The sequence below is a fragment of the Oncorhynchus gorbuscha genome, linkage group LG15 (genome assembly GCF_021184085.1).
Source record: "Oncorhynchus gorbuscha isolate QuinsamMale2020 ecotype Even-year linkage group LG15, OgorEven_v1.0, whole genome shotgun sequence".
NCBI classification, from domain to species: Eukaryota; Metazoa; Chordata; class Actinopteri; order Salmoniformes; family Salmonidae; genus Oncorhynchus; species Oncorhynchus gorbuscha.
The window spans coordinates 26,888,898-26,940,438 of NC_060187.1; the positions used below are offsets into that span (position 1 = coordinate 26,888,898).

Genomic DNA, 51,541 nt, shown 5'->3' on the forward strand with positions numbered 1-51,541 from the left:
CCACTTGAAGCTTGATGATGAGTTGATCATTTGAAACAGTTGTGAGGTGCTAAGGTAAAAACAAAAATGTGCACCACTTTGTGTCCACTGGACCAGGACTGAGAACCACTGCACTTCATTGTGACCTCGTCATCTGCAGACAGGCTTTCATAGCTCTATCTGTGGACAGAAAACCTCACAAGAAACATACTTAGTTATACTTAAACTAGACCACAATGAAAATTATGATAATATTACATCCGTCCTCACTTCTAGGGACTGGAACTACACAAAAGTACTTGCCCTATCCAGAATAGCCTACTCTCTCACTTTGACAGTTGGGGCTGCTATCCTTTCACCCTCCTCCATGGCTGTTAGCTAGCTCCGTACAAATACATTTGGCAGTGATAAATACATCAAGATTACTAGCTAATATGAAGTTAAGTAGCTGGTGACATTTAATTCACTTAGCTAGCTATCTATACTGTCACGCCTGCTCCCGCTCTGGCTCCCCAGCATTACGCACTCCTGCCACCATCCTTCCCCCTGTCACACACAACAGCGACTATTGGACTCAGCATTGGTTGTCATATGTCCTTGTATTCCCGTGTGCTGACGCTGTTCCTGTCTTGTTCCATGTCTGTTCCGATTCAATGTTTGACTCCCTGTACCTGCTTCTCTACTCCAGGTCCTTACATATACAGTATGTAAAGTTGGCTAGATAGCTAACTAGCCAAGTGAGCAGCTCTTTTGAGTTAGCCTGCACTGTAGCTAGTTAGCTAATAATAGATAGTAGTTTTTTACATTTTAGAAATGTATTTACTTACTTGAAAAGCTACTCCCAGCCGTGTGGAAGATTGGAAACAAGGTTGTTTGTCACCAGAGTGTTTTAGAGCATATTACTATTTAACTATTTACCCATTTAATAACCAGACCTTTATACAAACTTGCTATGCTGAATTCTTGACGCACAATCGAACATGCTGCCATATGCTGCCAGCACGCCCACAAGCGAGCCACTCTGTAAGGCCTACATGGTACGCAGCAATTTACTGTGTGTGCTCGTGAACACGAGTCGTAACTGCAAGGCACCCGACTGCAAGGCGCGACAGAGGTTGGTGAGTGGGGCCCACCTCCCTGTCATCCAGGACCTTTATACCAGGCAGTGTCAGAGGTTGGTGAGTGGGGCCCACCTCCCTGTCATCCAGGACCTTTATACCAGGCAGTGTCAGAGGTTGGTGAGTGGGGCCCACCTCCCTGTCATCCAGGACCTTTATACCAGGCAGTGTCAGAGGTTGGTGAGTGGGGCCCACCTCCCTGTCATCCAGGACCTTTATACCAGGCAGTGTCAGAGGTTGGTGAGTGGGGCCCACCTCCCTGTCATCCAGGACCTTTATACCAGGCAGTGTCAGAGGTTGGTGAGTGGGGCCCACCTCCCTGTCATCCAGGACCTTTATACCAGGCAGTGTCAGAGGTTGGTGAGTGGGGCCCACCTCCCTGTCATCCAGGACCTTTATACCAGGCAGTGTCAGAGGTTGGTGAGTGGGGCCCACCTCCCTGTCATCCAGGACCTTTATACCAGGCAGTGTCAGAGGTTGGTGAGTGGGGCCCACCTCCCTGTCATCCAGGACCTTTATACCAGGCAGTGTCAGAGGAAAGCCAAAATTCAAAGTCAAATACTCCAGCCACCCAAGTCAGACTGTTCTCTCTGCTACCGCACCGCAAGCGGTACCAGTACACCAAGTTTGGAACCAATAGGACGCTGAACAGCTTCTTCCCCCAAGCTATAACAAGGCTGCTAAATAGCTATGCGAATGGCTACACGGACTACCTGCAGTTACCCTTTTTTCCCGTACTCTCTTGCACTAACTCTATGCACACACAGTTGTCACACACAGATACTTACACTGACATCCCAACATACACGTTCACGCTTACCACATATGCTGCTGCTACTGCGCCACATACGATGCTGCTACAGCTGCCTATTATCTATCCTGTTGCCTAGTCACTTTACCCCTGCCGATATGTACATACAGTTGAAGTCGGAAGTGTAAATGCATTTAGGTTGGAGTCTTTAAAACGTGTTCCTTGTTCAGAGGAGCAAGCCAACAACACAGCTAAAACAATAACTTCAAACTGAAGCTGGAAAGACTGTGAACCTTTTTTCCTTGACCTTTTTTCAATTCACATTTCTTTGTCTATATCCCAAAAAATGATGCCAGCTGATTCATGATTTCGACTGGCTGAGAAACGCTGCCTGCCTCTCTCTCATGTCCCGACCACTACATGGAGATCGAATTTGAATATTGAAACTGTTTCAAATGTCAGACAGACGGTAAGGTTTATACAAAATATCTGCTGTTAAACTAAATGTCAGTCTAAAATAAATGTGAGATAATGTCTAGATGCTTTTTATAGTGGAGATCAAGTTTATGACTTACCTGCCTGGGCTGATGAGACAGTGGCTTGCACAGTCAAATGGAACAGATTAAATAGGCATTTTAATGTCATAGATTTAGCGGAATAGACACCAGCTGGAATGAGCTTTTAACCAATCAGCATTCAGGATTAGACCCACTATCACTTCTTCAGCCGAAGTTGGTTCCTCTCCTTGTTCGGTCTACTAGCCATCGCCGATCCACTTTTCATTTTCCATTTGTTTTGTCTTTGTTTCTACACACCTGTTTTTCATTCCCCTAATTATTGTTCATGTATTAACCCTCTGTTTCCCCCATGGTGTTGTGCGGGATTGTTTTATGTCATGTTTGGTAATGTTGGTGGCTGGTTATTTCGACGGGTGCTGTTTCTTGCCTGTGTGTAAAAGTTGATGTTTGTGTGTTTGGGCAAGTGTATTGTTTTACCTTGCACCATTCATTATTCTGAGTAAAGTTACGTTGCTCCCAATTCTCTGCTCTCCTGCGCCTGACTGCATACACCAGCTACACTCACCACTCTGACACCCACCTGTCGTATTATATATGCAAAGACAATGTACCAGCATTGACTTATTAAGATAAAGCAAAATATGTCAAAATAATGGTTTATTTCTCCCGACAGGATCCGCAGAGAGGATTTGGCCTTCACCTCAGGTTTATGAGAGAACTGCCTTACCCCCCTATGTTCATCATTTAGGACATTTCAAGTCTTAAATGGGTGAAAAATGCATGACTTTTTTGGTTAAAAGAGGTTCAAACGAGATACCTCTCTGGTGACATCAGTCTATTCCAAGCATTAATTTCTCCAATCCAAAAACATCAGGGCATCTGTTTTAGAAAGAGGACAAAATGAAGATGTCTTGGCATAAATTCAATCCACAATGGTTGGTTCCTAGATCTGTTAAAATTGTCAAAGGGCAAAGTGCAGTAGTGCACATCCTTCACAGCCATTTTAGGTGTGTTTGCTGTCCTTCAGACGAGTCTGTTCCTCTCAACAGGTCTAGAGCCAGGGATGCAGCCCCTGACCAAGGTTGAAGAGAGGGTTGCTCTGTCCCCCAGATATGGCCACTTGTGGAACAGGCTAAAAGTAGGTAAAGGGGGATGCTTAGTCAGTTGTCCAACTGAATGTATTCCACTGAAATGTGTCTTCCGCATTTAACCCAACCCCTCTGAATCAGAGAGGTGTGGGGGGCTGCCTTAATCAGAGTGGGACTCAAGTCACTTGTCATGGCCATACTCACCTCACAAGGTCTTTCACATGACCACTTGCACAAGCCATCCCCTGTCCCTTTGCATTTGATATGTGCCTCAGTGAGTAGACAGAAAGCTGTCAGAACACATCTTGAACTTTTAAGCATCACTTATGAAGATGTTCAGCTGCATGGCAAATATCAAATTGTGTTCCTCCTGACAGGATCTGCAGAGAGGATGTGGTCTTCACTACAGGTTTATGAAATAACTGCTCTACCCCGTGTTCACTATTTATGACACATTGGGTCTTAAATGGGCAAAGAAGGTTCTTGTTGTGTTGTCAGCAATACCTACATCGCATGAAATTGTATGACTTGACACCACTTGACTGTAAACCATGGGATTGGTTATGCCATACTGCTGAGCAAAATCAAATACTTGACATAGCAACCAGAACTTAGTCAATATCTCATGTGTACCTGGGCTGGGCCATAATTGACTAGTAACTTTACTGAATGAATGCACACTGACTTTGACAGGTCAAAGTCATTCTACTGTGTGGTCAACCCATAGACATAGACCGTATAAATAAAGGGTCAACCAGCTGAATGCTTGCAACATTATAGCAGTTCACGTGTCGTGCACAGCACAGCTGGGGAAAATCTCTGAGAAAAGGATCCAGCATATCAAGCATATCAAGACACCGCGGTAACCATTGACTGAAACATTTGCAGATATGGCCGTAACAATTAACGAAATCAAATATTAAATAATAATATATACAGTTCTGAAACTTCTTCTTTGACATTGGGTTGGCGGATCGCATCCAACTTTTAAGGTGCACACACCGCCACCTACTGTTCAGGAGCATAAGGCCAGTCTAGGCCTACATACATTAAATTCTCTTCAAGAGTCCTGTTCCTTTAAGAAAGTGAAACAGATCCCTAAACACCACTTCCCTCCATTTTCCTCCCCCCACTACATCACCCAAACCTCGTCACACAATCTCTCCCTATCAACGTCATACAGTTCATAGAATATCAAAACATGCTCCATCGTTTCCTCCACTAAACACTCATCATACAGAGCTGTTTCATGTCTCTCTATCATCCACAACATGGCATTGAAACCTGAGTGCCCAAACCATAGTCTACTCCACACAACTTCTTCTCTCATACATCCCATACTCCCTGCCTCTTCCCTGTCTGACTGGCAATAAAATTGCCTCCTTTCTACTAGCATCCCACTCCCTTTGCCAAAGATAGAGCCCTGACACATGGATCAAGGACTTGACTTCCCTGTGGCCCAACAGGACCTGAATACCCCTTCTCTTCTCACAGCACTCTTAGCCACCACATCAGCCTTCTCATTACCCTCCACACCCACATGGACGGGAACCTAGCAAATGCTTACCACCATTCCCGTCCTCTCCAGTAGTATTAACAGCGCCATCATCTCCAAAAACAAGTCTCCCCTATCCGACCTGCCCGTCTTCACATTACTTAACACTGCAGCCCAATCCGAGCAGATCCCCACCGAGTGGTTTCACCTCCTACGCCCATCTGAAATCTATAATCATGGCCATCAACTCGGCCGCATACACTGACACATTATCATTTAACCGCTTACATACAAAATCTGGGATATACACCCCTGCCCCCACCCTACCGCTGACTGGATCCTTTGAACCATCTGTATATATCCTTAAACTCTCTCCACACACCGTCTCAAGTCCTTACCCCATTCTCTCCTCCCCTCAATCATACCCACATCTACACTTGGTTTCAGAAAAAGCCACACTATACACCTGCAATGCCTCAACAGGTGCCGTCCTGAAGGCACCCACACACAATCTCAGGGCCCTTGACTGTATCCTGTCCAGACGCTGTAGTACGATTCTGGCTGTTGATCCATATACCATATACCGACCCGTAATCCTAAAATGACCTGATCAAGGCCTGATACATAAACAACAGAGTTTGTCTATCCGACCCCCAATCATATCCTGCCATCGCCCTCATGAGGTTCAGCACCTTCATTTCAATATACTCAACATGTCTCTTCCATGTAAGCCTCTCATCTCACCTACCTAAATACTTAAACTCAGACACCCTATCTATTAAAAAAACCAGCTGAGACCCTGTGTCTCTTTTTCAAGGGAGACCTGGCCATGGCAGCAAAAATCAATACATTACAGAATTAAACCATACAATACAACATGATTCAGCCTAAGAAAAAGCATTTACACTCCTCTATCAATATTTTTAATTCCTTCAGTGGCACTACGGGGTGCCTGAGGACATAGTCTCTGATCGGGGTCCCCAGTTCAGGTCCAGGGTCTGGAGAGCGCTCATGGAACGTCTGGGGGTCTCTGTCAGTCTTACTTCAGGTTTTCACCCCGAGAGTAACGGGCAGGTGGAGAGAGTAAATCAGGATGTGGGTGGGTTTCTAGCCACCGCCGATCCACTTTTCATTTTCCATTTGTTCTGTCTTTGTCTTATCACACCTAGCTTCACTCACCAATCACTTGTTCATCATTTAACCCTCTGTTCCCCATGTTGTATTTATGAGTGATTGTTATTTGTTTTGTGGATTATTGTCAGGCGTTGCACTTTTGTTTTAGACCGTGTTTTTGGCACTGTTATGTGTTATGTGCTGTCATTTGCTAACTGGTATTAAAGTGCGCCTGTTTATTATACTCCGCTCTCCTGCACTTGACTTCGCCTCCCATATACACGCATTACACAAGCGGTACCATGAAGACCAAGGAGCTGTCCAAACAGGTCAGGGTCAAAGTTGTGGAGAAGTACAGATCAGTGTTGGGTTATTAAAAAATATTAGAAACTTAGAACATCCCATGGAGCACCATTTAAATAGATTATTAAAAAATGGAAAGAATATGGCACCACAACAAACCTGCCAAGAGAGCACCGCCCACCAAAACTCATGGAGCAGGCAAGGAGGGCATTAACTGGAGAGGCAACAAACAGACCAAAGATAACCCTGAAGGAGCTGCAAAGCCCCACAGCAGAGGTTGGAGTATTTGTCCATAGGACCACTTTAAGCCGTACACTCCACAGAGCTGGGCTTTACCGAAGAGCAACGAGAAAAAAGCCATTGCTTAAAGAAAAAAATGAGCAAACACGTTTGACGTTCGCCAAAAGGCATGTGGGAGACTCCCCAAACATATGGAAGAAGGTAGTCTGGTCAGATGAGACAAAAATTGAGCTTTTTGGTCATCAATGAAAACACTATGTCTGGCCCAAACCCAACACCTCTCATCACCCCAAGAATTCCGTCCCCACAGTGAAGCATGGTGGTGGCAGCATCATGCTGTGGGGATGTTTTTCCATCGGCAGGTGGATGGTGCTAATTACAAGGAAATTCTTGAGGGAAAGCTGTTTCAGTCTTCCAGAGATTTGAGACTGGGACGGAGGTTCACCTTCCAGCAGGACAATGACGCTAAGCATACTGCTAAAGCATCACTCGAGTGGTATAAGGGGAAACATTGAAATGTCTTTGAATGGCCTAGTCAAAGCTCAGACCTCAATCCAATTGAGAATCTGTGGTATGACTTAAATATTACTGTACACCAGCGGAACCCATTCAACTTGAAGGAGCTGGAGCAGTTTTGTCTTGAAGAATGGGGAAAAATCCCAGTGGCTAGATGTACCAAGCTTATAGAGACATATCCCAAGATTTGTAGCTGTAATTGCTGCCAAAGGTGGCTCTACGGAGTATTGACGTTGGGGGGATGAAGAGTTATGCACGCTCAAGTTTAGTTTTTTTGTCTTATTTCTTGTTTGTTTCACAATAAAAAATGTTTTGCATCTTCAAAGTGGTAGGCATGTTGTGTAAATCAAATGATTACAACCCCCCAAAAAATAATATATTTTAATGCCAGGTTGTAAGGCAACTAAATAGGAAAAATGACAAGGGGGGTGAATACTTTCACAAGCCACTGTATGTATTCTTCAATTACATCGAGCTGATTTCTGATGTGCTGTCCCTTCTTTTTACGTAGTGTATTTCTGTATTGTATTAGTAATTCACCATAGTGAAGGTGTAGACTCAGGTTTTCTGGGTCTCTATGTTTTTGTTTGGATAGGTTTCTCAATTTCTTTCTTGGGTTTTTGCATTCTTCATCAAACCATTTGTCATTGTTGTTCATTTTCTTAGGTTGTCTGCTTGAATAATAATAATAATAATAATAATAATATATGCCATTTAGCGGACGCTTTTATCCAAAGCGACTTAAAATGTTTAGATTTGATAGGGAAGCTGAAAGGTCAAATATACTGTTTAGGCTTTCTACTGCTAAGTTTACACCTTCACTATTACAGTGAAATGTTTCGTCCAGGAAGCTGTGTAAAAGGGATTGAATTTGTTGGGGCGCTTTGTACAGTTCCTTGGGCTTTGTTGTCTTGTGATTGGGTATTGCTCTGTTCAGGTAGACTGTGATTTTCCTGTGATCTGAAAGGGTGTTAGTGGGCTGACTGTGAACCCTCTGAGAGACTCTGGGGTGATGTCAGTAACATGCAGTACTACTGCCAAGGGATGAGCTGTGTGTGTACCCACCATAGGAATATACAACAGCCTGCCTCACAGTAAGCACCACGTCACAGTTAAATGTTTATTTTTTAAGAGAAACGCCATGGCGGCTGCGGTGCAACTTAGAAATAGCCAAAATACCCGCTGACCTATATCTTTTTACCCGGGATATCGTTTTCAAAGTGACACAATGTGTCAGAAAACCGCGAACATGACAACACTGCTGGAAAATGATGGGTCTCCTATAGTTTCTCAAAGACACATGCAAAATGTATGGCAAATATGTCTGTAAACTAAGCTTCAAACCAGTATAACGCGAACAACATCAGACTTAAGTTTCATCATATGTCCGTCCAAACGTTGGTGTAAAATTTGACGTGAATATTTGGTGCAAGTAAATGATGAAGCAGTGCCTGTCCACTAGTGCTAACTGTCCACTACAACTCCCCAAATCCATTGCTTCATGCAAAACCCAATCCGATTAGTCTGTCTGTTATGCCAATCAAACAGCAAAGGGCTCCAATCGCCTGCAATGCGGTAGTAGTTTATTTGTGATGGGCGGGTTGTACATTGCGTTGCGTAGCTGCTTGTTGTAATCGTTCATATTATAGCCCAGTGTTTGTAATCCGTTGTTTTCAACCTGACGCAACTTCGTGTGTTTACTACTCACTCACTCAATCTGTTATTTTAGGTCAATTATAGAAGTAGTCTGTTTTTTACGCCTGGGGAGTGGGGTTGAAGTCTGGCCTCAAGCTGCGGCTGCGAATTAACTTCATCTTTTCTCAGTATCGTCCTGCATTGAAACATTTTTATTTGATAAATATGACGGTGAGGGGGAACCTGTAAACTAAATGACTGTCAGAAATATCGCCTCCATTTGTAATATGGTAAGGAGCCAAAGCGCTATATTGCCTGCTGCAGTCACAGTTGGGAACCTTGTGTAATGACGATGAGAGAGGGTCATGGTCGAATTGCTCCTGGGAGCTCGAGCTGATCGGCTGTAGCAATCAATCCACCGGTCCTTGCTTGACGGGGATGCAAAGGGTGCGGAAGGGTCCAACATTTCGGGAAATGTAGCTCTATCTTGAAATGAATCGTCAATCAAGTACAAGGGTGGAGCAAAAACCCCAGACCATCTGCCCTCCCTGGAATGAGTTTGACACGTGATCTAGAAGGTCCCTAAATCACACTTTACATTCGTGTGCCCATATAACTGTGTAATTAGGCCTAAGTACAATGTAACAAGTAATTAGAATACTCCTAGTTGTTACACTGTGCATGAAAACACATTAATAAGGACAATAATGTAAAGTGTTAACTTTTTTACTAACATCACCACCACAAAATGGAATGTGTTTATTGAATCTGCCAGTTGGTAAAGATTACAAACTTGAGGAATGTGTCAAGTTTTAAAGGTCAGGAGTGTTATTGTGATACAGAGCATTTGATTAGTGATGAAGGGACCTATATTGTTATCATCTGGTCTTTGTTGTTTTTCTCCTTTGTACTAATGTTTGTATGCTTTGGTTGAACAGTAAGACAAGCAAGTGTATGTTGTCTAGTTTGATAAAACACTTAATGTATCTTTGGGGATATGAGCACAGGCTCAACTGTGTGTGTGTGTGTGTGTGTGTGTGTGTGTGTGTGTGTGTGTGTGTGTGCTAACAGGTATGATAAAGTGAAGCTTGAGAACTCAGTCAAAATGAATATCAGAGACAACAAAGCAAAGTATTCTGTTCTGCTTTGACTGAGAGAGAATGACCGTGATTTCGAGACTAAAGCAACTTTAGCAGAAGTCTCTCAACAAAGCCACGGCTTCATCTTGACACAAACCTCTCTGAGCTCTGGTTAGTCAATGGGCTCTGTCAGGAGATAAGTGGCCCATCTCTCCACTCTGAGAATGTTAAATGCTCTTGAATCTTTACATTGTAATAGGTCTACTTACCCCCCCCCCTAAGTTAAGAGGTTGGTACTGAGTTTCTCAGACGATGAAACCAAAGGATCCCTGACTTCCAGTAGTATGAATAAGCAGTGTTTGTGATGGGAAACTGCGAGCTTTATGAAAGCCATAAAAGGCTGGAGTCGTCTGCCAGTCAATGTCAGAAATAATCTAGGCATTTATCTGAAGCAAAGGTTAGGCTATTATGTGAAACATAGACATGTGCAGCACGTGACCTCTCTATAAATATGTTTTAGTTTGTCAGTTCCCTGCTATATAGTTGCCAAGATGACTTCCAGGAGATGGAACAGAAACGTGTGAGTGGGACACTCCAGATGATGATGTGTAGCCTATTTCATGCATGATAAGGATGTTTGACAGTGCACATTAGAGCTTGTGTTCTCTCTCTGGTCTCCCTTAGGGCACCAATACCTCTGCTCTAGAGAAAGACATTGGTCCGGAGCAGTTCCCAATCAACGAACACTACTTTGGATTGGTCAACGTGAGTGTCATTCACTTGGTCACCTTCTGGATGATCATTATATACACTGGCATCCTTTTTAGAACAAGCTGTCCACGAGGTCACTACTGAGTTATGTTTCCCATTGGACAGGTGATTGGTGTTGACGCTTTGTATTAGAAGCTGGTTGTTTTATCTGTTTCACTGCTATTTTATTTCAGTTAGCAAAAAAAAATATTTGAGGAGCTTCTGTTACCAACTAGTTTGTTTGCCAACCATTCAGATGGAGATTGTTGATACTCAAAGCAGAGTGTGGCTGCTTTATATTCATTCATCTATCTGGCTCTTATATCATTTTTAGGTCTAAGAACTAGGTTTGCAAAATTCCTGGAACTTTCAATGAACTTCCCTGTTTTTCCTGAAATCCCGGTTGGAGGATTCCCGGAATCAGAAGGGAATAAGCAGGAAATCCGGAATCCTCAAACCAGGATTTCTGGAAAACCATGGAATTTGTTGAAAGTTCCTGGAATTTTGCATCCCTAGTAAGAACACAAAGCATCTCTCCTTGTGTATACACAGTCATTGTTGGAGGTTACGGTCATGCTGCTTGCATCTTTCCTCCATGTTTACAATCTTAAGTTTACCGTTCCTCAAACACACATAAGAATCTCACCCCTCTTTCTTTCTGGGTGGACCCTCAGTTTGGGAACACTTGTTACTGTAACTCGGTGCTTCAGGCCCTGTACTTCTGCCGGCCCTTCCGGGAGAACGTGCTGGCCTACAAGGCCCAGCAGAAGAAGAAGGAGAACCTGCTCACGTGTCTGGCAGACCTCTTCCACAGCATCGCCACCCAGAAGAAAAAGGTGGGAGTCATCCCGCCCAAGAAGTTAATCTCACGCCTGCGCAAGGAGAATGGTGAGACAGACTACAGCAAACCTAAATACAATCACTGTCTGCCTGGACTGACTGGGAGAGGGGACTATGGTGGTATACGATCATAGCTAACATGTTATATAGCTTAAACCTGCCATATGATTGGTGTTGGTAGTAAGTCAAGACTGCTGAGACCAGTTGCCTTGAATCAAGTTTTCAGCTCAGATAGGCATGTTTTGATCTGAGGGTAGGGAAGGGCTGGAGGGGCAGTAGAAGTGTTTTTGTCAGGTGGTTGTCACTGTCGGGTGAAGGGCAGGTGCATGTTGTGGTGGCGGTAAGGTCATTCAGAGCATGGAACTGGAATAGAGGCAGATTGTTCTCAGTAGTCTGACTCCAGGAAGCACTCTCTATGAATGAACAATGAACATCTCTGTGTGGACTAGGGACTGGTCAGCTGCCTTCTCTCTTTCACATTCTCTCTCTCCACTTTCACTTTTCACACACGTATCTGATTTATGTGTGTCCATGTGCATCAATGTGCCCTGATTCACCTTGAACACGACTGTCGACTGACTGACCACCTCTTCACACAGACCCTCCAAGTGTTGCCCTAACAACCCCTGTCCTGTGTCTCCCCCTATAGACCTGTTTGATAACTACATGCAGCAGGACGCCCATGAGTTCCTCAACTACCTGCTGAACACGGTGGCAGACATCCTGCTGGAGGAGAAGAAGCTGAACGCGGTGGCAGACATCCTGCTGAAGGAGAAGAAGCTGAACACGGTGGCAGACATCCTGCTGAAGGAGAAGAAGCTGAACACGGTGGCAGACATCCTGCTGGAGAAGAAGCTGAACACTGTGGCAGACATCCTGCTGGAGGAGAAGAAGCTGAACACGGTGGCAGACATCCTGCTGGAGGAGAAGAAGCTGAACACTGTGGCAGACATCCTGCTGGAGGAGAAGAAGCTGAACACGGTGGCAAACATCCTGCTGAAGGAGAAGAAGCAGGAGAAGCAGAACGGACGCCTCAAGAACAACGGAACGGCCATCACCACGGAGACCGGGCTCGAGAACAAGACCATGGAGCCCACCTGGGTGCATGACATCTTCCAGGGCACGTTGACCAATGAGACACGCTGCCTGTGAGACGGTGAGTCCATCAGGGCCATTGTTTCTGTGGTAGTGGGTTTTATGTTCTCTGATAGTGGTCCTAATTCCACTAAGTCATATGAGACATAAACACTTATGTAAGAATACTTTATTGATTCATTTTCCTTACAGTCCACAAAAATGTGTGTCTTGCTCTTTTACTCAACCCCCAAGATCCTACCTCAGCAGTGTTGGTAATGCTTTGTCAGTACCCTACCAATCCATCTGTTCCTGTGAGTCCCTGTGAGTGTTGTCTCTGTCCTTACTCCCTGCGTCCCACAGAGGGATTAGCTCTGTCTGTAATGAAGAAGGAGATGAGGAGATTGTGAGCTGAGCTCTGACAGAGATCCTCCAAGCTGTGTCACCGGGCTCCCATTATGCCACTCTCAGAGCAGGAGACAGGAGGGAAGAAGGCAGAGATTGGCCCCGTAAACAGTCGTCTTCATCACGCTACAGGCACTCAGCTTCTCACTGATACATCCTTACAACCCTATCACAACACATCAAAGAGACCTGCTCTCTCATCTCGTGTACCAGCGTGTGAGCAGGCATCGGAGCAGGGCAGCATCAATTCATCTCATCTCTGTCTGTCTCTCCCTGTCTCTGTGTATGTGGCAGGTCAGCAGCAAAGATGAGGACTTTCTGGATCTTTCTGTGGACGTAGAGCAGAATACATCAATAACACACTGTCTCAGGTAATATTTACAGTGCCTTAGGAAAGTATTCACACCCCGTTTGTTGTGTTACAAGGTGAGATTAAAATGGATTTAATTGTCATTTTTTGTAAACGATCTCACAAAATACTCAAATGTCAATGGAAGAAAAATTCAAACATTTGTAAAAAAATATATATAAAAAAATTAAACACTAATACACACTGGGAGTATACAAAATATTAGGAACACCTGATTTGTCCATGACAGAATGACCAGGTAAAGCAATGATTGATCTCTTATTAATGTCACCTGTTAAATCCACTGCAATCAGTGTAGATGAAGGGGAGGAGACAGGTTAAAGAATCATTTTTAAGCCTTGAGACAATTAAAACATGGATTGTCCAGGCCCAAGTCCTAAGAATATGTTGTAGGCACTCACAGCCTCCCGGGTGGCAGGAATGCACGTAGAGTTGGGAGAGATGCGACTGCAGCTGACCATGACATATTGGGTCTAAAATCTAAAAGGACACACGGTTACACATCCTACTAAAAAGGTACTCCTAGAGTGCTGGGAACTAAATCTGAATACAAGTTTTGGGTGGATCGGCAATGGCACGGCGATAGAGATGGGGTTGTTTGGGAGGGAGTTTAGCCCCTCTGTGGTTCTTCCTACTATCCCACCTTGGTGTCTCCCTCAGCCAGTGATAGATCTAGGGTTGCTTGAGAGGGTAAACGATGTTGAGGAAGGAGTAGATTCAGTTGTAAGTGAACATTTTAGGAACACTGTACTATGCTTTCCTTAATATATTCACAGATGTGTCTAAGGGACATTTAACAGGGAGGACAGGTGCAGCTTTTATTGTTCCTAACTTTAAGGTGGCAGTGACAAAAAGAGCAACAGATCATTTATCTGTTTACACAATGGAGTTGATGGCCATACTCCTGGCTGCAGAGTGGGTGGAGGAGGTGAGACCAGACAGGGTAGTCATCTGCTCTTGACTCCTGTGCAGCACTGATGAGCTCAAATTATTTTGTATATCATGGTAGACAGGATGTCTTGTATGAGGTTTTGCTGTGCTTGTATAGGGTGAGACAGATGGGGTGTATTTGTGGTGTTCTTCTGGGTACCAGCTCATGTGGGAGTAGAGGGGAATGAGGAGGTGGATGTTATTGCCAAACAGGCTCTTGAACATCCTAATGTTGGAAATGTCAATCAGTAAAGCAGAAGCCAAGGGGTTGAAGAAAATAGTGGTTAAAAACAAATGGCAAGAGTTGTGGAAAAGGAAGGGATTTTTTTTTTGTAAACCTTATTTTACCAGGTAATTTAGCTGAGAACACATTATCATTTACAGCAACAACCTGGGTAATAGTTACAGGGAAGAGGAGGGGGGGGTGGTGAATAAGCCAATTGTAAGCTGGGGATGGTTAGGTGACCGTATGAGGGCCAGATTGGGAATTTAGCCAGGACACCAGGGTTATCACCAAGTGCCATGGAATCTTTAGTGACCACATAAAGTCAGGACACCCGTTTAACATCCCATCTGAAAGATGGCACCCTAAACAGGGCAATGTCCCCAATCACTGCCCTGGGGCATTGGGATATTTATTTTTTAGACCAGAGGAAAGGGTGCCTCCTACTGGCCCCCTAACACCACTTCCAGCAGCAGCTGATCTCCCATCCAGGACCAACCCTGCTTAGCTTCAGAAGCAAGCCAGCAGTGGGATGCAGGGTGGTGTGCTGCTGGCAAAAGGAAGACACCTGTATAAGATTCAGGAAAAGGTGGGGGCAGGGAGGTCATCAGGCTGAGAGAGAAGGGAGAAAGTGTAGTCACAAGGCTGAGACTGGGACACACAAGGCTCAATAGTACATTGAAAGTGTTGGGGAAACATCCGACTGGGAGGTGTGATCATTGTCAGGAGGAGATGGAGACAGTGGAACACGTTCTATTTCAGTGGCAGAAATATGGGAGGTAAAAGAAGCGATTGTTATTAGATTTGAGGAGTAATGGGGTTGAAGAACCAAGATTAAGTGAACTGCTGGGGAAATTTTCAGGGGATGTAGTATTTAATTATCTATTTAGTTTCCTTAGGGACACAAGAATATTGGGTAGGATTTAGACCTTCACTGTCTCTGGTCCACACTCTAGTTCAGTTGTTGGCAGTAATGCATCTTAAAGTTGGTTGCCAACTGCCATAAAAATCCACAGAATAATAATAATAATAAGAAGAAGACATGGATTGTGTATGTGTCAGAGGGTGAATGGCAAAATATTTGAGTGCCTTTGAACGGGGTATGGTAGTAGGTCCCAGATGCACAGGTTTGAGTGTGTCAAGAACGGCATTGCTGCTTAGTATTTTACGCTCAACAGTTTCCTGTGTGTATCAAGAATGGTCCACCATGCAAGGGACATCCAGCCAACTTGACACAACTGTGAGAAGCATTGGAGTCGACATGGGCCAGCATCCCTGTGGAACGCTTTCACCACCTGGTAGTCCATGCCCCGACGAATTGAGGCTGTTCTGAGGACAAAAGGGGGTGCAACTCAATATTAGGAAGGTGTACCTAATGTTTTGTCCACTCCATTTATCTTGATTACATAAGTATTCAACCCCCTGTGTGTGTCAATACATGTTAGAATCAACGTTGGCTGTGATTACAGCTGTGAGTCTTTCTGGGTAAGTCTCTAAGAGCTTTGCACACCTGGATTGTACAATATTTGCCCATTATTATTTTCAAAATTCTTCAAGCTTTGTGAAATTGGTTGTGTTGATCTTTGCTATACAATCATTTTTCATGAAGTTGGTGAGGGAGATAAGTCTCCAACTTCAGCGATTTTTGCAATTCGTTCCAGTTACAGGCAGCAGAGTACTGGAACGAAAGGCGGCCGAATGAGGTGTTGGCTTTAGGGATGATCAGTGAGATACACCTGCTGGAGCGCGTGCTACGGATGGGTGTTGCCATCGTGACCAGTGAACTGAGATAAGGCGGAGCTTTACCTAGCATGGCCTTGTAGATGACCTGGAGCCAGTGGGTCTGGCGACTAATATGTAGCGAGGGCCAGCCGACTAGAGCATACAGGTCGCAGTGGTGGGTAGTATAAAGTGCTTTAGTGACAAAACGGATGGCACTGTGATAAACTGCATCCAGTTTGCTGAGAAGAGTGTTGGAAGCAATTTTGTAGATGACATCGCCGAAGTCGAGGATCGGTAGGATAGTCAGTTTTACTAGGGTAAGCTTGGCAGCGTGAGTGAAGGAGGCTTTGTTGCGGAATAATATAATAATAATAATAATAATATATGCCATTTAGCAGACGCTTTTATCCAAAGCGACTTACAGTCATGTGTGCATACATTCTACGTATGGGTGGTCCCGTGGATCAAACCCACTACCCTGGCGTTACAAAGAAAGCCGACTCTTACATTTACATTTAACATTTAAGTCATTTAGCAGACGCTCTTATCCAGAGCGACTTGATTTGATTTTCGATTGGAGATGTTTGATATGGGTCTGGAAGGAGAGTTTGCAGTCTAGCCAGACACCTAGGTACTTATAGGTGTCCACATATTCAAGGTCGGAACCATCCAGTGTGGTGATGCTAGTCGGGCATGCGGGTGCAGGCAGCGATCGATTGAAAAGCATGCATTTGGTTTTGGAGCATGCATTTGGAGGCCACAGAAGGAGTGTTGTATGGCATTGAAGCTCGTTTGGAGGTTAGATAGCACAGTGTCCAATGACGGGCCGAAAGTATATAGAATGTTGTCGTCTGCGTAGAGGTGGATCAGGGAATCGCCCGCAGCAAGAGCAACATCATTGATATATACAGAGAAAAGAGTCGGCCCGAGAATTGAACCCTGTGGCACCCCCATAGAGACTGCCAGAGGACCGGACAGCATGCCCTCCGATTTGACACACTGAACTCTGTCTGCAAAGTAATTGGTGAACCAGGCAAGGCAGTCATCTGAAAAACCGGGGCTACTGAGTCTGCCGATAAGAATATGGTGATTGACAGAGTCGAAAGCCTTGGCAAGGTCGATAAAGACGGCTGCACAGTACTGTCTTTTATCGATGGCGGTTATGATGTCGTTTAGTACCTTGAGTGTGGCTGAGGTGCACCCGTGACCGGCTCGGAAACCAGATTGCACAGCGGAGAAGTTACGGTGGGATTCGAGATGGTCAGTGACCTGTTTGTTGACTTGGCTTTCGAAGACCTTAGATAGGCAGGGCAGGATGGATATAGGTCTTTAACAGTTTGGGTCCAGGGTGTCTCCCCCTTTGAAGATGGGGATGACTGTGGCAGCTTTCCAATCCTTGGGGATCTCAGACGATATGAAAGAGAGGTTGAACAGGCTGGTAATAGGGGTTGCGACAATGGCGGCGGATAGTTTCAGAAATAGAGGGTCCAGATTGTCAAGCCCAGCTGATTTATACGGGTCCAGGTTTTGTAGCTCTTTCAGAACATCTGCTATCTGGATTTGGGTAAAGGAGAACCTGGAGAGGCTTGGGCGGGGAGCTGCGGGGGGGCCGGGGTAGGGGGGCTGTTGGCCGAGGTAGGGGTAGCCAGGCGGAAGGCATGGCCAGCCGTTGAGAAATGCTTGTTGAAGTTTTCGATAATCATGGATTTGTCGGTGGTGACCGTGTTCCCTAGCCTCAGTGCAGTGGGCAGCTGGGAGGAGGTGCTCTTGTTCTCCATGGACTTCAGTGTCTCAGAACTTTTTGGAGTTGGAGCTACAGGATGCAAACTTCTGCCTGAAGAAGCTGGCCTTAGCTTTCCTGACTGACTGTGTGTATTGGTTCCTGACTTCCCTGAACAGTTGCATATCGCGGGGACTGTTCGATGCTATTGCAGTCCGCCACAGGATGTTTTTGTGCTGGTCGAGGGCAGTCTATAGTGTCTCTCTTTACTCATCCTCACCCACTCCTCTCTGTTCTCCCCTTCTCTACCCTCTCTCGCTCCTGTTACTGAATCATCCATCTCTCTCTCTATCCTCTCCTCGCTCCCTCCCTGCAGATCAAGTGAATGCACTCTGACAGCCGACTGTGTATTCTAGTTGCTAGCACACTGTGCCAAACAATGCAGTACAGAGGGCTAGTAGGCAAGCCAGGCTCCTTTAGCTCGACACATAATAATAATAATAATAAGAAGAAGAAGAATTTGTCCTATTTCATGTGTTAATTGGAAATATGTTTTTTGCTTATCCCAACTCTCCCTGAGACGCCCTCGGAGAGTGGAGTCACTGCCAGGGTCTGCTATTATCAACGGCGACCCTGGAGCAATTCGAGTTATGTGTCCCTCAAAGGCCACAGACAACAATGTGGGTGGGTACAGTATGTGTGTGTAGTTATGTGGAATGACTGTGTAAATGTGTATGTCCGTCCGTCTGCCCATATCCTTCCATCCGTTTGTCTCTGTGGGCATTAGAGCATTACTAGGGCAAAGTAGTGCAAGTTATCTGGAATCAGTGAAAACAGCCAGAACAGGGTGCCTAACCAGGCCAGATCTGATCTGTGATCATAGTTAGTGATGTCAGAGGTTCTGCCTCATCATGATTACAGCCCAGAGTGTCTCTGCATCTGCCGCATTATTATAATTACACATAATTATAATAATTATCTGCATAATTAGCTTTGTAGCCGCAAAATGATGCTAATGATGAATGTCAAAAGGGCAAGAAACACGTCACTAATGAAATAGTTCCATTAAATAACTGATTAAATAATTACATAAATCCCTATAATAATTACATAAATCCCTGCTATCTGGTAAGTGATACATTTTTCCCTCATCAATCTACACACAGTACCCCATAATGACAAAGTGAAAACTATTTCTTTTAAACATTTTTGCAAATGTATAAAATAAAAAACAGATACCTTATTTACATAACTATTCAGACTCTTTGCTATGAGACTTGTGCATCCTGTTTCCATTGATCATCCTTGAGATGTTTCTACAACTTGATTGGAGTCCACCTGTGGTAAATTGATTTGATTGGACATGATTTGGAAAGGCACACACCTGTCTATATACAGTGGGGCAAAAAAGTATTTAGTCAGCCACCAATTGTGCAAGTTCTCCCACTTAAAAAGATGAGAGAGGCCTGTAATTTGCATCATAGGTTCACATCAACTATGACACACTGCACTTTTACACCTGGACAAAAGGAACACCTATATGAGAATGCTATTCATTGACTACAGCTCAGCATTCAACACCATAGTGCCCTCAAAGCTCATCAATAAGCTAAGGACCCTGGGACTAAACACCTCCCTCTGCAACTGGATCCTGGACTTCCTGACGGGCCGACCCCAGCTGTTAAGGATAGTTAACAACATATCCGCCACGCTGATCCTCAACACAGGGGCCCAGGTGCGTGCTCAGTCCCCCTCCTGTACTCCCTGTTCACTCATCACTGCACGGCCAGGCATGAATCCAACACCAGCATTAAATTTGCCGCTGACACAACAGTGGTAGGCCTGATCAACGACGAGACGGCCAATAGGGAGGAGGTTAGAGACCTGGCCGTGTGTTACCAGGACAACAACCTCTCGTTCAACATGATCAAGACAAAGGAGATGATTGTGGACTACAGGAAAAAGAGGACTGAGCACGCCCCCATTCTCATCGATAGAGCTGCAGTGGAGCAGTTTGAGAGCTTCACGTTGAGAGCTTCACGTTCACAAACTAACATGGTCCAAGCACACCATGACATTCGTGAAGAGGGCACGACAAAACCTATTCCTCCTCAGGAGACTGAAGAGATTTGGCATGGGTCCTCAGATCCTCAAAAGGTTCGACAGCTGCACCATCAAGAGCATCCTAACTGGTTGCATCACTGCCTGGTATGGCAACTGCTCGGCCTCCGACCGCAAGGAACAACAGAGGGTAATGCGAATGGTCCAGTACATCACTGGGGGCCAAGCTTCCTGCCATCCGGGACCTCTACACCAGGCGGTGTCAGAGGAAGGCCCTAAAAACGGCAAGAAGTACCGCAGCGCCAAGTCTAGGTCCAAGAGGCTTCTAAACAGCTTCTGCCATCAAATCAAATCAAACTTTATTTGTCACATACACATGGTTAGCAGATGTTAATGCGAGTGTAGCGAAATGCTTGTGCTTCTAGTTCCGACAATGCAGTAATAACCAACAAGTAATCTAACTAACAATTCCAAAACTACTGTCTTATACACAGTGTAAGGGGATAAAGAATATGTACATAAAGATATATGAATGAGTGATGGTACAGCGCAGCATAGGCAAGATACAGTAGATGGTATCGAGTACAGTATATACATATGAGATGAGTATGTAAACAAAGTGGCATAGTTAAAGTGGCGAGTGATACATGTATTACGTAAGGATGCAGTAGATGATATAGAGTACAGTATATACGTATGCATATGAGATTAATAATGTAGGGTATGTAACATTATATAGGTAGCATTGTTTAAAGTGGCTAGTGATATATTTTACATAATTTCCCATCAATTCCCATTATTAAAGTGGCTGGAGTTGAGTCAGTGTGTTGGCAGCAGCCACTCAATGTTAGTGGTGGCTGTTTATCAGTCTGATGGCCTTGAGATAGAAGCTGTTTTTCAGTCTCTCGTTCCCAGCTTTGAGGCACCTGTACTGACCTCGCCTTCTGGATGATAGCGGGGTGAACAGGCAGTGGCTCGGGTGGTTGTTGTCCTTGATGATCTTTATGGCCTTCCTGTAACATCGGGTGGTGTAGGTGTCCTGGAGGGCAGGTAGTTTGCCCCCGGTGATGCGTTGTGAAGACCTCACTACCCTCTGGAGAGCCTTACGGTTGTGGGTGGAGCAGTTGCCGTACCAGGCGGTGATACAGCCCGCCAGGATGCTCTCGATTGTGCATCTGTAGAAGTTTGTGAGTGCTTTTGGTGACAAGCCAAATTTCTTCAGCCTCCTGAGGTTGAAGAGGCGCTGCTGCGCCTTCTTCACAATGCTGTCTGTGTGAGTGGACCAATTCAGTTTGTCTGTGATGTGTATGCCGAGGAACTTAAAACTTACTACCCTCTCCATTACTGTCCCGTCGATGTGGATAGGGGGGTGTTCCCGCTGCTGTTTCCTGATGTCCACAATCATCTCAAGCCATAAGACTCCTGAACATCTAGTCAAATGGCTACCCAGACTATTTGCATTTCCCCCCCTCCTTACACCACTGCTACTCTCTTTTGTCATCTATACATAGTCACTTTAATAACTCTACCTACATGTACATGCTACCTCAAGTAACCGGTGCCCCGGCACATTGACTCTGTATCAGTAACATCCTGTATATAGTCTCGCTATTGTTATTTTCCTGCTGCTCTTTAATGACTTGTTTCTTTGATCTCTTATCATCTCTGAACCACCCATCCCAGATCCGGTATAATTGTCATCAGGAACACTGAATAGCATAGCGCCACAGTTAAATAATATTACTAGAAAATATTCATATTCATGAAATCACAAGTGCAATATTGCAAAACACAGTTTAGTCGTTTGTTAATCCCCCTGTCATCTCAGATTTTGAAATTATGCTTTACAGCGAAAGCAATACAAGCGTTTGTGTAAGTTTATCGATCGTACGACAAAACAATAAGTACACTTAGCAGAAAAGCAATCAAATTAATCGTTTACCTTTGATGATCTTCGGATGTTTTCACTCACGAGACTCCCAGTTAGACAACAAATGTTCCTTTTGTTCCATTAAGATATTTTTTATATCCAAATACCTCCGTTAGTTTGGTGCGTTATGCCCAGGAATCCACCGGAAAGAGCAGTCACGACAACGCAGAAAAAAATTCCAAATTATATCCATAATGTCCACAGACAAATGTCAAACGTTTTTTTTATAATCAATCCTCAGGGTGTTTTTCAAATATCTATTCAATAATATATCAACCGGGACAGTTTGCTTTTCACTAGGACCGGGAGTAACAATGGCCGCTTTTCTCTTTTGCACACAACTCACTCTGAGAGCCCCCACCTATCCACTTACGCAATGTGGTCGTCCACGCCCATTCTTTAAAATAAAAGCCTTAAACTATGTCTAAAGGCTGTTGACACCTTAGGGAAGCCATAGAAAAAGGAATCTGGTTGATATCCCTTTAAATGGGCAATTAGGGATGCATAACAACAGAGAGGTATCAAAAACAGGGGCACTTCCTGATTGGATTTTCCTCAGGTTTTATCCTGCAATATCAGTTCTGATTAACTCACAAACAAAATGTTGACAGTTTTGGAAACTTTAGAGTGTTTTCTATCCTAATCTGTCAATTATATGCATATTCTATCATCTGGTCCTGAGAAATATGCTGTTTACTTTGGGAACGTTATTTTTCCAAACATAAAAATAGTGCCCCCTAGCTTCAAGAGGTTATTCTCATCTGTATTTTTTGAAACTGCATTGTTGGTTAGGAGCTCGTAAGTAAGCATTTCACTGTAAGGTGAAATACCTGTTGTATTGATTTGGTCAACTAAGTGAAAAATCAGTCGATGTTCCCTTGAGCAAGGCACTTAACCCTAATTGTTCCTCTAAGTTGCTCTGCTAAAATAATATAATGTAAGTGTTCTTCCTCACAAATACACATAAGGATAAATATACAACCTTCAAAGCAGAATAATACATTTAATTTCTTGGAACAAACTAATCCCAGAAGCAACCTCTTCCCAGAACATGTTATGGCAACAAACAACAAAACCTTGCAGTTCCTAAGAGTTGGAACCGAGCATATATTTTTTTAAAGGTACCCTGTGATAAGTAGGCTATTATGCATCATTATCTAAAATTGTCAGGTCTATTTTAAAGAAAACAGCAGAGAACTGTAGATTAGGTTTAACAGGTCCTTATAGTGTATCTGCATTTATACTGCAATACCAAGGAGTACTGAACAACATTAAAGGTGACATGCTATTTGTCCCAGTGCTGACCACCCAAACACCAGAGTAGTTTGCTTGAGTTGTGAGGTAGACTTATGAAACTGAATGTTTACAATAATTTGATCTGGCAAAAACAAAGAAAAGTTTTTGTTGATGAACTCTTGTTTGTAAAATGTCCATTAGTGAAGTTGCTTGGAAATGGATGCACTGGATGACATCATACTCTTCCCTAATCAGAGGCACTAGAGTCTTGGCGCTTAGTCAATTCTATTTTAGGGACATTCATATCAGAACCAAAACAAGCCCATGGATTCATTGTCTCTCTTAGGACAGAGGTTTAAAAATAGCAGGCAGTTTAATTGGATTTAAATTCCTGGGCATGGCCAGACATTGGAGTTGAAATAATGCACTGCATGAAAAGCAGAGTTTCTGGTTGAAATCGGATCTGCTATATTCCCATGAAATTTGATGTGCACGGTTGTGGGTGGGAATTTTCTATGCCTTCCTGCACACTCCCACACATCCCCAAACACTTGTGTGATATGGGATATGTGCATTTCTGGGATAGTAAATTCCCAATTGTGCATTATAATGTACATTATAATTATAATGTAAGTGTTTTGACCGTGGGAAAACGAGTGGGCTAGCTAAGCTATCTAACTTTGTATGTAAAACAAGATGGTTTTTCAGGTGATTTTTATTTCTGTTATCTTTTTAAAATTGTCTTTACAAAGCATGGATCAAATTAAGTGTATTTAGATGTGCTCATATGAACCAATCAAATTCTAAGTTTACTTTTCATGAAAAGTATATCTTACTGCTAAAGTTAGCTAGCTCAACGCTAGGTGCTACTAACTAGTGTATGTTGTTGTTAGCTAGTTGTTCATGTTTGTTTTCTCCCATTTAATATACAGGCCTCTTTCATAATTTGCTTGTACAGGTAGCTTTTGTGTAACACTTGGTTTATTACTCTTGTATTACTCCTGGTCTTTGGAATACAAAGCACATACATGGCCCTATTACTGTATATGTTTCAAGTTATACTGTATATATGAGTCTAGAAGAGTAGAATGAAAACAGACACTGAATTCCACCCACCTGGTGTAGAGTGGCTGCTATTGCCCCCAAAGTTCCATTATTAATCACTGGCTGCTGTACTTTGTCATAACACTATATGCCTCTGTATCAGAACTGCATTGACTGTTTTACAGAAAATAACAGTATTCATGAGCTAGGTACACTTTTTGGCAAAAAATCTGTCCAGTATCACATGCACAATGTGCATATCTTGTTTGATTATAATGACTTTTGGGTAGGTGTTTGTGGGTGATACATCCAGTGCACAGAGCCAAAGGCAAGGGAAGCCCCTTTCAACCAGGTGGATGGAATTCAACTATTGTTTTCACAATAGTCCAATAATACCAATAATCTCAGTAATTTCACAAGATATCAAACATTTTTGGGGGAACTACCATCAAGGTCAGAGTGATATATGTCAAAGGTTAGAATTCCAATTTCATATCTCTCAATCTGGGGTTGGTGGGGCTTTAAAGTAAAGTTCAGACTTTAATTATATGAATATGCATGACTTGAGACTGATGCATTTGTTACTGTGTTCTATTGTTTTCTTCATTTGTTGCTTCTAGAGGCACGGCCCAGAGTGCTTGCAGAAGATGAGACATTTGGGATGGAGTTAATGTTGACCTGATGAGTGATGAGGAGTATGGCCTGCAAATGGCAAACCAGTGTGGTTTGTCAAGCCCCTCCCTACTTCCAGAGTGAGGTGCTCTCTGCCCTTTGTGAAGAACTGCAGTGCCGCTTGGAGAGGGACCAGTGCCGCTTGGAGAGGGACCGGCGCTACTTGGAGAGAGACCAGAGCCGCTTGGAGAGGGACCAGTGAACTACTTGGAGAGGGACCAGTGCCGCTTGGAGAGGGACCGGAGCTACTTGGAGAGGGACCGGAGCTACTTGGAGAGGGACCGGAGCTACTTGGAGAGGGGCCGGAGCTACTTGGAGAGGGACCAGAGCTACTTGGAGAGGGACCAGAGCTACTTGGAGAGCCACACGGATCATGGCAGGGGAGTATTCATCAAAACAACCTAGATCCCATGGACCCCTCAACACTATAGCACCCCAGTAACCCCAATGGAGGCTCGCCTTGGGCCAAGCTGGATGACGTCTGTCATTACTGTGCTTGATTATTTTTTAAACACTTTTGTTTGTCTTAGAATTTTGAATAGACTTCATATTTACTTTAGTACTGGCAGGAGTCATCCAGCTTGGCCCAGATTGAGCCTCCATGGGGGTTACTTCAGTTTCAGGCTCTGCTTAGTCTATTACCCGCCTTCCCCTGCTCTACTGAAATTAATTATCATCCTCCAAGAAGTGATTAAGTGGATTTGTGTGTTTTATTCAAGGAACTAAGAGATACTTAGTGATAGTATAGTTTACAGTATGGGAGAGACGTGGGCGAACATGAACAGAGATGTCAAACGTGCACTGGAATTTCAAGATGTCCTGGTACGTGGGTGAATGTGTGTGGTCGTTTCAGGGGATTTACTGAACCGTTTCCGGAGATATACATGCCAGTGCATGTCCACGCACAAAAGTGGTCTGTTATCAGATGGGGAGAAGTCTGTCCATAATAAAGCGCTGCTCTGCATTCTTAACCACACTATCAACAAGGCAGGTCTTACAGGCCCTGGTTTTGTCACACCTGGACTACTGGTCAGGTGCCACAAAGAGGGACTTGGAAAATTTGCAGTTGGCTCAAAACAGGGCAGCACGGCTATCCCTTAAAAGTACACAGAGAGCTAACATTAATGACATGCATGTCAGTTTCTAATGGCTCAAAGTGGAAGAGAGATTGATGTGTTTTTGTAAGAGGTGTTGACAAAATGAAGGTACTGAGCTGTCTGTTTAAAAATACTAGCACACAGCTCGGACACCCATGCATACCCCACAAGGCATGCCACCAGAGGTCTCTTCACAGTCCCCAAGTCCAGAACAGACTACGGGTGGTGCACTGCATAGAGCCATGACTACATGGAACTTTATTCCACATCAAGTAACTGATGCAAGCATTAGGATCAGATTTTAAAAGCAGATAAAAATACACCACATGGAACAGCGGGGACTGTGAAGTAACACAAACATAGGCACAGACGGGCCTCCCGGGTGGCGCAGTGGTTTAAGGCACTGCATCATAATGCTAGCAGTGCCACCAGATAATCTGGGTTCGAGCCCAGGCTCTATCACAGCCGGCCGCGACCGGGAGGCCCATGGGGCGGCGCACAATTGGCCTAGCGTCATCCGGGTTAGGGAGGGTTTGGCCGGCAGGGATATCCTTGTCTCATCGCGCACTAGAGACTCCTGTGGCGGGCCGGGCACAGTGCACGCTGACCAGGTCGCTAGGGTGTACGGTGTTTCCGCCGACACATTGGTGCGGCTGGTTTCTGGGTTGGATGTGCGCTGTGATAAGAAGCAGTGCGGCTTGGTTGGGTTGTGTTTCGGAGGACGCATGGCTCTCGACCTTCGACCTTCACCTTCGCAACTCCGTGCGGGAGTTGTAGCAATAAGACAAGACATTAACTACTAACAATTGGATACCATGAAATTGGGGAGAAAAAGGGGGTAATTTTTTAAATGTTTTATTATTTAATAAAAACATAGGCACAGACACATGCATATACACACATGATAACATACACATGTACACATGGGTTTTGTGTTGTGAAGAAACATTCTCTCACTGTCAACTGTGTTTATTTTCAGCAAACTTAACATGTGTAAATATTCGTATGAGCATAACAAGATTCAACAACTAAGACATAAACTGAACAAGTGCCACAGACATGTGACTAACAGAAATGGAATAATGTGCCCCTGAACAAATGGGTGGTCAAAATTTAAAAAACAGTCCGTATCTGGTGAGGTCACCAGCTGCATTAATTACAGCAGTGCATCTCCTCCTCATGGACTGCACCAGATTTGCCAGTTATTGCTGTGAGATGTTACCTCACTCTTCCACCAAGGCACCTGCAAGTTCCCGTACATTTCTGGGGGGAATGGTCCTAGCCCTCCGATCCAACAGGTCCTAGACGTGCTCAATGGGATTGAGATTCAGGCTCTTCGCTGGCCATGGCAGAACACTGACATTCCTGTCTTGCAGGAAATAATGCACAGAACAATCAGTATGGCTGGTGGCATTGTCATGCTGGAGGGTTGTTGTTGCTGCCATCCTATACATTTCCCGCAGGTGTGATGTTCGGATGTACCAATCCTGTGCAGGTGTTGTTACACGTGGTCTGCCACTGTGAAGACAATCAGCTGTTTGTCCTGTCCCCCTGTAGTGCTGTCTTAGGCATCTCAGTACAGACATTGCAATTTATTGCCCTGGCCACATCTGCAGTCCTCATGTCCTCATGCCTCCTTGCAGCATGCCTAAGGCACGTTCACACAGATGAGCAGGGTCCCTGGGCATCTTTCTTTTGGTGTTTTTCAGAGTCAATAGAAAGGCCCCTTTAGTGTCCTAAGTTTTCATAACTGTGACCTTAATTGCCTACTGTCTATAAGCTGTTAGTGTCTTAATGACCGACCGTTCCACAGGTGCATGTTCATTAATTGTTTATGGTTCATTGAACAATCATGGGAAACAGTGTTTAAACCCTTTACAATGAAGATCTGTGAAGTTATTTGGATGTTTATGAATTATCTTTGAAAGACAGGGTCCTGAAAAGGGGACATTTTTTTTTGTTGCTGAGTTTAGATATGTGGTAGTGGAGTATGGGCCTGAGGGCACACACTTAGTGTGTTGTGAATTCTGTATTAAATGTATTGTAATGTTTGTAAAATTGTATAATTACCTTAATTCTGCCAGACCCTAGGAAGACTAGCTGAGCTAATGGGGATCCATGATAAATACAAAAATACAGGACATGTGCAGGGCTGTATATGGTGGACACTTGCCTGCCAATTTCCAACACTGGAGTGTTCAACCCTTAAATGTGCATTTTCATGCTTATCATCTGGAAGAAATTCCACCACCTTAAAAGTTATCCTCAGCTCTCCCTGTACTCTCCAACCTGACAAATGTTGAAGGGGGTGGCTGAATCACTGCAAACAGAGTTTGTCACTCTATTTGACGTTAGACAATTACATGCACATCTTTTTGGTGCAGCTTTATTCATCATGATAATTCAAGGCAAATATGGTCCATTCACTCAAGGGATGTTTCTTTTTGTTGGTTTGATTGCCCCCCAATGGCCATTTGCTGTCATCACTACTGCAACCTGAGAAAGCTGTTCAGCGCTTTCCATTCTTTTAACTTTCACTCTGAGTCCTGTTAACACGGTTGTATTCTAAGAACAGGATCTGTGTGCCTTTCAGAGGCCTTCTAGACCAGCAATCCCAGTTTGTAATTGTGACCCTCCATGAGCAGGTTATAGGTCTGGAGCTAAACCATGCTGTATAGTCAGATATAGTCTGCTGTGGCTGGATGAGTGTGTCTCTTCTACTGCTGAGGGGTTAGTGCTTTTATGTTCGGTTTGATTATTAAATAATAATCACAGTTCAGATTTTTACATGAAATGCACTTTGCATTATGTGAGTTGAATGCTGTAACAACACATAATACAGCAATTAATAAAAGTCCCATGATGGTCGTGACTGGCTATTACTACTTATCACTTATTAACTATAATTTATTAACTTTACTTTAATGTAAAAAATAATCTATGCTGTCTGACAAAACCACAATTTTAGTAGTTCTTCAAAGAAAATAAGGCATAATTTTATGACTGATGATCCCTCTCGATCATGTCAACTGACATCTACTCCTGAAGTGCTGGCCTGTTACACCCTCTACGACCACTGTGATTATTATTATTATTATTAGACCCTGCTGGTCATCTATGAACGTTAGAACATCTTGGCCATGTACTGTTATAATCTCAACCCGGCCCAGCCAGAAGAGGACTGGCCACCCCTCATAGCCTGGTTCCTCTCTAGGTTTCTTCCCAGGTTCTGGCCTTTCTATGGAGTTTTTCCTAGCCACCGTGCTTCTACATCTGCATTGCTTGCTGTTTGGGGTTTTAGGCTGGGTTTCTGTACAGCACTTTGACATCGGCTGATGTAAAAAGGGCTTTATAAATACATTTGACTGATTGGTTGATGTGTCTTCTGTCTCTTCTCTCTTCTGCCCCACACGGACTGGACAAGTAGGCGCGCAGTGGATTATGTTCATTGTAGTTAATTACGAGGTTTTCTACACTAAACTATGTAAAATATTGGCCTATTGGAAACTACAACTCTCTACTACATCGCACAGTTCGGTCTTGATCGGATTTATCTCCAGAGAAACTGCACTGAGCTCACAAAAAAAATGAAATTCAAATTATTGAACTGATGTCGGTCAATTAGTTGTTTAAAAAACTGAAAAATACCAGAAATGTCTTTAGTCACTCAGCACTGTGGTCTGTGAAATCCTAAACATACACTGTGAAAACGGCTCAACAGGCTTTGGCTGAGACATTTCCATCTTTCATTGGCAGAAAATAAATGTAGTCTTAGAGGCAGATCAACAGAATATAGGGAGCAATTAAAAGGGAGACACTATTATTAATACGATCATCTATAATTGTGACGGTGTGTGCCAGGTATGTGCAGGGAGAAGAACAAGGACTCCACTGTACTATTCAGAAAGTGAATGATTTAAATGGGGAGAAACCTTCGATGGATTCATTTATTTCTGAGGATTGTAATGGTTCAGCAATTGCTATGAAAGGAGGGCATGTGGGTTGCTATGGCAACATCAGACGCAGAGAGCAAAGATGTCGATGAAGGAAAAATTAGGTTTAGCATTATATGATCACAAAGTGGACCCTTTATAGATCATACCAATTATGTTTATGTACAGTTGAAGTGGGAAATTTACTTTGAAGTCATTAAAACTTGTTTTTCAACCACTCCACAAATTTCTTGTTAGCAAACTAGAGTCTTGGCAAGTCAGTTAGGACATCAACTTTGTGCATGACACAAGTAATTGTTTCATCAATTGTTTACAGACAGATTATTTAACTTATAATTCACTGTATCACAATTCCAGTGAGTCAGAAGTTTATATACACTAAGTTGACTGTATCTTTAAACAGCAGAAAATTCCAGAAAATGATGTCATGGCTTTAGAAGCTTCTGATAGGCTAATTGACATTATTGAGTCAATTAGAGGTGTATCTGTGTCTGTATTTCAAGGCCTACCTTCAAACTGACATAATTTGAAAATCAAAAGAAATCAGCCAAGACCTCAGCAAAACAATTGTAGACCTCCACAAGTCTGGTTCATCCTTGGGAGCAATTTCCAAACTTCTGAAGGTACCACGTTCATCTGTACAAACAATAGTACGCAAGTATAAACACCATGGGACCACATAGCCATCATACCGCTCAGGAAGGAGATGTATTCTGTCTCCTATAAATGAACGTACTGTGGTGCAAAAAGTGCAAATAAATCCCACAACAACAGCAAAGGACCTTGTGAAGATGCTGGAGGAAAAGGGTGCAAAAGTATCTATATCCAGAGTAAAACAAGTCCTATATTACATTTACATTTAAGTCATTTAGCAGACGCTCTTATCCAGAACGACTTACAAATTGGTGCATTCACCTTATGACATCCAGTGGAACAGTCACTTTACAATAGTGCATCTAAAACTTAAGGGGGGGTGAGAGGGATTACTTATCCTATCCTAGGTATTAAAGAGGTGGGGTTTCCTTAAAGAGGTGGGGTTTCAGGTGTCTCCGGAAGGTGGTGATTGACTCCGCTGTCCTGGCGTCGTGAGGGAGTTTGTTCCACCATTGGGGGGCCAGGGCAGCGAACAGTTTTGACTGGGCTGAGCGGGAGCTGTACTTCCTCAGTGGTAGGGAGGCGAGCAGGCCAGAGGTGGATGAACGCAGTGCCCTTGTTTGGGTGTAGGGCCTGATCAGAGCCTGGAGGTACTGAGGTGCCGTTCCCCTCACAGCTCCGTAGGCAAGCACCATGGTCTTGTAGCGGATGCGAGCTTCAACTGGAAGCCAGTGGAGAGAACGGAGGAGCGGGGTGACGTGAGAGAACTTGGGAAGGTTGAACACCAGACGGGCTGCGGCGTTCTGGATGAGTTGAAGGGGTTTAATGGCACAGGCAGGGAGCCCAGCCAACAGCGAGTTGCAGTAATCCAGACGGGAGATGACAAGTGCCTGGATTAGGACCTGCGCCGCTTCCTGTGTGAGGCAGGGTCGTACTCTGCGGATGTTGTAGAGCATGAACCTACAGGAACGGGCCACCGCCTTGATGTTGGTTGAGAACGACAGGGTGTTGTCCAGGATCACGCCAAGGTTCTTGGCGCTCTGGGAGGAGGACACAATGGAGTTGTCAACCGTGATGGCGAGATCATGGAACGGGCAGTCCTTCCCCGGGAGGAAGAGCAGCTCCGTCTTGCCGAGGTTCAGCTTGAGGTGGTGATCCGTCATCCACACTGATATGTCTGCCAGACATGCAGAGATGCGATTCGCCACCTGGTCATCAGAAGGGGGAAAGGAGAAGATTAATTGTGTGTCGTCTGCATAGCAATGATAAGAGAGACCATGTGAGGTTATGACAGAGCCAAGTGACTTGGTGTATAGCGAGAATAGGAGAGGGCCAAGAACAGAGCCCTGGGGGACACCAGTGGTGAGAGCGCGTGGTGAGGAGACAGATTCTCGCCACGCCACCTGGTAGGAGCGACCTGTCAGGTAGGACGCAATCCAAGCGTGGGCCGCGCCGGAGATGCCCAACTCGGAGAGGGTGGAGAGGAGGATCTGATGGTTCACAGTATCGAAGGCAGCCGATAGATCTAGAAGGATGAGAGCAGAGGAGAGAGAGTTAGCTTTAGCAGTGCGGAGCGCCTCCGTGATACAGAGGAGAGCAGTCTCAGTTGAATGACTAGTCTTGAAACCTGACTGATTTGGATCAAGAAGGTCATTCAGAGAGATAGCGGGAGAGCTGGCCAAGGACGGCACGTTCAAGAGTTTTGGAGAGAAAAGAAAGAAGGGATACTGGTCTGTAATTGTTGACATCGGAGGGATCGAGTGTAGGTTTTTTCAGAAGGGGTGCAACTCTCGCTCTCTTGAAGACGGAAGGGACGTAGCCAGCGGTCAGGGATGAGTTGATGAGCGAGGTGAGGTAAGGGAGAAGGTCTCCGGAAATGGTCTGGAGAAGAGAGGAGGGGATAGGGTCGAGCGGGCAGGTTGTTGGGCGGCCGGCCGTCACAAGACGCGAGATTTCATCTGGAGAGAGAGGGGAGAAAGAGGTCAGAGCACAGGGTAGGGCAGTGTGAGCAGAACCAGCGGTGTCGTTTGACTTAGCAAACGAGGATCGGATGTCGTCGACCTTCTTTTCAAAATGGTTGACGAAGTCATCTGCAGAGACTGGAGGAGGGGGGGGGGAGGATTCAGGAGGGAGGAGAAGGTGGCAAAGAGCTTCCTAGGGTTAGAGGCAGATGCTTGGAATTTAGCGTGGTAGAAAGTGGCTTTAGCAGCAGAGACAGAGGAGGAAAATGTAGAGAGGAGGGAGTGAAAGGATGCCAGGTCCGCAGGGAGGCGAGTTTTCCTCCATTTCCGCTCGGCTGCCCGGAGCCCTGTTCTGTGAGCTCGCAATGAGTCATCGAGCCACGGAGCGGGAGGGGAGGACCGAGCCGGCCTGGAGGATAGGGGACATAGAGTCAAGGGATGCAGAGAGGGAGGAGAGGAGGGTTGAGGAGGCAGAATCAGGAGATAGGTGGGAGAAGGTTTGAGCGGAGGGAAGAGATGATAGGATGGAAGAGGAGAGAGTAGCGGGGGAGAGAGAGCGAAGGTTGGGACGGCGCGATACCATCCGAGTAGGGGCAGTGTGGGAGGTGTTGGATGAGAGCGAGAGGGAAAAGGATACAAGGTAGTGGTCGGAGACTTGGAGGGGATCTGTAATGAGGTTAGTGGAAGAACAGCATCTAGTAAAGATGAGGTCGAGCGTATTGCCTGCCTTGTGAGTAGGGGGGGAAGGTGAGAGGGTGAGGTCAAAAGAGGAGAGGAGTGGAAAGAAGGAGGCAGAGAGGAATGAGTCAAAGGTAGACATGGGGAGGTTAAAGTCGCCCAGAACTGTGAGAGGTGAGCCGTCCTCAGGAAAGGAGCTTATCAAGGCATCAAGCTCATTGATGAACTCTCCGAGGGAACCTGGAGGGCGATAAATGATAAGGATGTTAAGCTTGAAAGGGCTAGTAACTGTGACAGCATGGAATTCAAAGGAGGCGATAGACAGATGGGTAAGGGGAGAAAGAGAGAATGACCACTTGGGAGAGATGAGGATCCCGGTGCCACCACCCCGCTGACCAGACGCTCTCGGGGTGTGCGAGAACACGTGGGCGGACGAAGAGAGAGCAGTAGGAGTAGCAGTGTTGTCTGTGGTGATCCATGTTTCCGTCAGTGCCAAGAAGTCGAGGGACTGGAGGGAGGCATAGGCTGAGATGAACTCTGCCTTGTTGACCGCAGATTGGCAGTTCCAGAGGCTACCGGAGACCTGGAACTCCACATGGGTCGTGCGCGCTGGGACCACCAGAGTAGGGTGGAGGCCACGCGGTGTGGAGCGTTTGTATGGTCTGTGCAGAGAGGAGAGAACAGGGATAAACAGACACATAGTTGACAGGCTACAGAAGAGGCTACGCTAATGCAAAGGAGATTGGAATGACAAGTGGACTACACGTCTCGAATGTTCAGAAAGTTAAGCTACGTAGCAAGAATCTTATTGACTAAAATGATTAAAATGATACAGTACTGCTGAAGTAGGCCAGCTGGCAGTGGGTGCGTTGTTGACACTACACTAATCAAGTCGTTCCGTTGAGTGTAATAGTTTCTGCAGTGTTGCTATTCGGGGGGCTAGCTGGCTAGCTAGCAGTGTTGTTTACGTTACGTTGCGTTAAAAGAACGACAATAGCTGGCTAGCGAACCTAGAAAATCGCTCTAGACTACACAAGTATCTTTGATACAAAGATGGCTATGTAGCTAGCTATGTAGCTAGCTACGATCAAACAAATCAAACCGTAACCTGAAAGGCCACTCAGCAAGGAAGAAGTCACTACTCCAAAACCACCATAAAAAAGCCAGACAATGGTTTGCAACTACACATGGGACAAAGTTTGTACTTTTTGGAGAAATGTCCTCTTGTCTGATGAAACAAAAATAGAACTGTTTGGCCATAATGACCATCTTTATCTTTGGAGGAAAAAGGGGGACGCTTGCAAGCCAAAGAACACCATCCCAACCTTGAAGCATGGGGGTGGCAGCATCATGTTGTGGGGGTGCTTTGCTGCAGGAGGGACTGGTGCACTTCAAAAAATCGATTGCATCATGAGGTGGGAAAATTATGTGGATATATTGAAGCAACATCTCAAGACATCAGTCAGGAAGTTAAAGCTTGGTCGCAAATGGGTCTTCCAAATGGATAATGACCCCAAGCATACTTCCAAAGTTGTGACAAAATGGCTTAAGGACGACAAAGTCAAGGTATTGGAGTGGCCATCACAAATCCCTGACCTCAATCCTATAGAAAATTTGTGGGCAGAAGTGAAAAAGCGTGTGCGAGCAAGGAGGCCTACAAACTGACTCAGTTACACCAGCTCTATCAGGAGGAATGGGCCAAAATTCACCCAATTTATTGTGGAAAGCTTGTGGAAGTCTACCCAACATGTTTGACCCAAGTTAAATAATTTAAAGGCAATGCTACCAAATATTAACTGAGTGTATGTAAACTTTTGACACACTGGGAATGTGATGAGAGAAATGAAAGCTGAAATGAATAATTCTCTCTACTATGATTCTGACATTTCACATTCTTGAAATAAAGTGGTGATCCTAACTGACCTAAGACAGGGAGTTTTTACGAGGATTAAATGTCCGGAATTGTGAAATGCTGAGTTTAAATGTATTTGGCTAAGGTGTATGTAATCTTCTGACTTCAACTGTATACTCTAAATCAGTGGTTCTCAACCAGTGGTACTAGGACCCTGGGAGAACTTGGCCTATCCACAGGGAGTACTTGGGAAGACTCAAAGAGATCATAGGCCTACTGGTAAAATGCGCATGACGAGATACTTCAGGGGCAAAGTTCAGTTGATGGTACAGTAAGCTGAATATTGTTGGGAACCACTGCTTTAAGTGATATAGTGCATTGAGTCATGTGAATGTGAAGTTACATGGACACAACACGTGTTAGACTTTGTGCACTTTAAGTGGTCTGGAACAAGCAGCTGCAGACACTGTGCTGAAGAACTGAACGGGAGGAATAACATTCATGGAGAAATGGTCATTAAGAATCATGAGTCATGCATTCTCACAAAGGAAAGCAGAGGTATGAACACTGTGGGAGTGGAAAATGTGTGGCACACTGGCGCATGTCTGGAAACGTGTTCCATATGAGCACACAAGCCTACTGTACAATTCATCTATCTTAGAGACACACACAGGTACTGTACACACACTGGGAAAGGGCTGCTGCAGCTAAGCATTTCATGATTGCAATGACAAATATACACTGAGTGTACAAAACATTATGAATACCTGCTCTTTCCATGACATAGACTGACTAGGTGGATCCAGGTGAAAGCTATGATCCATTATTGATGTGATTTATTAAATCCACTTCAATCAGTGTAGATTAAGGGGGGACGGGTTAATAAAATGATTTTGAAGCCTTGAGACAATTGATTGTGTATGTGTCTATGTGTTCCATTTAGAGGGTGAATGGGCAAGAAAACATATTTAAGTGCCTTTGAACGGGGTATGGTAGTAGTTGTCAAGCTCACTGGTTTGTGTCAAGAACTGCAATGCTGCTGGGTTTTTCACGCTCAACAGGGATGCAACTCAATATTAGGCCACGTACACTAAATTTAAAAGCCTTTCCTCAGGAAGGGTGACCTCCCACCCCCTCTCCACCACAGAGAGACCCTGTCCAGTCGTCACCTCCCCGCCCCTCCAAGTCACCAGGTTAGGTCAGTGCCTCAGTCAAACATAGCCATTGATCAAAACCACCGTTGCTGTGAAGTTGGTCTGGGTCAGAGGAAGTCACCGTAGCTTTCCTGCCATCCACACTCCCTCACACTCCCCCCGTTTCATCCCAGCAGAAATATTTATCTTCCTGTCCCTGCTGGGGACGAGATGTCAGGGCGAGGGGCACATGGCTGGACACAAGTCACAGAGCTCCCCAAACATTGTTGCGTTGGCTGAAGTGCCCCAGTGAGAGAGAGAGGGGAATAAAGCAGAGTACATCAAACACAACGCCCCTTTCCCTGCTCAACCATTAACAAGTTCAAGTGTGAAGTCCACTGTTACTTTAGGCATTATGCTACATCAGGCAATGTTCTCTCACAACACATGGATTTATGAGTCAAATAAACATATATAACAAATGTCAGCTCTCTAAACTGCACCAGTTTGACTTGGAGTATGTAATAGTGTACCATAACTTCAAAATATAGTTCATGGCTGTATTTATGACTGCAATCTAGGTCCAGACTTTCTCTGATGGGGTCTGTCGGGCAAGCCACTAACCTCTCTTCACTGACATAAAACAGAAGTAGACAGCTTTATGGCTCTTGAGTGGATGGAGTGTGTGGTGGCAGTGCTGGGGGCAGTGCTAATATCAGTGTACAGTAGTATAATGACCCCCCCCCCCCCATGAAGTTCTGTCCAGACTCTGGAATGAGTTCAGCAAATAGAGGAGGGAGGGGCTGAACAGTACAATCTCAGTTCCCCCGGGGACTTCTGCTCAGGTACACACAGGGGAAAGATGTATCATACCGCACTGTGTGCAGTTTTACATAATGTGTGGTAGGCAATTGTAATGTTTGTATGTTGGTTTGTGTTTAGGAGAAAGAGGGAAAAAAGACAAACAACAAACATAATGGAAGTTTGTTCTCTATAGAAGTTGGCTTTTTGCTGTACTATACATCGCAGGGTAACTCGGGTGGTGAAAAGTCCTTACTACATTGGGCTACATCAGGGTCACACAGAGTGTTTCTTGGTAGTCTTAAACAAATCTACTTTGAAACAAAAGTATACACATGGTTAAGGGATTCAAAACAGAAGCTACCTGTACCATGTCACATATTAGAGTTGACATGTATTTGTATACCAATATTACACTTTATATACATCTTATTTTAGGGCGCTGACTGAAATATAACAAAACCGTTTGACATAGAAACAGGATTTTCAGCTGTTTTTAAAAACTATGTTTATTCATTTGGAAATGACATTCCACCCATGAGGCCACTAGAGGGCGATTTGGTCAGTTGATGGCAGAAAATGGTTATAATAGTGCTGAAATAAACTTCTTATGAGTAGCTACACCAATTCAGAAGTATTTAGGAATATTTTCATAGAAATATTAAGAAGTGAAAGGAATGATGATTAAGGATCAAAGAGAAGAGTGTAGGGAGTTAACTTTATTTAGAATAAGGGTTACATGGAGAAAATCAAACCTCTCTGAAATGAAAATGGACCCACCCCCTTCAGCAAAATATCTTACCTAAACCCTCACTGAAATCTGGGGAAAAAAGTGACCCTCCCCTAAACCCAAAATAGTAAATCAAGCAAAATGGATAGAAAATAACATGTCTTCTGTTTCCCCTCACTTCATGGACAGAGGTTGGGGGCCAGAAAGGGAGTGAGTTCGCAGAACACCAAGGACACGAGTAGGGGTGAAACGATCTCCTTTATAGTAAAAGCATTGCATGTCATTTTTCACATTAGCAGAATATGTTTTATACCATACAAATGACCGAATTACAGGCTAAGAATGGACAGAGAGATAGACGTACAATATGTGTTCTTTTTATCAGTGTATCTTGTTTGCAACGGAGCTGTCGCTGTTTGCAAATAATAAAATCTGAGACATCATTAGGAATCTGAGCATGGTACTTTCAGAAATTAGGCCTACCTTTCCACCCCAGACAGATTAGACCTAACAACGAAGAAAAGATGTGAGCTTTAACTACTAACTACTCTTCGTCCGTGGCTTAACTGAACTAGAGGTCACAGGTGTTTCCCTAAAAGCTCTGTGTTTAAACATCTTCTATTGTACATAAACTGAATGTCTCCTTGGCTATAGGTTGTAGCTCGGTTTCTGAATGTGGAAGAAAGGAACAAATGATATTCCCATTTGCATCAGAGTCACGTCTTTCCCAGGTATTATACGGCTTGTTTAGAGCATAAAGCACCACGGACCAAAGTGCTGTTATAGATCACTTTCTATAATAGTATTTTCTTAAGCTAACAAGATAGGCACATGTCATACCCTCTCATGCCCCCTTAATTTCAGTCTTGGTTTTAAATTAACCGCCCTTCACTGACATGGAGGTAGACTATTTAAAAAGTGCATGGTGGGTGGAGGAATTGACCAACAAATCTATAGATATATCCTGTGTTGCAAAACAACACAACACAGCAATATAACAGCCTATAGCTTAATTGCATCTGTCAAAAAGGTAGGCCTTTCTTAAATATGAAAAAATAGTTTCCAACACAAAGGCTTCTTGTTGTTAGTAACGTCTAATTACAATGAAGAAGGTTGAAATAATTTACGCCGACTCGAATTTTCCTACTTTCAGCACCATGAGCTGTCCATTTCCGACTGATTGTGCAGCAGTTGCTGCTTCAAGTTTCGGCACTAAAATGTAAGTTACTTATATCTGGTTTATTGTGATGTCAGTAACTCTGATAAATACATAATTGTCGCAATCTCATTCTGAAACTGCAGAATATAGGCTATAGTATAGTCCGCACGCATTGTTTGGAGTAGGCTTAATAGAACATTCTTTTCAGAAGAAGCCTTAGACTCTCCTACTGAACTGCCACGGTAGGCCTACACAGCACAACCATTGGTTAGGCAGCACACACAAAAAGTGAAGAGCAGAGTAGAGCAGGCAGGGGCTCACTCAGGGTTAGAATATCCATTCCATTGTGCATTGCAGCCTAGTTGTATTTACACCATCCCATCAGCTGTCTTAGAAATATAACGTTGCTCTGTTCTTCTCCTAGCATGCACTTGGTCGTCTATAGCCTATAGGCTATGGATCCTTTGTTTGAGACCACACTAAATAGCCTATAGGCTATGGATCCTTTGTTTGAGACCACACTAAATAGCCTATAGGCTATGGATCATTTGATTGAGACCACACTAAATAGCCTATAGGCTATGGATCATTTGATTGAGACCACACTAAATAGTCTATAGGCTGTGGATCATTTGATTGAGACCACAGTAAATAGCCTATAGGCTATGGATCATTTGATTGAGACCACACTAAATAGCCTATAGGCAGCATTGGGCGCACATTGATATATAGCCTAATAAGCAACTGATTATAAAACTGAGAAATATAGAAATGTCATCAATTACAAATAACATGACCCTCCTTTGGACTAAATTTGAAAAAAACAAAACTCTTTCCTCGACTGAAATTGAAAAATCATGACCCTCCCATATTTTTCTTCAGGTAACCATTCTGTAAATGTAGATCCATCCCTTGCAGCAGACAGATGTCTGGCTCAGGGAGATGCAGTGGTTCAAATGTTCACTCTTCTCGTCATGGAGATTCAAAATGTGAATGTCTTAGAAGTAGAACTCACAAAACACACAGTAATCCTAGAACAGTCATCACAAAACACACAGTAATCCTAGAACAGTCATCACAAAACACACAGTAATCCTAGAACAGTCATCACAAAACTCACAGTAATCCTAGAACAGTCATCACAAAACACACAGTAATCCTAGAACAGTCATCACAAAACACACAGTAATCCTAGACCGGTCATCACAAAACACACAGTAATCCTAGAACAGTCATCACAAAACACACAGTAATCCGAGAACAGTCATCACAAAACACACAATAATCCTAGAACAGTCATCACAAAACACACAGTAATCCTAGAACAGTCATCACAAAACACACAGTAATCCTAGAACAGTCATCACTAAACATACAGTAAATCTAGAACAGTCATCACTAAACATACAGTAAATCTAGAACAGTCATCACTAAACATACAGTAATCCTAGAACAGTCATCACAAAACATACAGTAATCCTAGAACAGTCATCACAAAACACACAGTAATCCCAGAACAGTCATCACAAAACACACAGTAATCCTAGAACAGTCATCACAAAACACACAGTAATCCTAGAACAGTCATCACAAAACACACAGTAATCCTACATTTACATTTACATTTAAGTCATTTAGCAGACGCTCTTATCCAGAGCGACTTACAAATTGGTGCATTCACCTTATGACATCCAGTGGAACAGTCACTTTACAATAGTGCATCTAAATCTTAAAGGGGGGGGGTGAGAGGGATTACTTATCCTATCCTAGGTATTCCTTAAAGAGGTGGGGTTTCAGGTGTCTCCGGAAGGTGGTGATTGACTCCGCTGTCCTGGCGTCGTGAGGGAGTTTGTTCCACCATTGGGGGGCCAGAGCAGCGAACAGTTTTGACTGGGCTGAGCGGGAGCTGTACTTCCTCAGTGGTAGGGAGGCGAGCAGGCCAGAGGTGGATGAACACAGTGCCCTTGTTTGGGTGTAGGGCCTGATCAGAGCCTGGAGGTACTGAGGTGCCGTTCCCCTCACAGCTCCGTAGGCAAGCACCATGGTCTTGTAGCGGATGCGAGCTTCAACTGGAAGCCAGTGGAGAGAACGGAGGAGCGGGGTGACGTGAGAGAACTTGGGAAGGTTGAACACCAGACGGGCTGCGGCGTTCTGGATGAGTTGAAGGGGTTTAATGGCACAGGCAGGGAGCCCAGCCAACAGCGAGTTGCAGTAATCCAGACGGGAGATGACAAGTGCCTGGATTAGGACCTGCGCCGCTTCCTGTGTGAGGCAGGGTCGTACTCTGCGGATGTTGTAGAGCATGAACCTACAGGAACGGGCCACCGCCTTGATGTTGGTTGAGAACGACAGGGTGTTGTCCAGGATCACGCCAAGGTTCTTAGCGCTTTGGGAGGAGGACACAATGGAGTTGTCAACCGTGATGGCGGGATCATGGAACGGGCAGTCCTTCCCCGGGAGGAAGAGCAGCTCAGTCTTGCCGAGGTTCAGCTTGAGGTGGTGATCCGTCATCCACACTGATATGTCTGCCAGACATGCAGAGATGCGATTCGCCACCTGGTCATCAGAAGGGGGAAAGGAGAAGATTAATTGTGTGTCGTCTGCATAACAATGATAGGAGAGACCATGTGAGGTTATGACAGAGCCAAGTGACTTGGTGTATAGCGAGAATAGGAGAGGGCCTAGAACAGAGCTCTGGGGGACACCAGTGGTGAGAGCGCATGGTGAGGAGACAGATTCTCGCCACGCCACCTGGTAGGAGCGACCTGTCAGGTAGGACGCAATCCAAGCGTGGGCCGCGCCGGAGATGCCCAACTCGGAGAGGGTGGAGAGGAGGATCTGATGGTTCACAGTATCGAAGGCAGCCGATAGATCTAGAAGGATGAGAGCAGAGGAGAGAGAGTTAGCTTTAGCAGTGCGGAGCGCCTCCGTGATACAGAGGAGAGCAGTCTCAGTTGAATGACTAGTCTTGAAACTTGACTGATTTGGATCAAGAAGGTCATTCAGAGAGAGATAGCGGGAGAGCTGGCCAAGGACGGCACGTTCAAGAGTTTTGGAGAGAAAAGAAAGAAGGGATACTGGTCTGTAATTGTTGACATTGGAGGGATCGAGTGTAGGTTTTTTCAGAAGGGGTGCAACTCTCGCTCTCTTGAAGACGGAAGGGACGTAGCCAGCGGTCAGGGATGAGTTGATGAGCGAGGTGAGGTAAGGGAGAATGTCTCCGGAAATGGTCTGGAGAAGAGAGGAGGGGATAGGGTCAAGCGGGCAGGTTGTTGGGCGGCCGGCAGTCACAAGACGCGAGATTTCATCTGGAGAGAGAGGGGAGAAAGAGGTCAGAGCACAGGGTAGGGCAGTGTGAGCAGAACCAGCGGTGTCGTTTGACTTAGCAAACGAGGATCGGATGTCGTCGACCTTCTTTTCAAAATGGTTGACGAAGTCATCTGCAGAGAGGGAGGAGGGGGGGGGGGGAGGATTCAGGAGGGAGGAGAAGGTGGCAAAGAGCTTCCTAGGGTTAGAGGCAGATGCTTGGAATTTAGAGTGGTAGAAAGTGGCTTTAGCAGCAGAGACAGAGGAGGAAAATGTAGAGAGGAGGGAGTCAAAGGATGCCAGGTCCGCAGGGAGGCGAGTTTTCCTCCATTTCCGCTCGGCTGCCCGGAGCCCTGTTCTGTGAGCTCGCAATGAGTCATCGAGCCACGGAGCGGGAGGGGAGGACCGAGCCGGCCTGGAGGATAGGGGACATAGAGAGTCAAAGGATGCAGAGAGGGAGGAGAGGAGGGTTGAGGAGGCAGATTCAGGAGATAGGTTGGAGAAGGTTTGAGCAGAGGGAAGAGATGATAGGATGGAAGAGGAGAGAGTAGCGGGGGAGAGAGAGCGAAGGTTGGGACGGCGCGATACCATCCGAGTAGGGGCAGTGTGGGAGGTGTTGGATGAGAGCGAGAGGGAAAAGGATACAAGGTAGTGGTCGGAGACTTGGAGGGGATCTGTAATGAGGTTAGTGGAAGAACAGCATCTAGTAAAGATGAGGTCGAGCGTATTGCCTGCCTTGTGAGTAGGGGGGGAAGGTGAGAGGGTGAGGTCAAAAGAGGAGAGGAGTGGAAAGAAGGAGGCAGAGAGGAATGAGTCAAAGGTAGACGTGGGGAGGTTAAAGTCGCCCAGAACTGTGAGAGGTGAGCCGTCCTCAGGAAAGGAGCTTATCAAGGCATCAAGCTCATTGATGAACTCTCCGAGGGAACCTGGAGGGCGATAAATGATAAGGATGTTAAGCTTGAAAGGGCTGGTAACTGTGACAGCATGGAATTCAAAGGAGGCGATAGACAGATGGGTAAGGGGAGAAAGAGAGAATGACCACTTGGGAGAGATGAGGATCCCGGCGCCACCACCCCGCTGACCAGAAGCTCTCGGGGTGTGCGAGAACACGTGGGCGGACGGAGAGAGAGCAGTAGGAGTAGCAGTGTTGTCTGTAGTGATCCATGTTTCCGTCAGTGCCAAGAAGTCGAGGGACTGGAGGGAGGCATAGGCTGAGATGAACTCTGCCTTGTTGGCCGCAGATCGGCAGTTCCAGAGGCTACCGGAGACCTGGAACTTCACGTGGGTCGTGCGCGCTGGGACCACCAGATTAGGGTGGCCGCGGCCACGCGGTGTGGAGCGTTTGTATGGTCTGTGCAGAGAGGAGAGAACAGGGATAGACAGACGCATAGTTGACAGGCTACAGAAGAGGCTACGCTAATGCAAAGGAGATTGGAATGACAAGTGGACTACACGTCTCGAATGTTCAGAAAGTTAAGCTTACGTAGCAAGAATCTTATTGACTAAAATGATTAAAATTATACAGTACTGCTGAAGTAGGCTAGCTGGCAGTGGGTGCGTTGTTGACACTACACTAATCAAGTCGTTCCGTTGAGTGTAATAGTTTCGACAGTGCTGCTATTCGGGGGCTAGCTGGGTAGCTAGCAGTGTTGTTTACGTTACGTTGCGTTAAAAGAACAACAATAGCTGGCTAGCTAACCTAGAAAATCGCTCTAGACTACACAATTATCTTTGATACAAAGACGGCTATGTAGGTAGCTATGTAGCTAGCTACGATCAAACAAATCAAACCGTTGTACTGTAATGAAATGAAATGAAAATGTGATACTACCTGTGAATGCGACCGGGTTGTGAGTCTATTCGGTAGACGTTGGCTAGCTTTTGGCTAGCTGTCGGCTAGCTGTTGGCTAGCTTGCAGGCTAGCTGTTGGCTAGCTAGCAGAGTCTCCTACGTTAAGGACGACAAATAGCTGGCTAGCTAACCTCGGTAAATTAAGATAATCAGTCTAAGACTACACACTCTAAACTACACAATTATCTTGGATACGAAGACAGCAAAGACGGCTATGTAGCTAGCTAACACTACACTAATCAAGTCGTTCAGTTGAGTGTAATAGTTCTACAGTGCAGCTAATCGGTGGACGTTAGCTAGCTGGCTAGTGAAGACTACGTTAGGACGGCGAAATACGATAATTACGCAATTATCTTTAATACAAAGACGGCTATGTAGCTAGCTAAGAAGAAATTGCTAAGATTAGACAAAACAAACCGTTGTGCTATAATGAAATGTAATGAAAAAGTTATACTACCTGCGGAGCGAAATGCGGATGCGACCGCTCGCTCCAACCCGGAAGTTCAAGATCCTAGAACAGTCATCACAAAACACACAGTAATCCGAGAACAGTCATCACTAAACATACAGTAATCCTAGAACAGTCATCACAAAACACACAGTAATCCTAGAACAGTCATCACAAAACACACAGTAATCCTAGAACAGTCATCACAAAACACACAGTAATCCTAGAACAGTCATCACAAAACACACAGTAATCCTAGAACAGTCATCACAAAACACACAGTAATCCTAGAACAGTCATCACAAAACACACAGTAATCCTAGAACAGTCATCACAAAACACACAGTAATCCTAGAACAGTCATCACAAAACACACAGTAATCCTAGAACAGTCATCACAAAACACACAGTAATCCTAGAACAGTCATCACAAAACACACAGTAATCCTAGAACAGTCATCACAAAACACACAGTAATCCTAGAACAGTCATCACAAAACACACAGTAATCCTAGAACAGTCATCTCAAAACACACAGTAATCCTGGTCCTTCTGTAGCTCAGTTGGTAGAGCATGGCGCTTGTAACGCCAGGGTAGTGGGTTCGATCCCCGGGACCACCCATACGTAGAATGTATGCACACATGACTGTAAGTCGCTTTGGATAAAAGCGTCTGCTAAATGGCATATATTATTATTATTATCCTAGAACAGTCATCACAAAACACACAGTAATCCTAGAACAGTCATCACTAAACATACAGTAAATCTAGAACAGTCATCACTAAACATACAGTAAATCTAGAACAGTCATCACTAAACATACAGTAATCCTAGAACAGTCATCACAAAACATACAGTAATCCTAGAACAGTCATCTCAAAACACACAGTAATCCTAGAACAGTCATCACTAAACATACAGTAAATCTAGAACAGTCATCACTAAACATACAGTAATCCTAGAACAGTCATCACAAAACATACAGTAATCCTAGAACAGTCATCACAAAACACACAGTAATTCTAGAACAGTCATCACTAAACATACAGTAAATCTAGAACAGTCATCACTAAACATACAGTAATCCTAGAACAGTCATCACAAAACATACAGTAATCCCAGAACAGTCATCACAAAACACACAGTAATCCTAGAACAGTCATCACAAAACACACAGTAATCCTAGAACAGTCATCACAAAACATACAGTAATCCGAGAACAGTCATCACAAAACACACAGTAATCCTAGAACAGTCATCACAAAACACACAGTAATCCTAGAACAGTCATCACTAAACATACAGTAAATCTAGAACAGTCATCACTAAACATACAGTAATCCTAGAACAGTCATCACAAAACACACAGTAATCCAAGAACAGTCATCACTAAACATACAGTAATCCTAGAACAGTCATTACTATTTTATTACAACAACGAAAGTAGTCAAGCATGCTCACAATGAAATAGTAATGACTGTTCTAGGATTACTGTATATTTATGTCACCTTTCTGACACAGAATGTAGACACTTTTAGTTTAGGTCTACTGGAAAGACTAAATACGCTGTGTAATGGTGGACAGATACAGTTGTTTGTGGCCAGACTGCCATCCAGTGGTTATGTCTGCTAATTTATTGTGAATTCAGAGTCCTGAGGGATGAAAGTGAATATTGGCACAGATTCTACAATTTGTGTTCTTAGGGACCCTAAAGTTGGCCATTCTCCCAAAACGTGTCCTCAGTGCTCCCTCAACCCTCCCGGAATGCTCCCTCAACCCTCCCGGAATGCTCCCTCAACCCTCCCGGAATGCTCTAGATCTTCAGAATCCAACAGAAATAATCAGACAGATTGGCCCGTCTCCCATGGTAGCCTGGAGGAAATGCCTTCACATTCATTCCCTTACTAATGTGTGTGTGTGAGGGTGCGTAGCGTGGGTGCGTGCGTGCATTTGTGTATAACACACGTGTATTATTTTGTGTGTTGGTACATTTTGTGCCCAATACCTTAGCTCGCCCCCCCCCCCTCCATGAACCCACAAACAGCACAATGGAGGTTATTCTCACAATTCAGCATCTTGGTGACAGAGCATAGTAAAACAACAACAAGACCTGAGACCAGAGAGACCACAATCCTAAAATTAGCATTGAAAACCACAGCAAGCGGATTAACATCACAGCACATTGTTCAAATGTACTCTTTCAAATCCTTCACCACGCACATAGGAAAAAAAAAAATTGCTCTTGAAAGTGGAATATTTTTGTTCTATTATTAAAAACATTGTTGAGGCTAAAACAGCAATAAGGAAAGCTGCCACTCATATTGGTAGATGTAGTATGTACTCCACATGTTCTCTCTGCCTTGTGCCAGTCCTTCTCTTTACTTTGGTTGTGTGGGTGGAAAGAACGGCTCTTCATTTATTTCTGCTCTCAAAACATTACTTTTAATATAGCCAATTAATTCATACATTTTGCTTGTTTTATAAGGCCAACATGAAGTGCTCTTTGTAGTACTTTTGTGTGTATCAGTGTGTAAATGTGTGTGTGTCTGCATATTTGAGAGAAAGCTAGAGTGTGCAACTGAGTCAGTATAAGATCTTTAGCAGCTGCTCCATAGAGTATTTTGTTTTAGCATTAGACCAGGGGCTCAGAGAGGGCAAACCACAGCTTTGAAAGACTTTTATCTATTGAATGTGACATGGCGTGTTACACATGCCCCCAGTGAGGCCACAGTTACTCCATCGCTCAGATCCACACATACTCCCTACGACAAACATCAGACTCCCAGATGTTCCCCTCTCTCTCCCTCCCTACCTCTAGCTGAGGGGTGGAGCTGATATGCGTTGAGTTAGAGCCAGTCGGACGTGGGATTGGCACCGTTTTTTAATTGCCGGTTTCCGTGAGAGTATCAAATCAGGCTTCGATGTAACAAGTCTCCAGGGTGCAGTAACACTGGGAACACCTGCACAAACTGCATTCTACCCAAAGCTGCTCTGTAATGGATGGCTGCTATAGTCATTAAACAAATCACCCAGATGTTTTTTTATAAGTTACATTCCAGAGTCCAGGCAGACAGGCCTCCCTGGTCTGAAGCACATAGGCCAGAGCTCACTGCTCCGTAGATGGCTCTGGTTCTGTACCTGGCTAGTTCCTGACTCTGTTGCTGTAGACTCTGCAGCGCAGACCACCTGTGAAGAGAACCGGATAGGCCATAGTAGTGAAGTAATTACAATTTAGCAAATGAACACTGGAGTGATAGATGTGCAGATGATGATGTGCAAGTAGAAATACTGGTGTGCAAAAGAGCAGAAAAGTAAATAAAAACAATATGGGGATGAGGAAGGTAGACTGGGTGACTATTTACAGATGGACTATGTACAGCTACAGCGATCAGTTAGCTGATGTTTAAAGTTAGTGAGGGAAATATAAGTCTCCAGCTTCAGTGATTTTTGCAATTTGTTCCAGTCATTGGCAGCAGAGAACTGGAAGGAAAGGCGGCCAAAGTAGGTGTTGGCTTTGGGGATGACCAGCGAGATATACCTGCTGGAGCGCGTGCTACCGGTGGGTGTTGTTATCGTGACCAGTGAGCTGAGATAAGGCGGAGCTTTACCTAGCATAGACTTATAGATGACCTGGAGCCAGTGGGTCTGGCGACGAATAGGTAGCGAGGGCCAGCCGATTAGAGCATACAGGTTGCAGTGGTGGGTGGTATATGGGGCTTTGGTAACAAAACGGATGGCACTGTGATAGACTGCATCCAGTTGCTGAGTTGAGTGTTGGAGTCTATTTTGTAAATGACATCGCCGAAGTCGAGGATTGGTAGGATAGTCAGCTTTACGAGGGTATGTTTGGCAGCATGAGTGAAGGATGCTTTGTTTTGCGAAATAGGAAGTCGATTCTAGATTTGATTTTGGATTGGAGATGTTTAATATGAGTCTGGAAGGAGAGTTTACAGTCTAGCCAGACACCTGGGTATTTGTAGTTGTCCACATATTCTAAGTCAGAACCGTCCAGAGTAGTGATGCTAGTCGGGTTGGCGGGTGCGGGCAGCGAATGGTTGAAAAGCATGTATTTAGTTTTACTAGCGTTTAAGAGCAGTTGGAGGCCAGGAGTGAGCCAGGAGTGAGTGGAGTGTTGTATGGCATTGAAGCTCATTTGGAGGTTAGTTAACACATTCTCCAAGGAAGGGCCAGATGTATACAGAATGGTGTTGTCTGCATAGAGGTGGATCAGGGAATCACCCGCAGCAAGAGCGACATCGTTGATATATACAGAGAAGAGAGTCGGCCCAAGAATTGAACCCTGTGGTACCCCCATAGAGACTGCCAGAGGTCCGGACAACAGGCCCTCCGATTTGACACACTGAACTCTGAGAAGTAGTTGGTGAATCAGGCGAGGCAGTCATTTTAGGAACCAAGGCTGTTGAGTCTGCCGATAAGAATACGGTTATTGACAGAGTCAAAAGCCTTGACCAGGTTGATGAAGACAGCTGCACAGCACTGTCTTTTATCGATGGCGGTTCTGATATCGTTTAGTACCTTGAGCGTGGCTGAGGTGCACCCGTGGCCAGCTCGGAAACCGGATTGCACAGCGAAGATGGTACGGTGGGATTTGAAATGGTCAGTGATCTGTTTATTAACCCGGCTTTCGAAGACTTTAGAAAGGCAGAGCAGGATGGATATAGGTCTATAACAGTTTGGGTCTAGAGTGTCACCCCCTTTGAAGAGGGGAATGACCGCGGCAGCTTTCCAATCTTTAGGGATCTCGGGCGATACGAAAGAGAGGTTGAACAGACTGGTAACAGGGGTTGCAACAATGGCGGCGGATAATTTTAGATTTAGAGGGTCCAGGTTGTCTAGCCCAGCTGATTTGTATGGGTCCAGGTTTTGCAGCTCTTTCAGAACATCTGCTATCTGGATTTGGGTGAAGGAGAAGCTGGGGAGGCTTGGGCAAGTAGCTGTGGGGGGTGCAGAGTTGTTGGCCGAGGTTGGGGTAGCTTGTTCATTTAGTTTGAAGGTTACAACATACACCTTTATTTTTTGTTAATCAGAAACACAGAACACTTTTTCCATTTCCGTTTGGAACTGGCACGACGCTGCTATGAAAAAAATATTTTAACCGAGCTGATTCTGCACTCCTTCTGAGAGAAATGATCATGACAGCCTTCACGGCTTTAACGACGTGTGAAATGCTAGTCTGCAATTCACCTCACTCCTGGGCCCCTCTTGTCGATGTGATTTTAAGAACATTTAAGAGGAACATTTTTATTCAAATTATTATATGACTGTTTGAACAGGCTAGTAGAGCCACAATGCTCTCTGTATTCTGAGCCCTGAAAGTCAGCCAATTGTTTCAAAGACTTGATTACTGAGAGCTTTGATTGGCACTCTGGTGGCACTAACCAGTCACCCATCCTAGTTGATGACATCATCTTATGAAACCTGAGATCCAGCGGGCCAAACATTGATCTTATGCCTCCATGTTTTAAAAGACAGGCCTTTCTTTTGATCAAACGTATTGAGGCTACACAACTCAGTCACTTTCATTGGTCATCGCTGCTTGTGAAATTCCAGATGTGCTACAACAGAACAGGGGGAGGAAAAAACATTGACAAATCTCTGCAGAGGGAGATGCAGAGGCCAAAAAGATGAATAAAGCCTAGTTGATGTGAGGGACGTTGATCTTCAGAGAGAAGAGTGGAAGGAAGTGTTTGGCCATGGAATCGCTGGCAGTGGTCCAGCCAGTCTCTGACGTCGGAAGCGGAGCCACAGAAGTGATGTTGTGTCACGGTTGTTCAAACTGCCCTCTTCAGGGTCCGGAAGTCTGGCCGGCCATTAATCAAGCTAACAACCTCACACTGACCTCACAGACTCAGCAGAGTCTAAGGCCCATGGGTTGTTTCACCACTGGCCAACTGGGAAATAGAGAGATACACTACATCTACTCCCACACACTTTATACTCCAACAAACTGGAGTATGTTTGAATAAAAGGTACACACATATACTGCGCATGTGCTATATCTTTCTAACATACACTCTCCAATCATACCTCTCAAAACCCTCCCTCTCTGCCTGCCCTGGTCCCTGGTGTCATAAACAGGTCCCTCCTGTGCAGTGGTCACTGTGTCCTGCTCTGGTCCAGATGTGTTTTTATGGCCCTCCAGGACCACACAGACCCAGAGTCTCTCTGAGCGTCCAGGGGTTTTATGACTACTCCGCCAGTGAGGCATTACTCCATCAAAGTACAGAGTAAACCTGCCACACCCTGCCTCTCTGGCCACTCATCACCACAGCTATGGATCACTGCCCCAGTCTGTTTCACATGGACCAATATCCACAACCCTATCAACAGTTTAATAAAGTTTGTCTGTGAGAAAGCATAATGTAATACAACTTTGGATATAATGCAATGTGTAATCATCTCTAGAGTGAGCATATTACAAGTTCCCATGTTCAGAAAGTGTTGTTGGTTGGGGATTGGGAACTGTTCGTGACAGTAGAAACACACAAAGCCTTGCTTTTGTTCAGTCTTGTGAGTCTAGTCTGAAACTACCTCTAGATCTTTTTGGTTTTAAGTTGAATTTCTTGCACTTCTTTCTCATGCCCTTTCCTTGCCTTTGCCTTCCACCTCCCTCACTCCTCCCTCCCTCTCTTTTTTCCTCCATTTTCATATTCTCTTTGATTTATGCACTGTGGTCCGGTCACCCGTAACCGTGTCATCATGTGCAGTGATATACGACCCTATTAATGTTCCCCTATTCATCTGGCAGGCTGCAGAGCCTGGAGCTGGGGGCCAGAGGCCGGGCCAGGGTGGGTACTCACTCAGACCTTCATTTGTAGGAGAGGGAGAACCTCAGGGCTGGCCAGAACTGAATACAACCCACTGAAAAGGGAATGGGCGAATGAGAGGAAGCATCATACGCTCCATCAATGTTGAAACAGAGCTCTGAGACTGAACTGGCCTCTGGATCTCTCATCTCTGGATCTACCCAGGAGGAGGTCCAACTATAACAGAGTTCCTCCAACTAGGGCTGTGAATGAATTTCTCACTTCTCTCTACAGCTGCTCATCTATGTTTTCACCCTGGTTCAACAAGACACAGTAGTCCCATCTTGTTTATTCCTATGTAGTGTTTACCGTTAATGAAGGTCTCCACTAACGCAGGA

At 44.7% G+C, this 51,541-nt stretch overlaps 1 protein-coding gene and 1 non-coding gene across 5 annotated transcripts; one reads left to right on the forward strand and one right to left on the reverse strand.

Annotated features, from left to right (window-relative positions):
* Positions 1–3,021: 3,021 nt before the first annotated feature.
* LOC123998379 lies at positions 3,022–3,139 on the reverse strand. The gene has a single exon (XR_006832276.1). It is a non-coding gene; the product is annotated as a small nucleolar RNA SNORA26 (small nucleolar RNA).
* A 5,569-nt stretch (positions 3,140–8,708) lies between these two features.
* LOC123997578 (ubiquitin carboxyl-terminal hydrolase 46-like) lies at positions 8,709–26,011 on the forward strand. 4 transcript variants are annotated; one of them, XM_046301963.1, is made up of 6 exons: positions 8,709–9,046; positions 10,520–10,600; positions 11,260–11,473; positions 12,075–12,581; positions 12,863–13,275; positions 24,761–26,011. In XM_046301963.1, exons 1-4 carry the CDS (start codon positions 9,011–9,013, stop codon positions 12,575–12,577), a joined length of 834 nt encoding a protein of 277 aa, XP_046157919.1. In that variant the 5' UTR covers positions 8,709–9,010; the 3' UTR covers positions 12,578–12,581; positions 12,863–13,275; positions 24,761–26,011. The 4 variants fall into 4 exon arrangements, with proteins under 4 accessions (XP_046157919.1, XP_046157920.1, XP_046157917.1 ...); XM_046301964.1 differs by having other exon boundaries at positions 13,199–13,275; XM_046301961.1 differs by having other exon boundaries at positions 12,075–13,275.
* Positions 26,012–51,541: the final 25,530 nt, after the last annotated feature.

What these genes read in the sequence shown, in the direction of transcription:
- LOC123997578 (XM_046301961.1), top strand. Translation starts at nt 9,011, where the DNA reads ATGACTGTCAGAAATATCGCCTCCATTTGTAATATG. An exon ending in TCGCCTCCATTTGTAATATG is followed by an intron (nt 9,047 to 10,519) that starts GTAAGGAGCCAA and finishes GGTCTCCCTTAG; the next exon opens with GGCACCAATACCTCTGCTCT. An exon ending in ACTACTTTGGATTGGTCAAC is followed by an intron (nt 10,601 to 11,259) that starts GTGAGTGTCATT and finishes GTGGACCCTCAG; the next exon opens with TTTGGGAACACTTGTTACTG.